Source organism: Pelodiscus sinensis, chromosome 26, assembly GCF_049634645.1.
Source record: "Pelodiscus sinensis isolate JC-2024 chromosome 26, ASM4963464v1, whole genome shotgun sequence".
In the NCBI taxonomy this organism is placed as follows: domain Eukaryota; kingdom Metazoa; phylum Chordata; order Testudines; family Trionychidae; genus Pelodiscus; species Pelodiscus sinensis.
Window position 1 is genome coordinate 13,536,589 of NC_134736.1, and position 61,701 is coordinate 13,598,289.

At 52.3% G+C, this 61,701-nt stretch overlaps 1 protein-coding gene across 1 annotated transcript; it reads right to left on the reverse strand.

The window, feature by feature from the left end:
• Positions 1-8,851: 8,851 nt before the first annotated feature.
• Positions 8,852-42,529, reverse strand: ADAMTS8 (ADAM metallopeptidase with thrombospondin type 1 motif 8). The gene is made up of 9 exons (XM_075909634.1): positions 41,442-42,529; positions 27,029-27,268; positions 25,305-25,437; positions 23,674-23,841; positions 22,748-23,046; positions 18,980-19,163; positions 18,261-18,433; positions 17,970-18,145; positions 8,852-14,292 (listed from the first exon to the last, which is right to left on the reverse strand). Exons 1-9 carry the CDS (start codon positions 42,063-42,065, stop codon positions 13,560-13,562), a joined length of 2,730 nt encoding a protein of 909 aa, XP_075765749.1. The 5' UTR covers positions 42,066-42,529; the 3' UTR covers positions 8,852-13,559.
• Between the last annotated feature and the right edge of the window lie 19,172 nt (positions 42,530-61,701).

Sequence of the window (61,701 nt, forward strand, 5' to 3'; positions counted from 1 at the left end):
ATGGCCTAAAAATAAACACATAAGACTTGTCACAGCAGAACAGACCAGAGGAGCATTTTGAGCAATACCCCATCACTGCTCAGCTACTTCAGAGACAAAGGGATGAAGTTCCCTATAGTGGTGTTCACATCGGGCTTTGTTTGTACACGTGCGGGTTGGTGAAGGTCTATTACATTCAGTTCAGAAGTGGGAACAAAAGTGTCATGTCACTGCATGATGAAACGAGCCATTGTTGTTACGTCGTCTATAGTGAAAACGCCTGGAAGTGGAGGGGAGGGTCAGCCAGGCACTTCCACAGATATAGTGAAAAGCAGTTCTAGTCGCAGATGATATAATGTATGTGATCACAGGCAAAGAGCTGTCCTTTTGTAAAACGCGGAACAAGGAAACGACAATGGACAATGCATATGGGTACCTCTAAGTGTAAATGAGCCAACTTCCATTAAAGTCAATGGAGCAGTGCTATTTACACCCGCTGAGGGTCTGGCCCTATCCTTCGGTGCATGGTGGGGAGGAGGCCTGATCCTGCAAACTCTTACGTCCATAAGCAGACCCTTGAATTCAAGGGAAGAAGGATTACTTCTGGGAGTCAGTGGCTGCGGGATCAGACAGGTTTTCTGTGTGGATGCACTTTGCTTCCCACAGAAAACTCCATAAGGCTGCTTAGCATCCCCAGCTGGAGTCACTCAACCAACTGCGACAGTTGCTGAACTCTAGAACAGCCCATTGACCCAGCGCCATTCAGCAAGGTCTGCCAATTGCATGACCCCCTTCCGCCGGCTTTTTCAAATCACATTTTTAGTTCTGTTTTCCCAGCCCTCACTGATTCATTTGCTCAGACTTTGGCAGCTGCTTATGACTGAAGCAAAGTGAAGTCATTAACTTAACATGCACGCAGATGCCAAGCTGCACAGGTTTTAGCGATGTGACACGGTTGCTTGGTATTTACCACGCAGTCATGCGGGGACATGACCGGCGAATGCAGTAATTCACGTGTCTCCCTTTCAGCTTCAGCCCCTCAAAGAGCATAAGGCAGGTTGGGAAGACAGGCAGGTCAGTGTGTTTCTTGCCCTTCCCCCTCCCCGACATTCTTCTTTCTGCAGAAACTTGCTCCAGGAGAAAGACTTAGTTTGACTTCACAAGGCTTTGCATTCATTTTTGTTCTTCCAAGTATTCTCTCTTGTTCTTGGAGAATCCTGAAATTCTGTGGCACAAAGGCCAGTTGGGAAAGGATTCACCATTCTGTATCAGCAACTCCTAACAGGACTGACAAACTCACTACACCTAGCACTGCTTTCACATTACTTATCCATAGCTAGTGTTTTGCAAGGTACGAATTAAAGTTGGTGTCATTAATAGCATTGTGAAATGTACAGAGAATAATATTTAATTAGTTATCTGTGCTTACTAAAACCATGCAACAAGGCAGATGACAACCAAGGTCTCTGTCAGCAAAAGCATATCTTGTTACCTCTCCCTGTCTCTGATGTATGTTAAGCATTGCAAGTCAAACACAGTGATGGCCGCGTCTGCAGTCCTAGTCAGCAAGAGGATGTGAAGTTAACATTGGGGCTGCACATTAGTGACGCTACAAGTGGTTGTCCTGTCTTGGATGGAAAGACAATGGACTCTGAGGTAGAGGAGGAAATTTGGGATATAGGAAGAAGGCCAAAGAAATTGAGAAGTGCAATAGATTCAGGAAAATGGAATTCCAGCCTCTCTCAGCCGGAAATGCTGCAAGAATGCTTTTGGTGAGAAACTACTTTAGAAAAGCATTTTACCCAATGAAAGTGAAGAGTAAACCTGAAGGAGTGGGTTGCACCTTACTTTCTACATGTAACCAGATCTTTCCATTATCCTTTCTGAGTATCGCTTAAATCTTTATCTCTGACTAGCAGATTTACCCAGCATTGCTTGGGTTTGTAATTCAGGAATTCCATCAAGTGTATTTTGTTTCTTCATCCCTATAAACACTTATCAGTCACTAAGTTTTAACAAAAAAAAGGCTACGATCAATTTGATTTCCAACAACACTGTCTTCTATTTTCAAATGTTAAGCATTGATTTGCCTTTGCCAAAACAGAGCACCACTCGAAATTTCTCCATCTTCTCTCTTTTTTGTAAGGTTTATTGAGAAGCAATCCTATTCTAGGCTCATCTTATTTTTCTGGCTCATCTTGCTTCAGTCACTTTCAACATTTGCTCAGATGTGTCAGCTTTGAGGACTGTACTTGCTTTGGCAATTCTCTTTTCTGTTTGGTTTAATGAAAAGCAATTCCATACAAGACACATCCCATTTTCTTGGCACAACCAAGCCCTTACGATGCTTTAAGCTATGATAAGGGGAAACTATATGTCGAATTTGGTAGTCCTAGCTCTTGTCTGGCTCGGAGATTCCAGTTCCCTGTCTCTGCAGAAGACACCTAAGTAGCCCTCTTGGCCCTGACGATGGCCGGTGCGGTGTGATTGCCTTTCTGATATCAAGGATTGGAGATGACAAATTTTTCTCAGGCTGAACCCTGACAAGCCAGAGCTGTGATTGCTTGGTCTCTACACACTGAGACCTCTTCTCCCCTCCCGGGCTGTTTCCTTTCAGGGCAGTTCTGTTCTTCCTGCTGCCAAAACTTCTCAGACTGGAAATATTTTTGACCTTGGGTGTTTGGAGCTACATTCCTAGACAGGCAGCCTTAGTACAGTTACAGGAATGATTCCACCAGGATGCCACTTTTGCACCTGCTACTCACCGGGGACTGCTTCTTCCTCAGAATTTGCAATCTATGCAGAACTTTTCCCCTGCTTCCATAGATTTTCCCCTAGAAGATCTCAGAGCACATAACAGATTCACTGAGCCGCCGAACTGCCTGCACACTCAGTGTTGTGTTCCCCTTTCTGTACATGTACAAAGCGCAGAGCGGTTGGGAGTTGCCCTCGGCCAGTAGCGCGTCTGATTTTAAGGCTCCTGCTGCAGCGCTACAGGGCCTGGCCCTTCTCTGGAGTGCTCACTCGTCGGAGCATGTCATTCCTGCTCTGGTGCCGGGGGATGTTACGTGAGCAGCCCCTTGTAGCCAATGGGACAATGTCCATTGACTTCAGCGAGATGCTATTTCCATTTTGATTCAGGTTCTCTGGCATCTTTGGGTCTTGTACATCACCTCCTGGGGTGAAAGTAACTTACATTTCTTACTGGTACTGTCGTATCCCCCCCCCTTGGGGAGGACTCAGGACAGAGGACTGGGGCTCTCTCAGGGCAGCAGAATGAGGGGAGGGGGTCTCAGGGCAGAGGTCTGGGGGTCTCTCGGGGCAGTGGAATGGGGGGAGGGGGTCTCAGGGCAGAGGTTTGCTGTGGGGTTCCACGAATCAGGATGGGGTTGGCACATGTGGTGTAGGGTGGAATGCGGCCATGGGGGCTCAGGGCTGGGTCAGTCCCATGCTGCACCTGTTCCCAGCCAATGGGAGCTGTGGGGGGCAGTGCCTGTAGGAATGGGAAGAGAACTAGGGGTGCAGGGAATGCTGCAACACCCCTAGGATCCTGGCTGCTGGCCCCGTGTGCCAGGGGCTCTCCCGGTGGCTCTTGCTCTGGGGCCTTTGCTCCCAGCCTCAGCTCAGGAAGGTGTGGGGGAAGGACAGGTGCAAAGAGGGTGGATCAGAGCCACACCCCCAGCCAGACACTTTCTTACTGGTGCACCACACGAGGGTGCACTAGCTTGCTTTCACCTTTGCCTCTGTAACAGGGTGCAACACCACAAGGGCGCCTCCTGCTGGTCATGTGGGAATTAGCCCCATTCAGCAGTGGAGCGCCCCCTTCTGGCTGGAGCCGTGCCTGCTGTTACCTTTTATTCTCCCCCACTTTGTGTTAGGACCCGCGTCCCTTTCAGGCCACAGCGCCCTCCCCGCTGCCTGGCCACAGGGCCCCCACGCTCTGGGGTCCTCCCCCTCAGGGAACCTCCAACCTCCTACACCCACCTTGCCTCAGTGACCCACTGCCAGTCGCCATCTAGCCTCTGCCTCAGGGGCACACTGCAGCTGACATGGCCACTCGTCAGAGGCAAGGGGGTGTGGACCCGCTGCCTTTGCCTACCCTGGCTGTGGCCCTACAGTCCTAGTATCCTCAGGCCTTGAAACCTGGGAGCAAGGTCAGGCCAGAGCCCCCCAGCCCTGCTCTGTCTCAGGAAGCCTCCAGCTTCCCTGACAGCCAGGTAAAGCCGCCTCTCAGGAGCCCTTATTTAAACAGCCCTCAGCTGGGCCCTGACTGGCTAGATCTGCCTCAGCTGCTTGCTGCACAGCCCCCGCCCTCTCTCCACGCTGGATTTAACCCTTCTTAGGCCAACGCGGGGCAGACGCCATCACAGCCTCCTACCCAGGAACCAAGTCAAATCCTTTACAAACAACACTCCGCAAAGGCTGTCTCCCTGCCGTGCTAATCCAGCCTCTTTAGCTCCATAGGGAAACCCTCGCGCTATTCCCCCCATGCCGTCACTGAGCCCCAAAGCTTTTAAGGCTGCATCATGGCTCCCCAGCTCACCTCTTCATATTAATCTGGAAAGGGCCGTTAACTAACTTTAGCTCAAGTCCACTGCCTCCGTTGCTTGGCAACTGCAATTTTTTTCTCCAGTTATGTTTTACGTGGTTTTCTCTCGTGTGCAGCCACAGCAGGACTTTCCGGCGCAGGACACTCGGTCAGTGTGACGGAGTAATCCAAAGGCAGTGACGGGGCCCTGCAGCGAAAGCCACTCTGCCACTGCGGGTGCCCCCCATAGTGCCTGCGGGTCGGAGCCTGCGCCCGCTGAGGGCCTCAACTGCCAGGGAGTCACAGGATCGGGTTCTTAGTTGCCATTCGGTAAAGCAATGACACGAGAGAAAAGAAAGGCAAAACCGGGACCGACTGCCCCATGGCTCTGCGCCCGGGCGGAAGGGGACGTTCCGGACGTAAAAAGCCTGTCAGAATAGGGTGACTGGCATTTGAGTCCTGCTAGGAACAGCGTTCCAGCCACCAGCGCTCTGAGCTGGCCTCTCAGGCGTCATTGGGAGACAAGATTTTCTTGTGAGCAGACGCACCGGGAATGAGAGAGAGCCACTTGCCCCAGGACGGTCAGATGGCCACGTAATTGGAGGAAGCCAGGGGAGCACACAGGCAAACAGGCACTGGCTCAGGCAAACAGCTCCCAAGGGCCATAAGAAAAGAAGGCCTCTGCCAAGGGGCCTGAATCTCAGCTGCCATGGACTTCATCGCGTCTCAGCTCCTTGCCCGATTGCCCGGAACAGGAGTCACTCAGAACATTAAGGCTACGTCTACACTGCAGGCTTCTTGCGCAAGAACATCCCTTCTTGCGCAAAAAACTTGCCGAGCGTCTACACTGCACGTGTGTTCGTGCGCAAGTAAATTTACAGTAAAGCGTCGGAACGGAGGGCTTCTTGCACAAGAGTTATTCCTCTCCCCACGAGGAATAAGCCCTCTTGCACAAGAGCTCTTGCACAAGAAGGCAGTGTGGAAAGGCAACAGAGGTTTCTTGCACAAGAGAGCGTCCACACTGCCACGGACACTCTTGAGCAAAAGCACATGGCAGTGTGGACGCGCTCTTGTGCAAGACCTTTTGCACAAGAACTCTTGCACAAAACAGTTCTTGTGAAAGAAGCTTGCAGTGTAGACATAGCCTAATTGTGGCCAGAGAACGATCCCTCCTCTTTCTGGCCAAGGCTGGCTCTAGAAGCTGATTCTGAACCACTTCTAATCACACGGGAGCCCTATGGCCAAGCAGTGCAAACCTGGACGCCCACATTAGGACCCTAAATCTTTGTTTAGACACCTGAATGAAAGCGAGTTGATTTTCAGAGGTTCTCAATGCCAACGAATGCCAGTGAGGTCACTAGAAGTGCAAGCATCCGGAGCCTTTGGAAATCAGGCCACTTATTTAGGGATAGAGAGAGAGAAGGAAATCTGCGGCGGTAGCCTTAACTAAGGGGAAAGGGAACCTCAGTGGTTCAGGAGCCAAGCTGATGAATATTAGCCAACAGAACCCAGGAGCATGAATTTATTGTTTCATTTACTATTTAAACAATATAATGGGGAAATATTTTAGCTTAGTTTCTATTTAGTTTCTATATATTATTTGCATGGGAAGTAAGTTAATAACTTAGGGTATGTCTACACTACCCCGCTAGTTCGAACTAGCGGGGTAATGTAGGCATACCACATTTGCATAAGCCGGGCGCCACCATTTTTAAATCCCGGCTGGTTCGAATCCCGTGCCGCGCGGCTACACGCGGCACGAACTAGGTAGTTCGGACTAGGCTTCCTAGTTCGAACTACCGTTACTCCTCATCCCAGCCGGGATTTAAAAATGGCGGAGCCCGGCTTATGCAAATGAAGCCCGGGAAATTCAAATCCCGGGCTTCATTTGCAAGTGCGGTATGCCTACATTACCCCGCTAGTTCGAACTAGCGGGGTAGTGTAGACATACCCTTAGTGCCAGCTGATCGTTCAATGGGAGAATAATACAGTAAATGCTTCCTGGCATAGATTGATTAACAGTTAAATCACACCATGGTTTCATATCACAGCTGCAAAGGGAAACTGCTCTTTGCTCCTGGCCTGGGATCTTGTGCGGGGCCTAGAGGCCTTTTCCCACATCTCTCTCCCAGCTCTGCTCTGTGGCCTGCCACAGAAGCCAACCCCCCTTTCGCAGCTCTCTCTGACAGCCTCCTGATGGCTTCTGGAGCCGCTTGCTGAGTCTCAGCTGGGAGGGAAGCTGGGCCCACTTCTCCTGAAAGCACCAGTGTCCTGGGATAAGTCACTATCAGTCTGCCACTCACTTCAGGGCTCTGATACACAAGCCGCCTGGGGAATCATTTCCTTCACTAGCTGCCCCTCCAGCACCTCAGCTGGTCTCTGCAGGTCTGGTGGCCCCAGGAAGTCATTCCCCGGGCCCTGCAAATTCCTGCGGGGGTGCAGTGGTGCTGCAGTAACCCCTGTACCACCCAGCAAGCAGCCACGGGAATGTTGGGGGAAGGCAGCACAGCCCGTGTGTCCCTATAGCACGGCAATCCCTCCCTCACAGGAGGGTGTTAGTGTGGGGCTTAAAGCTGCCCTTCAATCCCATTCGTCTGAGCACCACCACATAGGGCCCCAACTGCCCCCACGCCCCAGCTTGTCCACGTGGCTCCGAACAGGCGCGTGGCCGACAGAGGAACCGGAGAGGGGAAGATGCAAAGGGAGAAGCCATTTCCCACCTGCACGCTCTGCTTTGGGAGCGGAATCTTCTATTCAGATTCTCGTTGTCATTTCAGACCCACAGCTTAGTATTCCACCGGGGTGGGAGAGTTTTCAGCAAGGGCTTTGTTTAAATGTACCGTGTGTGCTGGTTTCATTTTACCTTCCAGGCATGTCAGCCATCCCCAGGACCGGGCTCTATGTATAAACAGCATGACTGAGGAGCAACCAGGTCCTACTGAGAAGATAAACTCAGCCTCTATATAATGCACAGCTGTGTTTCTGCAGAAGGCTTCTGGGGTGACAGTACTGTCTACAGAAGCAAGGCTAATGTGAATCCATGATGGAATCAAAAATACCCAAGTAGCACATAAGCCCAGTAATGGGTCAAGTTCTGCTCAGAGACACTGGTGTAAATCTATAGTAACGCCACTGAAATCAGTGGGAATAGCATGGAATGCCCCTAGGATAAATTCAGAAGGGATTATATATGCTGCAAAGGCATATGTTATATATTGCTACGTCACTATGGGTGTGGCTACACTTGCACCCTCTTTTGACAGAGGGATGCAAATATAGACATTCAAAATTGCAAATGAAGCTGGGATTTAAATATCCCATGCTTCATTTGCATAGTCACATTATGGCGCTATTTTGAAATGGCGCTATTTCGAAAAAAGAAACACTGTCTAGACGCAGTTATTTCGGGTGAAAACCCTTCTTCCGAAATAACTGGTAAACCTCGTTGTAGGAGGAATAAGGGATATTTCAGAAGAAGGGTTTTCTCCCAAAATAACCGCGTCTAGACAGCATTTCTTTTTTTGAAATAGCGCTATTTTGAAATAGCGCCATAATGTGACTATGCAAATGAAGCGCGGGATATTTAAATCCTGGCTTCATTTGCAATTTCAAATATCTACATTTGCATCCCTCTCTCTCGAAAGAGGGTGCAAGTGTAGACATACCCTATGTGTCTATGGCACAAAACTTACACGCGTGCTTGACTTGAAGTGTGTGCTTAGGTGGTTTGTTGAATCAGGGCCTAAGTCACTTAAGGGAATGAGAGGGAGTCCAACAAAGGTTGGCTTTGAGGCAGGCAGACCATCTCTATTCTGTGAAGTGAGATACCCTTTAAACTCAGGCCATGAATCCTGTAGTTTGCTACCTAATACGGTGTTGGAAGTGCCAGTCTTTAACAGCTGTGTTTTTAGCGGACGATACTACCTTTATAACAATAGGGACCAAATCCTGCTTATGCTGACACCAGCATAAATGTTGAATAATTCATTTGGCATCAAAGTTCACTAAAACACCCGGTAATGCCTGCCTGTGTATTTTAACCACGAGACCAAATTTCTTCTCAGCCCTAATAACTCACAAAGCTCTGGAGTGCCCACTAATGCCACACAAGCAAGCCAGAATATGGAAACAACTTCAAAATTTCTTACAGATCTTTTTTCTCTTTTTTTGATTGCCTCCTGTTGTAAGTGGGGTTGTTTCATTATTTTAAAACCCAGAGACACTTTTCTAAAAAGTGTCATAAAAAAAGGGAAAAGTGAGGATCAGAAATAAGGCTCATTGGTCGGACAGATGAAGCTCACAGAGCAAAGTATTCATAAAACTACATCTAACCGATGGAAAACAAAACCGACAGTGGAGTTATTTCCAGGAAGTCCTTTATTAAGGGATAAAGGCTATCATTACAATTAGATTATCCATTTCCAAATATTAACAAAACCAAATCCAGCATAAAACAGGAAAATATTTCTTTGTTAAAATAAAATTAGAATGTTTATTTCTATTGATTGGTTATGATTACAAAGCTTGATTGGAAATTGTGTCCTGCTTTGCGCACCAAACAGTAGTGAGATACCAGTTGAGTAATTAAGCAGTTAGAAAGATTAGCGAGATTTTCTCCCCCGTCACGTGATTGCAGGTGTAGGATGGGGGGGGAGGGGATGGCAGCAGCATGTTAAAACAAACACAGTTTCACCTTCTTTTCGGGCAGCTACTGTACAAAACAAAAACTCATAATAAATATCTTACACAAGAGGCTCAGTACACTGCTACAATCCTTCACTGAAGGGAAACAGATATACATATTTCTCTTTCTATATATATCCTGTATATAACTTATTTGACTTACATCCCCATAAATGCTACATGTTTCTAAGAGAAGGATAGGTCAGGAATTCCAAAACAATCATCCCCAGTGAAACATGCATCTGGTCTGGGCTCCAATACCTGGGATCAGAACATCCCACGGAGAAGTTCTGATCCTGATCCAAACTTTGCGCTGAGAGTGAATTTCCAGTGATCTACGGTAACTGGAAGAGTGAGAACAAGAGACCCAAAAGGTCTGCTTAAAATAGACAGAACTGCTAGTGGCGTGAATTTGGAACTGGCAGGTTTCCTGCTTTTGTCACCTTGAGGTTAGTTTTACTTCTCGGTGGTCCGTGCTGGACCTCACATGCTGGCGTTACACTATTAACCCTCAGTAGCAGGAATGCAACTGCTGTAATGAATTCCCACATTGAGCTTAGAGACACAGGCTTGGGCTGAAAAGACACAAAACAGCACGAGTGCAAAGGCTGGCTACGGTGCTACTGCAGTATGAGGGACCAATAGAGCACAACTCAGCAGTGTTTTTTCCATAGTTTTATATACCACCAATGCATTCTCCCCCTCAGTGATCCAGGGAAACACTTAAACTCAGTCTTAACTTTAGGCTCACTGAAGTCCACGGGACTACTCTGGTGCTTACAGCGAGGTGTGTTCTTCTTGCTGAATTGTGGCCTAATCGTCCTATTAGACACTATTGGGATTAAGAGGAATACAAGCAGAGCTAGAAAACAACTGGGAGTCAAATGAAAATATCACACTGCGTGGGATTTGTCTGTTCTGGGAACCCTGCACGTGCAAGAAGTTCTAGCTGATGAATCGCCCCATGGACGTAAACAGATGGGCTGTGTCTAGACTGGCCAGTTTTTCCTGAAAATCAGCCGCTTTTCCGGAAAAACTTGCCAGCTGTCTACACTGGCCACTTGAATTTCCGCAAAAGCACTGACTTCCTACTGTAAGAAATCAGTGCTTTTTGCGGAAATACTATGCTGCTCCCGTTTGGGCAAAAGTCCCTTTTGTGCAAAACTTTTGCGCAAAAGGGCCAGTGTAGACAGCTGAGATTTGTTTTCTGCAAAAAAGCCCCGATCGCGAAAATGGCGATCGGGGCTTTTTTTTGCAGAAAAGCGCGTCTAGATTGGCCACCGATGCTTTTCCGCAAAAAGTGCTTTTGCGGAAAAGCGTCCGTGCCAATCTAGACGCTCTGTTTCGAAAATGCTTTTAACGGAAAACTTTTCCGTTAAAAGCATTTCTGGAAAACCATGCTAGTCTAGACGTAGCCATGGAGGAGGTCTATCTACTTGTTTAACTCAAGTGTGGGTTTCATTATTAGCGTATTTGCTTTCCTTGGCACGTTCTCAGGGAAAACTCAGCCTGCAGTTTCTGACCTCTCTCTAATGGGCGCTACAACCCCGGAGAAAAGACATACAGTTGCTTCTGAGTTAAACCACTCACACACTTGAAGAAAAAATGCCAAAGCAAGGAAGCATGACTTCAGCACCCAGCTATTTGCTGGAGCATGTGAGATGGTTTAAATTCCTGGAGTGAGAGCAGCCTGCTGCGTGTGTTCATTAGAGAGAGGCCTGAACGGAGCCCCAAACTAGGGAAATTGAGCACTGGCTCCAAGCTTTGCAGCTGCCATTCGCTCCATAAAGGGGCCTGACAGAAATCCCGAACCCCCTGAATTTTTTGAAAGTCTGGAACCCGACATGCGCCCTCTGGCTTGGGTCCACCTGTTCTGTACGCTGTGCAACACAATGGAGGAGGATGCTACTGAGTTCAGGACGTGCTCTGCACCCACCTTTTCAGACCAGAAGGTGAGAAACGCACTCGCTGCTGTGTCCTGCAATAAGCCAACTACGGAGTTGTAAGGATTTCCCGTGATATTTGCTGGAGGGCAAACTTGAGATTGATTACAGCAAACAACCAGCTCCACACTCCAGCCAGCCCCCAGGGTAAGAATAACTTCACCTGGCTTCAGGGGGAGTTATCCATATTCTGCTGGAGGAAGATCAGGGCTTGAACCTGCTAGGTGTTCAAGATTAAGCTAGATGTCTGGTGAGGACAGGCTTTCTAGAAAGATTCCTGGTGCCAGCAGCTGTTCTCGTGGTACATCGGCATCCAGAACCTAGAAATGCAGAGGCAGCAGCACAAAGGTTGTATCTGGATTCAGCACGGGTTTGGGAAAGAGCTTTGGATCTGTTCTGGGTAAGAACCAGCCTTCCTTACGCCAACTTCAGATCAGAGTCCAAAGCTCAAAGCTCTCTCTGTAAGAGTCTAGATCTACACTCCCTGGCTGACTAGACCACACTTTTGGATCTGGATTTTGAACCCTCAAATCGAGAGCTTTCCGGTCTGGGGTTTTGGTTCAGCCCAAGATTGAGAGACTGACTGAAATACTCAAAGGCAACCAGAGGATTTCTACCCAGCTTCTAGACAGCTGGCTAGATTTTGTAAAAGAAAGGGCTGGAGTTTAACTGAATAGCCAAACCGTGTGTTTCAGCCCTTTCCCTATTCCTGCTGCCCTTTACATGAAATACACTGCAGCCATCAAGCAGACTTGTGAAGGGCCTGATCCAAAACCTTAGTTCTAAACACCCTCAACTGTTGTGGGGCTCAGAATCCAGACTCAGGCCCGACCATAACAAATTCACCATGTCTTCAATAGGGATTGACCCAAACCCGGATCCCAGCACCCTAGAGTTCTGGGGACTTTTGGATTCTAGACCCAGGTTTGTGGGTTATCTGCATAACTAAGCACACTGCTGATAAACCACTCAGTTGGCTGAAAACCAAGGAGGGCTTCTATAGGCAAGGAACCACTAGCTTGCACTCAAGGGCTGATGGAGACAGGGCATAGTTGCAATGCAGCATCTACCTTACATTATGCCATAAGCACTTTCCCCTCCCCTTCCAAAGCACTGTACAAACATCAGCTAATCCTCATGAGACCCTGTGAGTCAGGGCAATGCCAACAGCCCCATTTTACAGCTGGGGAAACTGAGGCAAAGTGACCCATCTAAGGCTGCATAAAGGAGTTAATGTCCTTTAGACTCAGGAGTAGGCGGAGCTCAGTCCCCTGCCCCCAGCACCCTGCCTCCTGGCTGGCTGCGCAGGCTAACGGAGCGAGACAAGGCAGAAAGATTCAGATGTACCTGGGCCATGCTGGGTTTGACTTTGCAGGCTGACTTTTCACTGGGCTTCCGTGGCCCATGTGCCCAGTCCTGGACCAACTTTGTTCCCTTTCCTTTCATCTGTCAGGATGTTGGACAGCCACATGCAACCATCTGAGACTAGAGATGGCCCTGAACAACCGCCCTGGATCCACCCCCACCCCCCAACGTTGGGGTAAAGACGACCAAAATCTGAGCCACAACTAACTTCCAAAGTTGTGCAGAGAACCCCGGCTTCAGAGGGGTGGAACCAAAGCCCCGGTCTGAACACCACTGGAGCTGGGTCGGGGCAGAGTGACCCAATGGTGGACGCAGAAGCCTTCTACTAATTGGGTCAATTCCAGGAGAGACTGTTACTACAAGCTGGGCCTTAACCTGCACAGGCTTTACTGAAGCGTAGGGGAGTTCTACCAGAAGAATGGCCGTAGGATCAAGCCCTTCATCCCATAGAAGGGTTTTTAAAAAAGCCCGCACTAAACTCAGGGAGACTGGAACCGTTTGTACAGTGGGGGTGCTGGGAGCCATCAAGCCGAATTGTCAACCCTGAAGGCAATGGAAACCACGTCAAGACAGAGGGTGTGGCAGCCCCCCCCTCCCGCCCGCCCCAGACCTGATGGTTAACCTTCTGAATGAGGAAGCCAGCCCGCTACCCTACCCCTCAGCCTCCTTGCCGAGCAGTCTCTTAGGTGACCTGTGGTAAAGAATGAAGATGACTCGGTGGCGGGTGAGACTCAGCTCGTCCTTTTTGGAAATAGCCTAGAATTTAAATTAAAGTTCATCAGCTGCTAGCCAGTAACAATACATCGCAGGGCTCCTCCGCTGCCCTGTGCTCTTTCCCTCCCCCTGCTGAGGTAGATGTCTATTGGCAGGGGATGGAACCAGAAACAAGTGGTTGTTCTGTGAGCTCTGTCAGCCTTCCAAGCAGGTGTGCCCCGGGGGGCCTGCTCAGGTTAATTAGTGCACCTTTATACCTATGGCCCTGCTTGACTTGCCAAGCCAGGTCCGGTCCGGTTAGTAGTTGGCTGCGTTGCACGTCTCGGCTGCACCGGCCCGGCCATGGCTCAGCAGTCTTGCAGCACGCAGGCGGTGGTCGCTGCCTGGGGCGGAGGCGAACTGCATTTCTCAGGGGCTGCCATCTTCCCTGCGTAGTCAATGCAGGTGGCGCTCCGCGTCCGCACCCCCTCGCCGCAAGTCCGGGAGCAGGGCGACCAGGGGCCGATCCGCCAAATGGGGCACGGGAGGTCGCCACAGGGTTTGAGGTCCTCGGGCTTCAGGGCCTTGTCACAAGTGGTGGAGGCCTGGCCCGCCACGTCCCGGCAGTCCACCGTGCGCCTCTGCCAACCAGAGCCGCACGTTTTGGAGCACTCGGACCAGTCCCCCATAACCCACTGCGAGGTCAGCATGGGCTGGATGACGTTGGCTGATTTCTTCTCCTTGACCTTCTGCTTGCTAAAGGGCACGTCCTTGGGGAGGAAGAAAGTGAACTTCACCTTGGGCGGGAAGACCTCGCTGGAGACCGTCAGCAGCTGGACAGTGAGAGATTCTGGGAGCTGCCGGAAGCTCTGGAGCCGCTCCAGAGTGGTCAGAGAGCCACTGTACTTCAGGATCATCCCCTTCACCAGGATGTCTTGCTCCATGGCTGAAATGGCAAAGTCTCCGTTCAGGAGGTACCTGCCATCCGGGGTTCTCAAAGCCAGGTAGTTTCCATCGTGCCGGACCCCTCGGTGGCTGCGCTGCTTGATGTCAATGTTGGTAGCTCCGGCAGGGATCGTGACGATGTCGTTATAGCCATACCTGCATGGAGCACGAGGAGATGGCTGTTGTCCCGAGCTTACAAGCCAACAAATTAGTACAGGGATGGGTTAACATGCTGCCGGTGACATGCCTGACGTAATCTAGAGCTCTCCAGTGCTAGGGCCAGAAATTCAGAGGCAGCTCCAGATACAAATGCAACGGGAGGGTTTTCGCTCAGTGCAATGTGAACATCAGCACTGCAATCACAATTGTTTATTTTGATATGAAATTCCTTTATTTCCACTGCCCCTAATTTTTTACATTTCAGTGGAGCGGCAGAGTTTTCTGCTGGATGCTCAGATCTGCACTGAGACCTTGCCCTGGGCACAGACACAGAGTTTTGACAGATGGGAATGAGGCAGCAGGGGCTTTTGGCACCTGGGAAGGTCTTCGTGACAGTTTGGATCTGGAGGACAAGAACCCTGGTTGGACGTTTCTGCTAAAACAATCAGCAGTTAATGATATTGATGTTTACACTGCCCTCTTTGGCTGTGTCTAGACTTGCAAGTTTTTCCGGAAAATCATCTGCTTTTCCGGAAAAACTTGCCAGCTGTCTACACTGGCCGCTTGAATTTCCGGAAAAGCACTGACGATCTCATGTAAAATCATCAGTGCTTTTCCGGAAAAACTATGCTGCTCCCATTCGGGCAAAAGTCTTTTTCCGAAAGACTTTTGCCCAAAAGGGCCAGTGTACACAGCACAGTACTGTTTTCCGCAAAAAAGCCCCGATCGCGAAAATGGCGATCGAAGCTTTTTTGCGGAAAACCGCGTCTAGATTGGCCACAGACACTTTTCTGCAAAAAGTGCTTTTGCGGAAACGCATCCTGCCAATCTAGATGCACCTTTCCGAAAATGCTTTTAATGGAAAACTTTTCTGTTAAAAGCATTTTCGGAAATTCATGTCAGTGTAGACGTAGCCTTTAGGTTTCAGAGTTAACATCACACACTTTTTGAAGCTATTTTTCCAGACTGGTTGTGGACCCCAGCATTGCTCTCTCTGCATTGGCTGCACTTGGTTGGTTTTGGAAGGTTTTTGGTGCAACCATCAGCACCAGAAATGAAATCTTTGATTCTGGAGTGCCATTTTGCCGCTGGGGTGGATTCCACAGCAAATTGTGTCACTGTAGGATTCTGGAGTAGGCCGGGCCCTATGGACTGCAATAGAGGAATGGTTCATGGCTGTGGAGCAAAAGGCCTTTAAGTCGGGGGCACTCCTTGTACCTTGTACATTGTCTATGCTGAACAAACAACAATGGCAATTTGGGAAGCAACACACTAAAATCCAGCACCTGACTCAAGCCAGCACCTGTAACTGATAGGAATATTTACACAGAAGCATTTCAAAGGCTTGTGCTGTGGCTGGCGATTAGGCACAGAGTATTTTGGAACAAAGCCTGAGGGTCAAATTCTGCTCTCAGACTGAAGTCACGCTGGCATTCTTAACCCTGATCTTAATCGGATCTCTTGTAGATTAAATCCATATTCATCTCTCTTTAGTCAACCACAAACAATTCATTGGCCAATGGAAGTTCCATTCATTGTGTTCCCTGGAAGGAAACCACTTAGGAAATCTAATTTGACCCCGGGAGTAATCTCATCACGTGGAATTCGATATCTCAGCCCTTTGTTACTCTCTTTCCAAGAAAGCTTTTAATATTGGCCTCCCACTGCTAGCGTTGCTTTGCTCAGAAGATTAACCCTTCAGCCGAAAAGGCAGCTCTTCAGCTGCTGTCAATTGCCACAGCTCTATTGATGTCAGTGGCACTATGCTGATTTATACCATCTGTAGGCTCAGGCCCGGACAATAAATCGCACCCATGTGTCGGGCCAGCACAGGGCCTCTGAGCAATTTCTGTTGCACTTATATGCCAATAAGCTCTTCCTAGGTCTTCTGCTGGCTCCCTGCATATGCGGGAAATTCAGCCCTGGGGCTTAGACTGTAAATCCCTCAGGGCAGGGACTGAATTTTTTAATTTGCGCCTGTCAGAGCACCAAGCACATGACAGCGGCAGGTAACACTGAAAGCAACAGGCATTATGTGTATTACATAATGCAGCACAGGAGCAAACTTTGTGGAACTTTCAAGGAGTTTGGGGCAAAGATAAACATTACATGGGCCCTAGGCTGGATTCTGGGCTCATTTGCAGTCGTATAAATCCTAGTTAACACGGTGGAAACCAGCGGCGTTATGCCGCATTTATACCGGCACAGATCAGATCAGAATCTGCCCGGCAGGTTCCAAACTTCCCTGTGTGTTTGCAGGGGAATTGTTTTTATAAACCTTCAAGTTTTCAGTATATTTTTAAATAGTTAACGTTGAGTTTTTTTTTTAAAATAGGTAATGTTTTTCCTCCAGGGTTGGCATCTACAACATTGCAGCATTTAAATAGAATCAGAAAGGGCAAGAGACAAAGGGTAAGTCTACACTTGCACCCTAGTTCGAACTAGGAATGCAAATGTAGGCATTCAAAATAGTCAGTGAAGCAGGGATTTAAATATCCTGCGCTTCATTAGCATGATCTCGCCGGCGCGTTACTCCGATCAAAAGCTGTTTCGAAAGCGAAAGTGCGCGCCGGGACGCGTTAGTTCGAACCAAACCCCTTGATTAAAACTAACATTACTCCTCAAAAAATGAGGACCAAGGGGTGTGGATCGAATTAATTTGTCCCAGCGCACACTTTCACTTTCGAAACAGCTGTTGATCGGAGTAACGCGCTGGCAAGATCATGTTACTGAAACGCGAGATATTTTAATCCCCGCTTCATTGACTATTTCGAATGCCTACATTTGCATCCCTAGTTCGAACTAGGGTGCAAGTGTAGACGTACCCAAAATGTGAGACTCTCTGGTCTGGGTTCACTATCCAAGCTGATTCAAGAGTAAAATTCCAAAGAAATGGGGATGAATAACCCAGGGCTGTGTCTAGACTGCATCCCTTTTCCGTAAAAGGGATGCAAATTAGACACATCGCAATTGCAAATGAAGCGGGGATTTAAATCCCCCCGCTTCACTTGCATAAACATGGCTGCCGCTTTTTTCCGGCTCGGAGCTTTGCCGGAAAAAAGCACCAGTCTAGACGCGGATCTTTCGGAAAATAAAGCCTTTTCCGAAAGATCCCTTATTCCTTATTTTACGGAAAAGGGATGCAGTCTAGACACAGCCTCGATGTTTACAACTGTTTCACGTGTAATAACCCAGCATGCTGCTGGTTGTCTGGGTGAGGAACTAGTCTTTGAATCATGTATGCAGGAGGATTCCTCTGCTCCCCGTGGAAAAGCATTATCTTCAGTGTGGTCCCAGAGGGAGAATTGGTTTCAGAGGCTGTACCCCAAGCTGCTGCACATTAGTGGAGCTCCAGCGGAGTCCAGTCTCCGGTCTCCTGGGAAAGAGCCTTGGAAACAGTGACTATGTTTTATGATTTCTCTCTGCACTTGACACTGCTCCCATGTAAGCCAGTGGCAAAGCTGGCAATCCATCCAGAGTGGGCAGGCTGCTTGGGGTTTGATCCTGCAAGGAGCTAAGCGAGGACCAGGACTATAACGAGGTGAATGCAGGTTCCCTACCAACATCCCCGGCAGAGACAAACCTCTCTCCCGTCGCCCCCCCCATGCTACGATCGCCTCCGTCCGTCGCTGTCCAGCACCCCAGGAGAGAGCTTTGACCTCCCCAGCACGTACTTGGATCTGTTGAGCGAGCCCGATATTTTCCTGCACGTCGAGCCGTTGCCACCGCACACCCCGCACTTGTCCAGCTTCTTGGAGGAGCCAATCACGTGGTCACAGCCGGCCTTGATGCACTGGCCGTGGACACAGATGGAGAGGGTCTCTGGCCCACACAACGTCCCATCGATCACCTGGGCCATAAGGAGCAGACAACAATGAGACAATTCCATGAGCCCCGCCGGGGCGTCTCGCCCGGCGCCATTCCAGGCCCAGGACGACAGTAACAAGGAAAGGCAAGGGTCTTACTTTGGCCTCGAACACTTTGAATTCGCTCCTCCCGCGGGCTCGGCAGAAGAGCTTGCAGCGGTCCCGAGGGGACACCCCGGAATACTTGGGCAGCCACTCCAGCAGCTTCCCATCCAGATCGGTGAAGTTGTAGCTGTTGTACTTTTCGCACTGCTGCTCTCGAAAGCTCTTCCCTGGAAGGAAGGGAAAACACGGCCCCTCAGGTCGCTGGCAGAGCCGCCCACGGGCAGTGAATTTGCCAGAAATCTTTCAAAGGACCCTCGCTCCGGGACCCGTGCTTGCTGCTCGCCCGTGCATGCCCCCCGCGAGTGTGGGGGAGCTGGGTGGACAGCCCTTCCATGAGACCGTGGCGAATCCACCCGCCCAAGGGTCTTTGGGGCAGCGGTGACCAGGTGACCGAGCTGGCCCGTGGCCCCTGGGGAGAGCGTGGCTTTGGGGAATAAGCTGGCCCATTTGGGATGGAAGCTGGGGGGGGGGAGTTCTGCTTGCCTCCATGGCGGACAGAGCCCTCCCTGTCTCCCTGCCGTGCCTGGCAGGCAGATCTCAGCAGACAGGCTGCTGCCATCCACAGTGCCTCGTAAATTATATCGATAGCCGTACAATGGCTCCTTTTACGTCTGGCTGAGCCGCCCCGCTGGGAAACCCGGCCGTTCTGGCCGGAGCGTCTGCAGACGGAGCCCGGGCATTGTGCAGGGGAGGGGGGGTGATCTGCGGATTACCGTCCGGGGGGCATTCCTCTGTGCGGCACGACTGATATTTGGCTCTCTGACCCTCGCAGTATTTTCCACCGTTCTGAGGTGCCGGGTCATTGCAGTCCCGGTAGGAGAAGTGCACGCCTCCTCCGCACGTCCTGGAGCAGGCTCCCCACTGGCTCCAGGGACCCCAGTTCCCATCAACCGCGACCTGCAAAACGTTGCAAAGGATTCCATGACAAAAGGCCCTCGTTAGGACAGTGAAATCAATCAGTAGCACCCCTTAGCTCTTGCCTAGTGCCTCTCAGCAGACCTCAAAGCGCTTCTCAAGGCAGGTCAGTATCATCATCCTTGTTATACAAATAAGGAAACTGAGGCACGGGAGGGTGGGGAGTGACTAAGCTAGGAACAGATGCTAGGCCTCCTGGATCCCCCTCCAGGGCACTGCCCAGGAGAGAGGAGGCCGTTTTGTGGGGCGTCCGTGAGGGTTCTGGGTGCCAAAGAGGGTTGTCTGTGCAGGCTGATGTTTTCCAGCTGCCTACAGGACACTGGGGGAAATATCTCACAGGCACAAACGGCAGCTAGAAGGCGAGCTCTCCGTGGGCGCTAAGCCCCTGCGTGGTACTTCTGCCCCCTTTGTCCTATTGGAATGACTGGGAGCCGGGCACGCAAACCCCCAAGCCTGACACCCCGACTGCCTCCCTCCCCGCCTTGCCAGCGGAGTTAAGCCAGGTGGGGGAAGGGAGGGTCACTTGTGGCTTTAAATTCTGCACATCCGGTGGCAGGGCCAATGCAGGGGAAGGCCGTCACCTCCAGAGCCCCTGCCAGCTCACCAGGGCCCCTGCCAGCTCACCAGGCCCAGATGGTGGGGAGCTTCTGAGCCACTGTATTCCACACCAGAAGAAAAGCCAGTGGTGCCCTGTGACAGCAGCCCCTGACTGAACATGGCGCAGGCCTTGTGCTAGCGTCAGGACCTGAACCAAGGGTCTGGACCACCCCTGGAGTAGGACAGAGAACTGAAGAGGCATCTGCTGCCCTGCAAGCAGCTTTCAACCTCGCATGGGGCTTGGGGCTTGGCTCTCGGGAGGAGGCGCGCCTAGTGCGTTGCGTGGGTGGAGTCCCGCTCCCTGGGGGTTCTGCCAGTTGAGTCTACAAGGCCTGTGGGAGATGAGCGAGAGACAGGGAGAGTAACCCGGGGCCAGGGTTTGCGCTTGTTTTGTGACAGGGACAGGGGGGGGGCTGTCAATGAGCCGGGGGCCGTGTTACAGCAGGTCTGTCTGCCCGCCGGTGCAGGTGGGAGGTAGTTGCCTCAGTGGCAGACAGAGCCCTCCCTGACGTTACGCCCTGCCCTGCCCGGCAGGCAGATCTCAGCCCACAGGCTGCGGCCAGCCGGGTGCCTCGGTGGCAGGGGTTAGGGTTCATTTCTAAACAGAGAACTACGACAAAAAGGGGTTTGACCAAACCTGACGGAGGCAGAAATATTTGGACAAATGCAGCCAAGCCGCATGAGCTGAACTCTCCCTGTGACGTGTGCAGCCCAAACCTTGCAGCATTGCAGGGGAACCAGACTGGAAAGGAACCGATGGTGCCCAAATGAAACTCCCACGCCCCGTGAGCCAGCTGAGTGAAGTGCTGCAAGCAAAGAGCAGGCAGCAAGGGGGTAGGGCGAATACGACGGACGTGTGGGGCTGGGTTCTCAGCCCCTGTGCGTAGGAGCAAGGTTACAAAGGCCGGAGGAATCCTACCGGGGGGAAAACTGTTCCGAATGGTGACTCAGGCTCGTGATCTAGAGAGGGCAAATAAAGGACTGATCAGTAGTAAAATGACCCCGGTTTCCTAACAGTGCTGGCTGCGGGCACTGATCTAGCAAAGCATTTATGCACCGGCCTAACTTTAAGCACCATCAACTTTAACGAGACCATGCACGTGCCGACAGTTAAGCTGGCGTTTAAATGCTTTGCGGGGCCGGGGCCTGATTCACAAGTACTCGTTTTCCATGTCTGCTCCCAGCGGGAAAGAATATGACTCCTCGGCACCAGAACAGGCTACTCAATCTAGTTCAGACCAGCAGAACCCATAAAGAAATCACCGCAGAGTTCATCGAGGAGCTGGCCATGCCCAGCACAGGTTTCATTGCAGCCCATCTCAGCCTATGTCTACACTCGCGGCTTCTTGCACAAGTACAGCCGTTCTTGCACAAGAATCTGCAGAGCGTCCACACTGCCCGCCCACTGTTGCGCAAGGAAATTTACAGTACGGCGTGGTAAGAGGGGGCTCCTTGTGCAAGAGCTACGCTCTTTTTTTAACAGGTGTAAGCCCTCTTGCGCAGGAGCTCTTGCACAAGAGGGCAGTGTGGACACTTGGCAGGGATTTCTTGTGCAAGAAAGCCCTATGACTAAAATGGCTACCAGAGCTTTCTTGTGCAAGAGAGCGTCCACACTGCCACGGGCGCTCTTGCGCAAAAGCACAGCTTGCACATGGCAGTGTGGACGTTTTCTTGTGCAAGACTTCTTGCACAAGAACTCTTGCACAAGATGTTCTTGTGCAAGAAGCCGCCAGTGTAGACATAGCCTCAGTGTCAAATGCTATCCTAGGACACCCAGGCAAATCCAAAGACTCCGATAAGCCCCCCGCTTTCCAATTTCATAACATGAGCCGTTTCATTTATAAATCGCCAGGCACGGAGGAGCCCAGTTCTAACCGGTAGAAACCTGGGATCCATGTTGGACTGCAGAATCAGAGCTATTGACACAACCGGCAGTTAACACTCGTACCCAGAATATTTCCTCATCTTGTCTCTCCCTTGGAGCCAGGCCGAAACTATTTGGTGTTTGACCTCCCCATCCTTGGATGCAGGCAATGAGGAAGCAGAGTCTGAGTACAAGGGTACGTCTACACTAGCCCCCTAGTTCGAACTAGGGAGGCCAATGTAGGCATTCGAAGTTGCAAATCAAGCCCGGGATTTAAATATCCCACACTTGATTTGCATCTTCCCGGCCGGTTGCCATTTTTTGAAATGTACAAGTCCGGACGAACTACCCGCGTCTACACGCGGCAGGGACCCAGTAGTTTGAATTAAAGCCCGAGTTCGAACTACCTGTTATTCCTCCTGGAATGAGGTTTAACTGGTAGGTCGAACTAGGGCTTTAATTCAAACTACCGGGTCCCTGCCGCGTGTAGATGTGGGCAGTTACTTCGGACTGGTGGAATTTAAAAATGGTGACCAGACAGGAACATGCAAATAAAGCCTGGGATATTTAAATCCTGGGCTTGATTTGCAACTTCAAATGCCTACATTAGCCTCCCTAGTTCAAACTAGGGGGCTAGTGTAGACATACCCCAAGGGAGGGAGTCGGGACTTCTAGAGTTTAACCCCATCTCTGCTAGTGAGTTGTCACGTGGCCTTGGGCAAGTCACTTTGGCTCTCTGCCTCAGTTTCCCCATCTGGGTTTGATGGCACTTCCCTAGCTCTCAGGGGGAATCCTGGAGGTTTAGCAGTGTACAGAAGTACTAAGTATTAATGCTACTTGGACGGCAAACTGTGGCAAACATGGTGTTTTCCTTCTGTGTCTGTACAGCACCCAGCCCAATGGGACCATGATGAGGCCTCCCAGCGCTCCCACAAGACACATGGTAAATAATAACCATGGTAATGACGCCCTCAAGGCTGGGCAATGCGTAAACCTCGACTTCTCGTTACAGATGGTTGATAGGAAGATCCCGGGCAGATACCAGCAGGCCCGGCTCATCAGCCTCATTCTGGCACAACAATTCTTCGAGAGACCCCCTCTTTACCTGGTGCTTCCTTGCTTCCTGCGCCACGCAGTGGCCATCCCAGCACAGCCTGCCCGCTCCGCAGGGGGTGCCATCCGCCCACGGCAAGCTGCCGTTTTTGGTGTGGCAGAGGGGCTCCTTGGTGTCCATCCGGCACCACAGCTGGGCGCAGACGTCCTCCTCGGTGGTGTTTGGGCAGTGCTGGAACGTCTTGCCAAAGATCTGCTGGCACTGGCGGTCCAGGTCGTACCTGGCCAGTTGGCCGGGAAGGTCTGTGGGGAGGGCGAGGGGTTCGGTGGGCGCGTCGAGCAGACAGTCACCTGGTTGGCGGAGAGAGCAAAGCAAAGTGAGGCTGGGGGAGCAACTCCATGGCGGCGTAACCCTGGACTCGGTTCTCTCGCACGGCCGGGCGGGGCTGACGTTATTACCCCTCCGCCGGCCCTGGGCAGCGAGCATCACGTCCCAGGTGCCCGTATCCCAGCGAGGCAATTCCTCAGCTGCCCCCCGCGGCACAAACCTGCCTCTCGCTCCCTCGCAGCGCGGGGTGGGAACGAGCCGAGCCGCGAGGAACGTCCCAGCACAGGGCGTCAGCCACGGCGAGTTACAGGCCGAGCGGCGGGCAGAAGACCGGGGCGGTAGCTGGGCGTCTGGGCTTTCCAGGCTTTGCCTGGCTCAGAGATCAGACAGGCCCACAGCCTCCCTTTCCGCTTCTGCATCCAAACGTGCCGCGGCCCTCGGACTGGCCAAGCCCCACCGGAGATGACGCCTGGGCAGCCAGTGGAGGAGGCAGCAGGATTGGAGTCAGCAGCTTCCGGGCCCTAGTGATGCAGCCTGGGCTTTTCACAAGCGCCCAGCGGGGTAGGTGCGTGGCTGGCCCTGGGCGACCTGTGCGGGCCTGAGTCCAGCAGTTTGGAGCAGGGCTGCGGGGGGACCGCACGGATTCCTACCGTGTCCCCCGTCCAGAAAGTCGGTGAGGTACATGGCGCTGCAGGGGGACCAGGGCAGGGTCTTGTTCACGTGGACGAAGAGAGGCGCCATCATGTGGTGCTTTCCCAGGGGCCCAAAGAGCCGCTCGCAGGTCTTGGAGTCGTCGTGGGGCATGCTGAGCACGTGTCCTGGGGGCGGAGAGAGACGGCGCGTTAGCAAGCCAGCTTCCTCCCTCCGGCTGTCCTCGCCGGCCTGCACCCCCTCTGCGTGCCCCCCGCGGGGCCGGTGACACTCCCCGCCCTTGCCGGGGGTCGGCCCCTGACGGGAGAATGCCTGTGGGCTCCCAGGAGAGCGTCGCCCATGGGCAGCACCTCTCCTAGGACAGGGGAAGGCAAAACCAGGAACCTCCCCCAGGCCCTGGGGCCCAGAGATCCAGAGAGGCTCCTCTGAGGGCGGGGGGTCGTGCTGTGGTCTGGGTGGTATAAGGGCTGACTGCCCTTGGCCCTGCCCCTCCTCCCTAGACCCCACCCCTTCTGGGGGCACGGTGCCCGACCCCCCCACACACAACTTAGCCCCATGGTGCTGTGGCCTCCACAACCAGGGAGATTCAGGAAGATGCATGAATGAAAGGGGGAGACTGCGCGACTTGCCACTCTGCCACGAGCTGAGAGGTGCCCCCGGGCGTTCTGTGCCTCCAGAGCCGCTCCCCTGAGCCGCTGGGCCCAGACATCGTACCCCATGGGGTGAAGTGGGCTCAGGAACAAAGCTCAGCAACACAGAATCATAGAATCACAGGCTGTGTCTAGACTGCAGCCCTTTTCCGTAAAAGGGATGCAAATTAGACACATCGCAATTGCAAACGAAGCGGGGATTTAAATCCCCCCCGCTTCATTTGCATACAAATGGCTGCCGCTTTTTTCCGGCTCGGAGCTTTGCCGGAAAAAAGCACCAGTCTAGACGCGGCTCTTTCGGAAAATAAAGCCTTTTCCGAAAGATCCCTTATTCCTTATTTTAAGAGGACCTCAGGAGGCCAGCAAGTCCAGCCCCCTGCTCTAGGCAGGACCAATCCCAACTAAATCAACCCGGCCAGGGCTTTGTCAACATCTCCCCCCCCCCCACCCAGTGCAGCCGAACAGCCTGTGAGATCAGCTCCCACCGGGCACAGACCTATCACTGGGAGCAAAGGACCACGATGAACATAAAGAAAGGGGCCTGCAGTTCTTGGGCTGGATCCGCAACTAGAGCAAATGGTCGGAGCTCAACTGAAGTTTTAAAGAAGCCCTTTGGTGCCATCATCTTCGCACTCTGGGGGCGCTACCCCGACTCACCTTGGCTCTGCCTTTATTTAGTGGAGCAGGGACAGGGCTGTCTCTGTGCAGTACCTGCCCCAGTTGGGCCCTGGCTAGACACTAATAAACATCATTTTAAATACTAATTGAAGTCAATGGAGCGATGCCAATTTACAAAGGAGCTGTGCCAGTTTACACCAGTGGAGGATCTGGCCCTCCAGTTTAAACTGCCCCTTCCCAGGCCCCCTGACTTGGGACACTCCAGAGCTGAGAGATGCTGGAGCCGTAAAGACCCTGCCGTGGATTCCGCCACAGTGGCCATACTGGCTATCCCTCAAGTACGTGCCCTACCAAGTAGTTACCTAGTTCATGAGCCAGGGTGTAGGCAGCCTGCAGCCCCTCATCTTCAATCACAGAGCAGCTTTTGTTCGGGTCGCACATGGTGCCGATGTCAGCTACTCCCAGGGTGTCACAGCTCTGGAGCCCACAGAAGTCCTGTGTTTGAAACCAGAGCCAGGAGAAATAGAGTAAGAGAAAGTCTGGGCTCTCACGCTGTGACATGGACTGATGGCCCGTGCATCTGAACTGGAGTTCATTTGCAAATTCAATACTATCAACTTAGGACTGAATAAGGAGCTTAAGTGCTTAACGCACCACCAAGGCAATTTCCCCTGCCTTTGGTATTCACCTTTCCACATCAACTGCTGTGAATGAACCACATCCACCCTGACTTGATTAGCCTCATTAACACAAGTAATTTCTTTCTTTTGCTGTTATATCTACCTCTGCCTCTGTAACCGCCACTCCCATTCATCTGATGAAGTGCCTTTTACTTACAACAGCTAATAAATCGGTTAATCCCTAAGGGTATGTCTACACTACCACCCTACTTCGAACTAGGGTGGTAATGTAGGCAACCAGAGTTGCAAATGAAGCCCAGGATTTGAATTTCCCAGGCTTCATTTACATCTTGCCGGGCGCCGCCATTTTTAAATGTCCGCTAGTGTGGACTCCGTGCCGCGTGTAGCCACGCGGCACAGACTAGGTAGTTCGGACTAGGCTTACTATTCCGAACTACTGTTACTCCTCGTAACAACGGTAACTACTATCGCCTCGTAGTTACTCCTCGTAGTAACGGTAGTTCGGAATAGGAAGTCTAGTCTGAACTACCTAGTCCGTGCCGCGTGTAGCCACGCGGTACGGAGTCCGCACTAGTGGTCATTTAAAAATGGTGGCGCCCGGCAAGATGCAAATGAAGCCCGGGAAATTCAAATCCCGGGCTTCATTTGCAACTCCGGTTGCCTACATTACCACCCTAGTTCGAAGTAGGGTGGTAGTGTAGACATACCCTAAGGTGCCACAGGACTCCTTGTTGCTTTTGCTGATACAGACTAACACGGCCACCCCTCTGAGACAGCACAGATTTGTAGGCATGTAGGGATCTATGTATTGTTCATGTAGGACAACACTCCCTGGGAATGCAGGAACCCGGGATACTCCTACCACTAGCTTTTCCTTGTATGTTAACCCTGTCTTGCTCCGTAGATTGCTGAAAGAAGTGTCTACGTCTGTATGCTCGTGCCAGGACATGGCACTGCACATTAGAGCTTTGCTGTCTCTAAATCCCATAGTTCTGTGATAGGAAAACAAGTAAGGCAAGAGGCGGCCTATTAACTGACTACTGAGGTTGCTAGAACGTCTGGTTTGCTGAAATTCACTGGCATGGGAGCTGTGGGTTCCCAAACAGTTTTCTCCTCTTCCTTTCCCCTGAAGTTCTCTTTCCTTTGTTGGGCACCAGATGATGGACCAGAAAAAAAATGTTTCCCGGAGAGGAGGGATGGATTTATGGGGTGGGAATCAGGAGATGGAGTATAAACTCCCAGCTCTGCCTCAGAGTCCGTGTGATACCTCGGACACAGTCATGTCCTCTCTCCGGGTCCCAGTCCCCCGGCGCTGAGAGGGAATGATAGTCTGCATCTTTGCGTAGAGGCATGCACAGCACCTAGCACTGCGAGGCGATTGGACTATCTCCCTCTGCACTCCGGGCCATGCCCAGGTTAATCCCCAAGACTCTGCCCCCTCAGACCTGTCTGGTCAGCAGGACGGCGGTGTCGTAGTGCTCGGGGTGGCGGTCACTCGCCGGGTTGAAGCGCTGCTGCCAGCTGCAGAAGTTGCGCAGCGTGAGGCCCCCGTTATCGGACACGTCTGGCCCCGCCTTCTCATCCTCCACCACCAGCACCTTCACCACCACCAGGCTGACGGAGTTCTTCAGGCTCGGGTGCTTGTAGAGCCGAGCAGCCACCGACATCAGGGTCAGAATGTGGTTCTGAAAGGAGAAAGGCAGACGGGCCGCTGGAGGGTTACGCCTTATGGAGGGGGAAGGTCAGCACGCGGCGTGAAGCCTGCCCCTTTCTATTCCTAGTTAGGGCTCCGTGAAACCCTGGGCATGAGGGCCGGAGCAATGCCACCGTCACCGGCACTTCCATGGCATCTAAAGTGCACTGGGGGCTTAACAGCCTCCTCGGCACAGTCCATAGGCCACATCGTCCATTGCCCTGTGCTCCGGGCGGTCGCTCACACCAGACCAGAGCGGACATGAAATGCTCACGCCTGTTCCGTCCCGGTGTGAATGGCAAGCCAAGATGCAAGACAGGAAAATCAGATCCCCTGGGGCTTGGCGGATCATAGTTAGGCTTGTAGTACTGCTCATCCCCTGCACTGCAAATAACACCCAGCAGCCTGCAGCAGCTCAGGAAAAGGACGTCGAAGAGCTGAGGGCCATGTTTGTGTGTTCCTAGCTGTAGCATGAACCATGGCCTCGTTTTCCAGCCCAGCCCTCTAAAGCCAGGGACCAACCCGAATGTTACCATATTAACGGTATATTTTCCATTCTAGTGCTGTGTCTAACACCCACATTTCTATGTGGTCAGCATGGTTTGACCCCAGGGCCTTCCGCTCCAAACGACGGGCCTCTGTTCATTCAGCTATGGCAATAACTCTCTTAACTAGCTGCAGTAGAAGGTTGTTAACCTCTCTGTGGACCTGCCCCTAAAGGAGGCACGACATATACTCCACAAGCATTTTAAAGACCCATCCAATAATGTAGCTTTTCTACGACTGCAGTCTGGCCATGGGAGGGCAGGAGAGGTAAATCTCGGTAAGTCTGTCCACTTTAACGGAGAGACACCGATTTTCCTTAGTGGAGTATCTGACCCCACATCTTCCACTCTACCATATTGTGGAGTATTTGCTGGCCTTAGCTCTCAGCTCCAAATATGTGCTCTTTGAACACATTCTCTTCTCCTGAAGGGTGGCTCCATGATTCCCAGGAGACACGAGCGCTGCAGGAAATAGCTGAGTTATTCCAGCAAGCTCTGAATGCTGTGCTACTTCAGTCTAAGCCATGTGTGGGTGTTATACTCCTGTGTTATTATTTGTGAATGGGATTTGTTCCTATAGCACTTATGCAAGCTGCCAAGCATTTACTCCAGCGGCCTTCTGCGGGGCCGAACGGGAGAACTAGAGGTTACTTAATACGTCAAACGCTCCAGCAATGTTTAGGTTGATGTAAACATCTTATGGTGTGTTGAAATTCCTCCTCTGTTTGGCACCGCCGCACGCAATCAAACTCATGAGAAAAAAATGCAAATCATTACACAACAGCGTAAGTCCTGGGAAGGAGAAAGTTGCTGCTACTTCTCACCTTAAGTCTCACCTCCCTGACTTTAGCACAATGATTTCATTAGATTCGATTCAGACCTAAGCACTGAATTCTGCTCCCTCTTGCACCAAGGCCAATCCACAGCAGTGCTGAAGTCAGCAGGGCTGCTACAGATTTTCACCAGTAGCAGAGGCCAGAATTTGGCCCTGTGAGTTTAACAGTCTCAGCCCTGGCTGGAGTGACTAGCAGCCCGTCCTACAGAACACATCCGGTCCATTGTCCCAGTGGGGAATAAACAACTCACCATATGCACAGCCTTTCCTGGGCCAGTGATTTGCATGGGACTAGCTAAGTACTATTTGCTTCAAAAATTAGTACGACTTCCCAAAGCCCGCATGTAAATCAGTGGGCATGATGGGAGTCTTGCTGGCATTCAGTGACTCGAAGGCCTTGTGACAACACGGCACCTCTGGCGCCCTTTGGAACGTTCCTATATAAATAATGTACCACATGACTTTCATCCCCCATGATCGCAAGCCACTTCCCAGACTGCACGTGGAGATCAGCCATTGTGATAATGCAGCCTGTTCTGGGGTGGAACGAGACAGCTGTTTAACAGTAACGCTGCAACAATACTAAGGATGTGAAGGGAAGAACACCATCACCAATTGAAACTCCAGGGAGTGGCAGGATTCGGGAGGTGGAATTTAATTAACCAAATGGAAACTTGGCTGACACACTGGAGTCAGTATCCCTATTCTTATGAAAAGCGGCACTTCTAATTAGCAAAATACAGGCAGGACTAACTGGTGTACTGGGCTACCTTGAATCAGCGCTATATAAGCAGGACATTCCTAGTTAACTTGAATCATTTGACAGCATTTAGTCTGCAACAGATTAGCCACATGAACAGACGTCTAATTTTAGCAATATGCACATTAGTCAAAATTCAGTCCATTAGCTTTACAGCAGACACCGGAATGAGCGAGGGGAGCACGCACTAGACCTGTTATTCAGACTGGCCCGACTTCCATGATGTGACATATGGCACAAGCGCACAGCAGATTTAGCAAAGAATCCACTGTCAAGGCAAGAAACGTGCGCTCAACTGTGCACTGACTTACTGTCATTGCTCCCGAGGACATTTGGGGATTCTTTATCTCTGCCTCCAGGTAAAGTCAAACTGGCACCCTCATAAACCTGTCACATAGTGGTGGAATAATGGATCTAAGAAGGAATCAATATGTCACAAAATTGGGGGTGATCTGGACAAACTGAAGAAACAGTCTGAGGTAAATAGGGTGAAGTTTAATAAGGAGAAATGCAAAGTGCTCCACTTTCTGGGTCACACATACAGAATGGGAAGCGACTGTCTAGGAAGGAGTCCGGCAGAAAGGGATCTAGGGGTCACAGTGACCACAAACTAAATATGAGTCAACAGTGTGACACTGCTGCAAAACAAGCCAACATGATTCTGGGCTGCATGAACAGGAGTGTTGTGAGCAAGACACGAGACGTCATTCTTCCGCTCTACGCTGCGCTGATTAGGCCTCAATTGGAGTATTGTGTCCAGCTCTGGGCACCACTTTCAAGAAAGATGTGGAGAAATTGGGGAAGATCCAGAGGAAAACAACAAACATGATGAAAGGTCTAGAAAACATGAGTATGAGGGAAGACAGAAAGAATTGGGCTTGTTCAGTTTAAAAAAGAGATGACTGAATGGGGACATGATAGTGGTTTTCAAGTATCTAAAAGCATGTTATAAGGAGGGTGTTACAAGGAGGAGGGAGAAACATTATTCTCCTTAACATCTGATGATGGGAGAAGAAGCAATGGGCTTAAATTGCAGCTTCCTGTCAGGATGGTTAAACAATGGAATAAATTGGCTAGGGAGGCTGTGGAATCTCCATCTCTGGAGATATTTAAGAGCAGGTTAAATAAACATCAGGGGTGATCTAGACGGTGTTTGGTCCTCCCATGGGGACAACGGACTGGACTTGATGACCTCTCAAGGTCCCTTCCAGTTCTAGTATCCTATGATTCTGTGATTCTATAATGGCCTCTAATCTAAAGCAGAAAGTTCTCCAAAGCACTTAAATACCTATACAAACCATCCAGGAATTCACAACACCCACCACCGAAATGCAGCTGTCTCTGGGGTGGAATATGGTAGCTGCTTAAGTAGAACAGAGCAATTTTTTGAGGAATGAGATAACAAGACTGGAACCAGAATGAGAATTTTGAAGGGTCTGAAAATAATTACCTAAACTGAAATATAGCCCAGGCATTTGGGATTACACCTCAATTCTTGCAAAGAGTGCTAAGAGATCTTTTCTGAGTCAAAAGGTCCAGAATAAAGGAACATGCGTGGCTGGGTAGGCTGATTTGGGAGAAGGCACAGTGGGGTTAGGGTTAAATTTCTATTTCCGCCCTGTATCTGCAAACACAGAAAAGAACTGGAAGGCAAAGACAGAATGGGAATTGAACAAACAGCTATTTAGTGAAGATTAAAAGGTCAAATTCACTTGTTCCACCATCTGGTGTCTATTTATACCCATGCTCAGCTGGTGCTGCAGTACATTCAGTTTCAGCATGCAAGCAAGGGGTTCAGCGGGCCCGTCATAAGAATCTGGCTGCTCTTGGGAAAGAAGAGCCAGTTCAGAGACACCTTGGAATCGTAGGGGGTCCACAGAGGCAGTTTCTCAGCTGAAGACAACCTCTGACGTTGTTTGACCCAGCTTGTTCACCCCCCTTTGCACCACTCCTAACCCTACCAGTCTCTGTATTAATGGCCAAGGGGGGGTGTAACCTCTCCCTGTCATTGGATCTTCATGGATTCCCCTTCACGGTGACCCTGCTCCTATTGGGGTTCGGGAGGTGGGTGGGCGTTAGCCTGCCCACGTCTAAAGGACCCTCCCCCACCCTAGAGGGAGGGTCCAAAGATCCTTAGACGCCAACTGATTCCGGGGGACAAATAAAGAGAAAAGAGGGACGGGTCTGAAGGTCAAAGGGCTAAAACGAGGGAACCGGACGGGGACACCGAGCAGAGCCCCGGACAGCGCCCACTGCCCCTTGAAGGCCTCGAGAGGGCCAGGGGACACAGCCCAGTGGAACTCTGCCCGGATGCGTGAACGGATTCAGGAGTGGAGATAGGCCCCATAGTCGCGGGCCCCTCCCTCACCAACCTCTGCTCCCTGGTCTTGTAATGGGCCATAGCCAGGAGGAGGACGACGGGGCAGTCCCGTGACACAGATGGGGGTGTGTGTAAATTAGTAGGTGAGGGGGGAAGTGCAGCCAGACCCTCAACAAGAGGTTCTGGAGGAGCCGAAAGAGGGGCTGTACCTTGGCGCGCTCGAGGTAGACGTGCGCCAGGGTCTCCCTCTCGCCACAGAAGGGGCAAGAGTCGGGGACCGGGGTGAACTGCGCCAAGGACACACCCGTGCTCACAGCTCTGTGGAGGATTCTCCAGCTGGATCCCCAGCAGGCCAAAGTGGAGTAGAGACTGGCCCGCCGGGGCTCCCCACCCTCTATTGGTGGTAGGAGGTCCCGCCACTTGGCACCTGAGCGGCACACGAGGGTGGGGAAGTGAAGAGTGTGAAGCACGAGCATGTAGAGATGACTTTTTGGGGCACTTCGAAAGGGGACCGGCTGCAGCGTGTGCAGCTGGATGGAGTGATGAGGGGAGGGTGGCTGGGAAGGCACATGGGGCCAAGGGCCGATGGAGAGATCAGAAAGGCCAGGGGTGAGGGGTGGGCGGGGTGTGTCCCGGCTGCTGGGGAGGCAATGTTAGGTTCAGGGAATGGGTGAAATCAAGACTGAGGGGACCAGAGCTCATGAGATTCAAGTCTTGGGAGCTGGTTTTTGCCATCTCAGATGGCTTTTGGGGGTCAGGAATGTTCTCATGAGATTTCCACCAGCCTGCTCAAGAACCCGCTCTCAAGATTTCACTCCCACCTTTCATGAAAGGGAGACAACCGATCCTTTCCATCTTGGATCTGACTTTGGAACCTGATCCTTCAGTTTCAGTCCTATCTGGGAAGATGGATCAGGTTCACTATCACATCCCCAGGGGAAAGAGAGAGGATCTCCCCCCTCTCCCACCGGGCACTGGTTCAGCTGCCTGGTTGGGTAGATCAGATTTGGCCCATACTGCAATAAAGAGAACAATGCAAAGTGGTAAGTTTCCACTGTTTAATGGAGCCCATGAGGACTGTCCAATTGTCTGGGAGTGGTTGTGGGGTTGTGATTCCCCACTCACTGCAACGGCGAGAAAACCATCTTCCACTTAGTTCCCCCCAAAGGAGAATCAAACTAGGGAACACATCAGAAAACACCATCCAGTGACCCACACTTGACGACACACCAGACTGAGGAAGTTATGTGGTGCCTCAGTTTCCCTGTGGGAATAATGCTGTGGAAACATCAGACCAAGGGGTTTTGACCCACAGAAGCTGATGCCCAAATAAATCTGTTGGTTTTAAGGTGCCACAGGACTCATCATTGTTTTTACAGATACAGCCTAAGACCCCTCCAGGACGTGTGGAAGCAAATATATTAATTACTACTAGTTTGCTGTCGTGCTCTGGGAGTATTAGCAACTCTTGCTCAGCTGAGTTACTAAGCGCACAAACTGCCTTGCCGGCAAGGAATCCACGTGCCTCACTGGCCATGCCAGCAGCTCTCTGCCGCTGACCCGTGTGAAAAAACGCAAACCATTACAGATCATGAGATTGCTGCTAGCATCCAGCACTCCACAGGGGGGAGGGGATAAGATGGGAGATAGCAATGTAAGCAGTTATATTTAATTCACACACATCGAAGGGTTTCATCTGACTTTAAGGATTCATGCAAAACCCCTCTGCACACACCTCTGAACTTGACAAAGTTTTCCAAATATTGTTTCAGGAGTAGGGTAAAAAACACAATGAAACTAACTACACACACACATCTATTGTAGGGCTGGAGTGGACTATGCACACATTCAACCTATCTGTTACCGTCGGGTTATTTTTATAGGGCACCCCCCAGTCCAATATCTTATTGTAGGATCTGCACTCTGCTTTGCTCTCGAAGGGCTGCTTCGTAGGCCAAATCTCCAAACTGCAGCTGATAACTGTAGGGTCACTGGAAATGATTTTTCTTCTTAGACGACAGCATTTATGGGTGGAGAAATAAGCACAGGGCATTCTGCCTCCAGACAGACAACGGGAAGAAAACAGATGGTTGGTGTATAGACCTGATGAACCTGAAAACAAGTCCTTTAAAAGCTGGGCAAAACCGCCCAGCAGTAAGCAATGATGTGATACTCCTGCCTCTCTCACAGCATCTCCTTCAGTGTTTTGAAGGGGGGGACCAGGGATTTCCTAGCTCAAAGCCAGGCTGCAGTCAAAGACGAGCTGTGGACAACGCAGGGGCAGAAGGCAAGGCCTGGTCAGCCCTCCTATTTGCTTCTCTGCTGGATCCTGCCCTCCTTCTTTTCTTTGTTCTGTCACATGTTTTCGCATCTCCCTGTCCTCTGCTCCATCTCTTCCTTCCTTCCCTTCTGTCTAATCCTTCCCCCTCAGCTCTGCCTCTCTTTCCACCTCTTCTCTCTTCTTTGTCTGGCTCCTTCCCTACTCCAGCTCTGCTCTCCCTCTCCTTCTCTTCCCTCCTCGCTGAATGTGCCAGGCTTAAGGAGCTGGGAAGGCTGCGAGGTTTGAGGTTCGTATCTTCTGCTCCTCATACAGGGCCCACCTGTGACCTAACCAAATGCCCTAGTGGCTCAGTGTTTGTACAGCAGGGCATGAAATCCCACCTGCTTTCTCTCTCCTTTGAGACCACAGCATTTCAGTCACCACAGTCCTTTCCAGATCAGGCTGACCCACCGCCCCACTCTGTAAAGTCAGCCAATATCATTAGCCTCATTTTAAAGGTGGGGAAACTGAGGCACAGAAGGGTTTCTTGGACAAGGTGACACTGCTCGCTAGTGGCAGAGCAAGGAACAGAGCCCAGGCATTCTGACCCCACAACTCCTTGCTTTCGTTACCGTCACCCAGGAAACCCGACTCATTGGCCCACCCTCTAACCTGCCAGAGGCACATCCAAGCGATGAAGCAACGTCTCTTTTCCAAGGGAGCTCTGGACAAGACTCGGGGCCACGTGTGTTTTGTCTTCGGCCATCGCTGCAGTTGTCCCGGGCGAGGCTCTTTGCTCAGCGTGGGGGAGTTACACACACATCCCAAGGCATGAGATGCAGCGTAATAGCAATGATCTCCTACCCTGTGCATTTCATACCAAAGTGCTTTCTAATCCAGTCGCTTTGCCAGCAGCCAGCTCGGGGGTCAGCTGTGGCAGCTGTTTGACATTATGCTGCAATCCAGGCAGGGAGAAGGAGAAGAATCCCACATCCAGTGCAGAGAAATTGGGGGGAGGGGGAGCAGAATGTATTGCTCCCCCTCTGGAATATGCCCCTAAACTCTTTGCTCAACCTAGTCTTGGTTCTCTTGAACTCGGAGTTCAGGCTGCCAAAGTAATCCCCCTCCCCTGCGCAGGACCACGGCCAGGCGGGAGGCCCGGAGTGGAGAGGCCAATGCATTGAAGTTCTTCTTTGCTTTCCTCAAGAGCCGCAATGAAAAGCAGCCGGAAACAGCCTGTGTTAATTGAACCTTCAGAGGTGGCCCTCGTGGACTAAAGAATGTCCCTTTGTCTAGTCTGACTGCACAATCAGAGAAGGAGGGCTGGCTCCTTTTGTCCCCGGATTAATTGAACTCTCTTGTGCAAACTGTGAAAAATCTTGCCATAAGCCGGGGAGAGAGAGGGAGCGGGTACCAGGCGATCTGAGTTAGCTCCATCTCAGACACATCTGGAGCCGGCTGCTGTGGTGACCAGAGAGCACAGCGCGGTGGGAAGCAAGGAAACAGAGATCTTCCTGTTTGCTGAGACTGGCCACCCGCACCAGTGAGAAGCCTCGGGTGATATTTGCAAAGCCACTTACGGGTTGGAACATCCAGTTCCCATTGGAGTCAAGAGGTTCTCGGTCCCCTAGGAGACTTTGGAAAGTTCACCCTCAGATTTTATGGGCTGCAGAACATTCATCGGCGTTGCAACAGCCATTTGGTGGAGGGGAACTGCTAGAGGCGACTCGACCAGCAAGATCTGGCTGGGCTTAGCTCACCTGCTTAGGTCCGTTTGCACAGCTAGAAAGCCGTGTCCCACCTATCTGCAACAGCCCGGACTTTCGACTGTAACCTGATGCCGTACAGCTCCACATTCTGGGTCCCTACCGGCTGTTCTCAAAGGGTACGTCTACACTGCAACGCTATTCCGAAATAACTAGCACTATTCCAAAATAGCTCGGTCCGCGTCTACACAGCAGGCAGTTATTTCGAAATAATGTCGAAATACTGTCAAGCTGGAAGGCTTCTTACTCCGACTCCTGTAACCCTCGATGTACGAGGAGTACGGGAAGTGGGGGGAAGAGTGCTCGATTTCAAAATAAGTGCTGTATAGGCACTCCCAATTTCAAAATAAGCTATGCAATTGATGTAGCTCGATTTGTGTAGCTTATTTCAAGTTAAGCCCTGCTGTGTAGATGCACCCAAAGAAACCAGATTATAACAGCCCCCTCATGAAGCTTTAGAGCAGCCCTGGACTGTCAGGAAGAAATGCTAAAGTCAGGGTGGATCTCACGACTTACTCAGAGACACTGGTTGTATGGTGAGTCTGGGGATATTTGGTGCTTTTTCAAGCCCCAGCTGCTGGAGTCAGGGGCATCCAAGTGAGTCCCAGTTTTCCATAAGAACAAAGAAAGAGTCTAGCCCTGGTGGCTACGGAGAAATGCTTGAGGACATGGCCCCAATGCACCAGGAAGGCTCAGAGACCAGATGGCCAAGCAAAAGGGCTTGAGGTTTATGATCATTTGAGATCTTCTGAGTGTGGAAAGCTTGGGGGTTGGCGACACTGGAGCCAAAGCCCTCCTGCCAGCCAAGCCAGCCGAGGACCCTGCGCAGTGGGATGTGCCCTGACTCTGCCACTGCCTAGCGGTGCTGCCTTGCGCAAGTGAAAGAGGCCGGCCTTTTCAAACCTCCTCCTTGCTTTGCTAATGCCAAATCCCTGGGGGCCCCGGGAAACCAGGCCCAGCGAAGTCAGTGGGAATTGTGGGTGCTCAGCATCTCTGGAATAGTTAGGCCCTAGTTCTTTCCATGCCTCTGTTTCCTCAGCTGTTCATAAGAAGGCCCTGTTGTGCTCATGATGTTCACTCACCTTTGCAAAGGGCTGCGGCATCTTTGGAGGAGACATGCAGAGCAGCATGTGCCTAGTGCAGGCATTTGTGTCTAACTGTAGACTCTAACCACCCTACAAACTAGCGGTCACTACATGAAATTAATAGGCAGCAGGTTTAAAATAAACAAAAGGAAGTTCTTCATGCAGCGCACAGTCAACCTGTGGAACTCCTTGCCAGAGGATACTGTGAAGACCAGGACTTTAACAGGGTTTAAAAAAGAATTCATGAGGTTAGCTCCATCAATACTTGAGAGCCAGGATGGGCAGGAATGGTGCCCGTAGCCTCTGTTTGTCAGGGGCTGGGAATGGATGACAGGGGAGGGATCACTTGATGATTCCCTGTTGTGTCCCCTCCCTCTGGGGCACCAGGCATTGGCCTCTGTTGGCAGACAGGACACTGGGCTGGATGGACCTTTGGGCTGACTCAGTGTGGCTGCTCTTATGTTGTTCTGTTACTGCGGATGCCCTCCTGCCAAGGCCTGAGCACTGTCCAAGAGCTGCTGAAAGCTCCCACGCCTTGTCAGGTTGAAAGCGCTCAGCGCTGCTCGGGAGCAAGGCCACAACTGCAACGCCAAGTGCTCCCTGGATAATCTGATCCAGAAAAGGGATGAGCTGTAGAAAGGCTTAGGGCAGGAGTCTGCTGTCACCTTCCCCCCAACGTCACAGTTATTCCTGATTTTACACCCGTGTAAAGGGGGAGCAGAGCCAGAACCGGGCTGTCTGAGTTCGGCTAACAGCGGAGCTAGTTGTGGAAGGATGGAGCAAATGGAAGGGAATGAATAAAAGCAAATCACTGATAGATTTCCTTAATAGTAGCATCAAAGAGTACGTCTACACTAGCCCCCTAGATCGATCTAGGGAGGCTAATGAGGGCGACCGAAATTGCAAATCAAGCCCGGGATTTAAATATCCCGCACTTGATTTGCATGTTCCTGGTTGCCATTTTAGAAATTGACTAGTCTGAAGTAACTGCCCGGGTCTACATGTGGCAGTGAAACGGGATTCCGATTTAAAGCCCCTAAATCGAATTAGCTGGTAAATCTTATTGCAGGAGGAATACAAGCTAATTCGAGTTAGGGCTTTAAATCGGAATCCCGTGTCACTGCCGTGTGTAGACGCAGGCAGTTACTTCGGGCTAGTCAATTTCTAAAATGGCGACCTGCAGGGAACATGCAAATCAAGCGCGGGATATTTAAATCCCGGGCTTGATTTGCAATTTCGGTCGCCCTCATTAGCCTCCCTAGATCGATCTAGGGGGCTAGTGTAGACGTACCCAAATTGGTTGTAACTACGCTGTTCTGACTCTCCTCTTACGCATTCCCAATGCCTGACCCATTCTAGCTATGGAAGAAAATAGCTTGTACTATAAACAATGCCTTTGGCCTTTCCTAAATATTTGGTCATTTAAGTGTTGTTACGGGAAGAAAAGCAACTATGTAAATACGGTCCCTTCTCGCACAACATTTTTGCTGCCTGAACATCCCGTCAGCTGCGCTGCTCCCACTGACACAGGCTTGTCTGCATCCCACCGGCTCTGCAAAGCCAGCCCAGCTACGCGAGCGTGAGCCAAGCTGATGTGCCTCGTGCATTACGCACGGAGCTTCCGCGGCAGCGCTCTGCCGGCGCACTCTGCGCGTTCTGAGCCCCAGCCCTGGCGCCCGTACACTCAGCCCTGGGGCTCTCGGGGGTTTCTCACCCCAAAGGTTGATTGTTTTTAAGACAGAAAAAGCACATTGCTCCCCCTTCGCCCCTCCTCTCCAAAAAGCCCCGCGAGGAGGAAGAGATTCCCTACCCCGCCCTGTTTGGGGATTAAGCAGAGAAATCGGGGGGGGGGGGGGGGGAGGGGCCAGGATGGTACTCGAGTAGGCCATGCTCTGCCCCAGATGCTCCGCTGGATCCGGAAGCGCCCCCCTGAACTCACTGGGCTCAAATCGCGCCTTTGCGAAGGAGGAGCCGGAATCCAGCCTCAGCTGCGGACTGTGGAGTCGTTCCCGCTTGCGCTCCCCTCGCACTGCACAGCTTGGATCGGGAGGGGGCCCCGCCCCACTCTTACACATCGGCCTGGCTGACTCAGTGCTTGGCCTCTCCATTCAGACTGAACACGGGCCGGGGGGGGGGGGGAGATCGGTGCTATTGGTTTGGTGCTGCAGTCACCTGGGACCTGGGCTCGTACCGGCCCAAGGACACTTCTGCCGTAGAAGAGAGCGCGTCTCGCCGGGCAGGAGCTGGGGAAGAGTCGCTTTGCCGTGTGGCACAGGTGCCTACGTGGGGGCTGTGCTAAGGGCGAGCAGGGGGCTAACCCAGGCAGGCCGGTGCACTGTGCCGCTGTGCCTCGCATTACTTGCCGGGCTCCAGCCCCAGGGGGTGTTCAGTGAGATCCAAGCGACTGAGACATTGCCCCCTTCTTCCCCTCCCCCTCCCCAAACCCTGTCCTCGGAACCAGGTGAAAACGCAGCACTTTCTCCTGGGTGAGAGGCAAGCCTGGGCCGCGATCACCCCATTGCCAGACACACTTCCTCCACCTCCCTCCCCTCAGCGCTCCTTACTTCCCCGGCTAGCTCTGCAGCGACAGGCTCTCAGACCCTGCACAGTGGGCGTGGGGACCCCGAGGCCTCCTCCCATCCCTGCATCAGAGTCATTTGACGCCTTTGTAGCTGCTGGATGAAGGAAGGATGAAAGGGAAGGAACGAGCCGCAGCTAGTGACAGTGCTCGCCGAACAGCTGAGGCTGGGGCCAATCCATTGCGAGCTGATCTACTCAACGGCCTGGAACAGTTTCAAAAGTTTTCCTTTCAGGCTGAAACTGCACCATTGGTCGGCTGGAGCGCAGCCAGCTTTCTGAAAGCTTCCTCAGCGCCCCTTCAGCGATCTTGGAAAGTGTTTTCCTATCGAGTCATCCAGTCAGGTTAAAACACCCCAAACCGCCCTACTGTCGTGGGGGTGGGAAGCGGAGGGCGGGGGGCGCGAAGGCACAAACACTGCTGGGCAACAGCGGAGTTTGAAAATGTGTCACACTTCAGATGCAGCCGGACATCCGCGAGGGCTGTGCAATTGACCAGGCTTAGAAAGGACCATGCTCATTACGGGTCTGAAAGCTCACCTTGTTGATACTGTCAATCAGTTGGGCACAGCCAGGGCTGGGCATGGGTGACAGGGATGGATCACTCCCAGTGCCAGGTTTGTGTACAAGCTAAGTAAGCTACAGGGTAGGGCCTCTGGTTATGAGGGGCCCTCTCATTTAAAAATACTCATTTTTCATCGCCCCCTCACCTGTGTACAGGTAGACATGCAAATATAAAACGTTATTATTTCTGTGTTCATTGTTCTTTCTGTTAGAACAATCCACATTATTTGGTATGCGATGGGCCCTCAGCACGTCTCAATCTAGCCCTGCCTGGAAGATTCCCTCTGGGACACCTGACCATGGGCAGACAGGACACTGCGCTAGATGGACCTTTGGTCTGGCCGCTCCCATGTTAACCTTCAAGAGTCCCCTCTTTCCTGGTCTGCCTGCCACACGCTCACCCTTCAGCCCTACGACGCATCTGGAAGCCCTTTAGGAACGTGGGGTAACTCGCCTTCTGCCAAGAGCCCAGTGAAATTAAGAGGAGGATACACCTGTCCGGGAGGAGAGGGAGCGTGCCACAGTGTCTCTCAGAAATCGGTCCCTGCTACGAGCAAAGGGGCGATGGAGAGGTGCGCGGGTGTACGCCGCTTCCTGTGGCAGCCCAGTACGTCTCCTATCACAGGGCTCCATGCGCCCGCTTGAGAGACCCGCCTGCGGTCCCCAAAGGGGGACTTCAGGGCTCTCCCTCCCCACCTGCCACCCATCGAGGGCATGGAGTGGGCGGCGCAGCAGAGCCCTAACAACGCCACCCCGGGGCAACCGGCAGGTTCCCTCCTGAGCCCCGTCTCTCTCCTCAGTGGGGCCAAGTGTGGGACAGACAGGACCGAGCCCTCCAGCCCTAGCGGTTCCCTTCCCCTTCCCTGCACTTTCCTTGGCTCACTCCCAGCTTGGTAACCCTCCCCCACCCAGCGCTCTCTCCCCTAGGCCGGGTCCCTGGGGAGGCAGAAATCAGAGCAACCCCGGAGCCTGGCTGCTGCCCACCTGCGCCTCTGATGGGGCCCCGGGGACCTGCGGAGATGTACATCACCTGGGGCCAGATCCTGCCCCTCACGTCCCCACTAGGGGGGGCTGGCACTGAGCCAGGCACCGAACGCATCCATGGAGGGGACCTGCCGGGGTGTGTGTGAAGAAGGCGTGTGTGTGTGCGCGCGCATGTCCAGGTGTGTCTCCGTGAGTGTGTGTCCAGGTGTGTCCGCGTGTGTGTGTGTGTCCACGTGTGTGTGTGTGTCCAGGTGTGTCTCTGTGAGTGTGTGTCCAGGTGTGTCCGCGCGTGTGTGCGTGTCCACGTGTGTCTCTGTGAGTGCGTCCAGGTGTGTCCGCGTGTGTGTGCGTGTCCACGCGTGTGTGTGTCCAGGTGTGTCTCTGTGAGTGTGTGTCCACGTGTGTCTCTGTGAGTGTGTGTCCGTGTGTCCAGTCGTGGTTGTGTCTATGTATAGAAGCATCTTCTTACCTTCAGCTCTTCCCCGTAGAACTTGACCATGGACGCGTCCGCCACCAGCAGCGTCTCCACGAAGCGCGCCTCGGACACGAAGCGCTTGGCCCGGCCGCTGCTCCCCGCGGACGGCTCGGCCGCTCCTCCCGGGGCTGCCCCTTCGGCGCCCGGCCCGGGCTCGGCCCCCCTCCTCCGCTGGAGCCGGTGGGGCTGGCTCAGGGGCTCGCCAGGCCCGCGGGCGGCGGGCTGGAGCAGGTACTCGTCCCCGTCCAGCAGGAAGGAGCCGCGCAGGCCCTGGCACAGGCTGACGGCCGCCAGCGAGCCGGGCTGCGCGTTGACCGTCCCGGAGTAGAAGCATCCCCGCAGCGCCGCGCCGACCTCCTCGGCCCGCGGGCCGCCCAGGTGCTGGATCTTCAGCCCGCGGGCCAGGAAGCTGGCGTCGGGCTCCAGCTGCAGCACGAAGTCGCGGCCGAAGGCGGAGAGGCCGAAGGCGACCTGCCCTCCGCCCCGCGGCGCCGGGAGCCGCACCGGCACCACCTCCTGGGAGTCCGCGGGCTGCGCGGGCAGGGCCCGGGCGTGGCACAGCAGCAGCAGCAGGGCCAGCCCGCCGGGCGCGGCCAGCTCCCCGCGGGGCCGGGGCATGGATGCCGCGGGCCGGGGCCGAGGAGGTGCGAAGCGAGACCCCCCCAGGGACGGGCCGGGAGAGCGGAGGGAGCGGGCCGGTGCCACGGCCGGAAAGCAGCCCGGGCGGAGGGCGAGAGGGATGGAGGCAGCCAGCGCCCGGCGGTGCGCTAGCCCGGCTCCCCGCGCCTCTGCAAGGCGGCCGCCGCCCGGAGAGCCGCAGCCGGCTGCTCGGGCACCGTGCGGGGCAGCAGGGGGCTTCTCCCTCGCCCGCAGAGCTCGCTCCGCTCCGCTCCGCTCCGTTCCTCCCCAGGCGCCTCCGCCAAGCCCTCTGGAGCGGCCCCTCCAAAGCCTTCGCAGCCCCGCCGCCGGCTGCCGAGCCCGCCGTATTTATACTTTCGTCCCCCGGTTTGACACAGGAGGGTTATTTTTGATCCCGCTCGATTCCACTTCCCCCTCCCCTGGGACTCGGGGAAGCAGCAGGAGAAGTGAAAAAGGAAAAAAAAGTTTTGGATGGAAGTGGAGCCAATCAGGAGCCAGCAGGACCCGCCTCTCTTGTTTAAGTGTCAACTCCAGCCTTTTCTCCCCCTGCCTGGCTCGGTATTAACCCCTGCAGCCCGGCCGCCGCCGAGCTCACAGCGAGAACGCGCCGGCTGGGGGCTCCGCCTTGGTTTACACCGGGGTGAGGTGCAACCCCCTCCGGTTTCACCCACGGAGGCCCGAGTGTCATACCAGCGTCAGACCCTTGCGATTCCAGGGAGAGGCCAATAGACCCCGCGAGAGCACATTCCCTCCCTTACCTTCCAGGCAGCATCTTGCTCGCTTTTCCCTCCGTGGTCCCCGCTGCCCATGTCCCATGCCAGCCAGCCCCATTCACCTGCAGTGAGAAGCAAATGCTGCCACACAGTGCGGCTCTGAACAGAGCATCAACCAAGGCAGCGCCTGGAGGGCCTGGGTGAAGGTTCCCCAAGCCAAAATAAAGCACCAGGCTGGTCAGACAGACTCCTGGTGCCTAAGCAAATAAAATGACCCAAATACCATTATTCCTTCCCCACTTTATTGCTGTGGGGGGAGGGGAGGGTTCCAGAAATTAGCCTCTCTCATGGTTAAGAGAAATAGCAATCAAAGTCATTCCCTTCTGTTGCGAGGCTAGTATCTCTCTACCTCTAGACTGCAAGCCTCTTTCGAAAAAGAGTGTCTAGACGACAACCAGTACTTTCGAAAAAGCAAGCCGCTTTTTCGAAAGAGCACTCAGGCAGTCAGGATGCTCTCAAAGAGCACTTTTGAAAAAAGGTGTTCTTCCTCGTAAAATGAGGTTTTCCATGCTCGAAAAAACTGCCGCGTTCTTTCGATTTACTTTCGACAGAACACGGAGGCAGTGTAGACACAGGGGAAGTTTTTTTCCGAAAAAAACCCTGTAGTCTAGACACACCCAATCTGTGAGTCCCAATCCCTGCATCAGACAAAGTGGTTTTGACCCACAAAAGCTGATGCCCAACTAAATCTGTTCATCTTTGAGGAGCCCCGGGATTCCGCGTTTTTGCAGGGAGTGGAATTCCTCATCTGGGAAGCGGCCCCACCAGGTAAGTCACCTCCTGGCGTGTGCTCAATAAGCAAATGCGAGTCGCGGATTCACAGAAAGCAAAAGTTCCAAGAACCGTGGAAGAAGGAAATCAGCCCCCCCTCCATGGATTAGTGTTTCTTTCTATCTAAGGTCCCTTTCCCTCCTAGCTCACAAGCCCCTCTCTTCCTGCCCTGTTGCTCACCCCTATGGAACAGCATCACTGACGTTTCTTCATGCTGCAAAGCCCACCCTGGGGAGTGTCAGCAGACTGACAGGTGCTCAGGATGGGGCCCAAACTTTCTGTCTCCTCCCTGCCTGGCCAGCCCCTCTAACCTGTGTGTTAAAGGCTAAAATATAGGAAAGGCTGATGCAGGGTTTTGAGGTTCTAGCTACCTGCTCCCCGGTAGCTAGGGCAATCAATGGGATGGACAAGACTTGGGGGAGGGGAGCAGGATCTGTGTGCAAAGGCGTTTCCTGACCCAAGTATCTGAAGGTGAGATCTGAAAGCCCAGCTGGGCCCCATGGGCTGTGGGTATAAGAGGCAGGGGAAGGCATTGCCTTTCTCAGGTGCCAGGTGTGGCTCCGCCCACACTCCACTCCCGTGCTCCAGAGCTGGGGTGGCTCATGTGAGAGGCTGGCGATCTGCCCCTGTGTGGGCGGGGCCTAGGCTCCTGCAGGGGGCAGGGCCTGGGGTGGAAGAGGGGGGACGGGTGGGTTGCCTCCCCACTGCCCATGCTGGGCCTCTCTTGCCCACCCCTCAGCATCTGCAATAAGGAGGCTGCTACTGGCTTCCAGCTGTTAACCCAGTTGCTTATGACACAGGAGTCTAAATGGACTCCAGCCCACTCATAGCTGTGCTGGGCCAGAAAACCAAGATGTCCTGTCATTTACTTTGTAATTAACGCTGCAGGCAGGACTCTGCTGCACACAGCCGCGCGGAGGCCGGTTCTGCATAGCGCTTGTTCTGGAGAATCACTTCACGTCGCTATTTTTTTGGGGGAGGGGTGGGGAGGTTACTTTAAGAAAAGTCCACGTCTAGGACATGACCCTCCTGCAGTATCTTTCAGTCAATGATGCTAGCCACACAGTGCCCTGTTCTGTGAGGTGGTTATTCCTACCCTCATTTTAAAGATGGGGAAACTGAGGCACAGGTGGGCACTGTGACTTGCGCAGTGTCACGCAAGGAGTCAATGAAGAGACTATGGCAATAGCACCTGCATAAGGTGCGGGGGACACATCTTTCCACTAGGATGCAGTTCATTCCTTATCCTCCTCTTCCATCGCCCTTGCCTTTGACCTATGAGGCCACATGTATATCGAGACTTTAGGCAGCCCTGGTTCTCATTAGTGGTTTTCTCTGCAAACAGTAGCTTGCAGTTTTCTGTAGCTGCTACAAGTCTTCCAGGGCTTGTTAAAGCCAGTTCTAAGGAGCGCTGAGGGATAACGTAACCAAACCTGGTTCACCTCTGGCTTCAGGCTGATTTGAGGAGCAGATGCAAAAAGAGCCACTGGCTTCTCTGGAGTGTTTGCTTCTCCTTGTAACCCTTTCAGACCCACCTCCCAAGCCACTTGGGCATGCCCCCGGGGAGGGGAGGCGTGTAGGCAGCAATGCCATTCTCACTGAAATCAGTGGCAAAGCAGGAGTAAGACCTTAAGATCCACGGGAGAGGTGTTGCGTATAAAACCATCTCGTTAATAATCAATGTGCGTCTAAAGACCCTTTGATCCAACTGCTTGCAGACTCTTTTCCCTTCCCCTCCCCTCTAGATACCTGAAGCGATCACTGCACTGAGCCAGGGAACTAAGAAAAAGAAACCTCAGGGAAGTCCCCAGCATTCAACACACAAGAAGCCCAACCCTGCTGTCCTTCCTACAGCGCTGATTTCTGGGCACGTTTTGGTTCCGGGATTGGGCCCCTTCTCCCATGATTGTGTAGCCATGAAAAGCCTCTAGAGTAGCTACTGCTCACTTTCACCGGTCACCTGTGCTGCACTGTCTTGGGTCACCTCCCTGATTTGGAGATTTATTTCTCTTTTGCAGCACCGAGGCATCGCAGCGTCTTTCTTCTGTGTAATTTGCCCTCAGGCCTCTGCTTTCTCTGTGCTGTCAGGGGAGAACCTCTTTGATGAACAAAGCACATAGGAAACCAGCCAGGAGTCCTGTGGCACCATAAAGACTAGCAGACTGATTGGGGCATAAGCTGCTATGGGCTGGAATACACTTCATCAGATGCATGGCGTGGAAAGCACAGGGGAAGGGCATAGCAAAAGAAGGGAGTTGCTTATTGAGTGTAGGACTAGTGCTAAGGAGGCCAATTCAGTCAGGGTGGATATGACTCACTCCCAGCAGTTGATGGGGAGGCGTGAATACCAGGAGAGGGCAAATTGCCTTTGTCGTGAGAGAACCATTCTAGGTCCTTATTCCATACTAATTTGCTGGTGTTAAAATTTGCAAATGAATTGCAGCTCTGATAAGTAACTCCCTTCTTCTGATATACTAGTCTGCATATATATATCCTGCCTCTATTGCCACTCTACATTTCCACTTCAATGCACCTGATGATGTGGTTTTTGCTCAAGCAGAACTCCTTGTTGTTTTTGCAGAAACACAACACGGCTGCTCCTCTGAGACAAAGCACATCTAATCCTACCACTCCAAAGACAACCAGCAGATGTCAGTGCCGCTTTGGTCTTTATCACTTGGGCAGCTAACGAACTCCCAACAACGGGAACCGGCAGTGTCTTGGGTTCTCACATCACACAGATTGTGGTGAAAAGGGTTGGGAGGTAGAGGGCGTGTTTGTCCATTAGGTTCAGTATCTATCCAGCCATTCATCCAGTGTTAGGCATAGATCAGCTGCTTGCAAACCAGGTTAAATTACCTTTGCATGTGAATATCACTCTGATTTGACTAACACTGTTCTCCACTGGGTTCTCAGCTGGCAGCTGTCTGGGCGTAGCACCTGATCTTCCACTCTTGCGACTGGGACAGTTTCCACGAAAGAACTAGCAAAATGATCAGCTTCAGCAAACATCTTTACCTCCATGGGGGAACAATTTGGACAGGCCTCCCATTGGCTCTGCATGCCTTGGACCAACTTCGGGGGTTGTGGGTGTTGAATCAGAAGTTTTTATTCAAGCCTCTAACTGACAGTGAAGTGCGCAAATGAAAAAAAAGACAGTGAATAGCTTGTGTACACAGGGCCTGACTCTTAGCACTCCTGCACTGGTGTGAGCCCAGAGGCGCTCACCCGAAACTAGCAGAGTAAATTGAGAGTAACTAAGAACAGAATTTAATAACATAAGAGTGGCCAGATTGGGTCAGATCAAAGGTCCATCTAGCCCAGTGTCCTGTCTGCCCACAGTGGCCAGCGTCAGGTGCCCCAGGGGGAATGAATGGAGTTTGGCCCAGCCCCTATAAATACTCTATCTCATAAGGCTGAAATGATACACCTGATTCATTTTCCTTTGAAATAAAACCCAGTGGGTTGGAACAAATCTCTGTAAGAAAAGCATCTGAATTTTCAAGTCAGCGGACTGGACTTGTCTCTCACCAGATTATTGTCTAGTGCACCCAGGGAAAAACTGCTTGATCACAAAGACGTGAAACTACAGGTCAGGCAAATGTTTATAGCTTCGCATTTTCTTTAGCTAACGTGTGAAGAGAGGCACCTCGAACACCAGTGTACACTGTCGAATGAGATCATCAATATACAACTAGCATAGTAAATCATATACATTTGGCCACCAGAGGTCCCCCTTGATTCATAAGTGCTGTTAATTTAGACTATAAACACAGAAAACCCTGCCATAGTATGCAAAAAAACATTAAGATTTCTCCTTGCTAGAATGTTTTACTCTATTTATATATGTCAGTGTAGGGCCTTGACATTTTTATTTCAGTTAGTTTCTAAAAAAAACCATTTCTATTGAATTACAGAGCTAAGGATGACTTTATTTCCCTCCAGAGGGCAGCCTTGACTGACTGTGGTTTCCAATTGTTTTCACCCTGAAGGGCCATTGAGTGGTACTCTTATACACAGGTCTGTGAGCATGCTTTAAGGAGCACAGGTTTATAGCTTTCCAAAAATACTAGTCCCGTCATTCCAGCTTAATTAGTCACTGAAGAGGAACCATGCTAAGAATATGTCTGATGACCTTGGCTGGCACCTCTGGAAACATGGGTTCAGTCCCACCGCTGCGATTTTTGGCAAGCCGGTTTAATTGTTCCGTGCCTCAATTTCCCCTCTGTGAAATGGGAAAAAATGCCTCCTTTCTGCCTCTTATTGTCCGGCTTGTATATTTAGACTGTAAACTCATTTTTATTATTTGTGTGATGGCAGTGTCTAAGGACCCCAGCTGAGCACAGGGCCCCATTGTGCTAGGGCACTCAACACACAAAAATAGACTGTTACTCTGCAGGAAGGATCTATTATGAGACACAATGAGCATCCCTCTTGGTGCTCTCTTAGGCCAGGTCTACACTAGACCTGGCAGATCGACTTAAGGTACACAGCTCCAGATACATAAAATACGTAGCGGGAGTTGGCTTATCTTAAGCCAAGCATGGCACCGTCCCCACAGCGGGAGGCTGACATTGGCTTCCCTTATGCCTCACAAGAGCAGAAGTACTGGCAGCTGACAGGGGCGTCCTGTGAGTTTGATTTAGCAAGACTTAACTAGACTCGCTAAATCAAACTCCGGAAGATCAATCACGGCAGCGTCGATCTTCCGTGGAGTGCAGACAAGGCAAAATGACACTGATACATCCCTACATATCCAGATACAGCTAAGGTACAATCTGGATTTACCCTCACCACACCCCCCAGAGTAAGGGATGTGCTAAGACAGAGTTGGGGGACTTGAACCTGATCTCCTATGTCCTTAGCTAGCACCCTACCCATGGGCTGTCATTACCACCCCCATAAGAATGCTACTTAGCTCTTTTCCCCAGTAGAGTACCAAGTGCATCACAAAGGAGGGCAGTATTATTAGCCCCATTTTACAGACTGGGGAAATGGAGGCCCAGGGTAGTGAAGTGACTTGCCCAAGGTCAACAGCTGCAAATGCCCCACCGGGCCCTAAGGTCCTGGGTCAGCCTCTTACCAAGGACACGGACTGTGGGATAGTCTCCCACTGCCACAGCAGGAAGAAGAGATGTGGGGGAATTGCCTCTTCCTGTCATCCCTAATGGCAAAGAGACCCCTGTTTAAAGCTACATGCTGCCATGATGCCAGATCGGCAGGTCTAAGAGCTTGGGGGGAGGGAGGGTTGGTGGCTGGTGGCTGGCAGGATGGAGGTCCTCATGGTGCAAGGCCTCCCCACAGGGAAAGATGTAGGGCTCCCCCCCCACTTCCCCTCCCACACATCCCCTTCCTCACAGGCCCACCAGGCCCTGAGTTGGGGCATGGTTCGGAACATTGCTGGGGTGGGGCGGGATTCTGCCTAGCAGCCTCCATCGCAGGCCCTGCCAGCCTTGCACAGTACAACACATGGGCTGGTGTCTATGGGTTCCTCTGCCCCTGGAGGGCTCCGGGTGACAGACTCAGTGCAGCAATCACCCCCAGCAGCTAAGGGCCATTCTCCCATACGGGACATAGAAGCGTCTGCTATTTGCAAGACCCTGTCTTTGATGCCACGCGTGCCCAGGTCAGTGGTCGAACCAGTGGCATGGCCCGTGGGAGGGTGGTAACCTACTGCAGGGCCTGTGCCTGGCGAGGAGCCCGTGTGGGAGGAAGCAGGCGGCCTAGTGGTTGAGCATGGGGTTCAATTCTCAGCTTTTCCTTTGCAGGGAAATCTATAACTTGGGGAGAAGCAGTATTGCTGCACCTCACTGGGGTGGTGTGAGAATCGTGGCCAGGACCCCTCTTTCCCTGGCCAGCATCTGGGCCAGCAGCCTTCCTCCTTTTCTAGGGGTTGGGCTGGCAGCTGGTCTCTGGGATAGGGAGCCCAACCGCGCCTTCTGGCACTCCCTCCCCTGCTGTCTCTAGCTTTGTAACTCTTGGTTCTTCCCCCCTCTCTGTCTCAGCCACCCCTAATTGTCCTGCAGCCCTCCCACCCCCAATTAGCCTTCTCTGTAGCAGCCCTCCGGCCTGACCTTGTCACAGAATACATTCACGAAAGGTTTGGATCTATTGCCCTGATGGCAGGTAGGTGTTGGTGTTAGATTGAAGACAGCCACCACTTCATCCAATACTTCCCCAATGTTATTTTCCACATAAGGAACTTACATGCTTTTGGGTGGGGGTGTATGGGTGGGGGGAAGATGCGGTGGTGTTGTACCAAATAAAAGCAAGCAGGATCTTATGAGGGGGATAAGGCAAAAAGCCACATTTATTGTAAAGATAATAATAAAAAATAAAGAAAAGATAGAAGCAAACAACGTTGTTTAACTACTTATTCCTAACACTACTTAACCCTTATACACTTATATATATATATAAACCATTCATTCATACATCCATTCATTCAAGTTCTGTGTATAGTTACCAGCCTGGAAGTTGCTTGTGACAGAATACTGGCCAGGTACTCTGTACACAAGTGATGGTAGTGGGGAGCGAAGTCCTGATCAGATGCGCATCTGAAGCTCCTGGTGGGCTGGCAGCAGAACCTTGGACTCTGATTCCATAGTTTTTTAGTCCAGTTCTTATAGGAATTTCTTCCTATGCCAGTCTATGGAAATTGCTGTATCATGCTGATGTCTCCAGGGTGGCTGCCAGGTGCTCATCAGTGATCTCATCGGGTGGACCTCCAGTTTCTCCACTTGACACCTTTTGGTTGCACTGGCACCTGACGCCTTCTTCAGCCCTTTGTTGCTGTATTCTCAGGCTGGCACCTCTTAGAACCATTCACTCATCATCCAAGCACTCTCTCTCTCTTACATACATTCCTTAATGTTTCCCATACAATGTTTTTGTATAATAATAACTTTACATATATCAGAGTTGTAGTTACAAAAAGTTTCTGGGTGGTATTGCTTAAAACATTCTCTGAGTGCTGAATAAAGTTACAATGTTTTAAAGAGAACAGGCCTCAATTAAGTAACAATGGCCTTAGTCAATTACAGGGCTTGGCTCCCATAGCAGAGTTAGTGGCTTGACAATGCATTGTTACAATGTATCTCTGCAATGTCAATTTCAAGCAGCCCCTTGCACAAGCTTGAGCATGCCCTGGAGCACAGAGGGGGGGGGGGTGGGGGGCTGTTTCTGGTTACATAGGATTATATTTTTAACAGTTCTAAGTTACATTACCTAATACATTATATTCTAAAGGAACAATAATAATAATAATAAATCTAAACATTTAACAATCTTAACAAATAATAATAATAATAAGAAGAATTAATAATAAATCTAAACACTTTAAGTTGTGGGGAACAAATTATGGGGGGTCACTTCCATTTGGGGAATCATTTTCAATACATTAATATGTTATCCCTACAGTGGGGGAGGATGTGGCCTGTGCACAGCCACACGGGAGGGGAGGTGTCTTGGACACCATCATTTTACTGAGGAGATGGGTGGGTGTGTGGTTAAGTGTCACAAGATCCAGGTTCATTCCTGGCTGTACCACAGACTCCCTGTGTGATGTCGAGCAAGTCCCTTGAAGCCACGAACGTGGAGTGGCCCTTGGCTAGGACAGGGACCACGCCGTGGCTGGCGTGCTGTGGACATGCCTCCGGATCCCTGCTTTAGCTCTGCCGGTGTGTTGGCCAACAAGGAAAAAAAGGATCTTGCCTGGACCACTTGCATCTTTGCTAGTGGGGTCATGAATCCCGTTACTTCGGGTTTGTTCTGGAGCTGTAAACTTTGTGCAACTGTTGGCGCTTACTCAGCTCGGTAGCTTGACACGTCTGTGATTCAGTAGTATTCTGGGTTTTGTTCTGGGCCTGAGCTGCACATCCTTCCAGCTGGGACGCCTTGTAGGAGGGGTCTTCATCTGGACCACCTGCCTGCACCGTGTAATGGGCTGTAAATCTCTGGGTTGTGGTAGGGCTCAAGAGCAGATTCCACCTGGGGATCCATTTGACATTCAATACATGCGCGTTGTTTTGCTACCGCTTCCGTGGGAGGCATGGGGAGCTGGCTTTGCGGGGCTCTTGCAGGGAGAGGTGGGGAGGGGTGTATTGATCTGTGCTGACTGTCTGGAGGGAACATGGGGAGCAGAGAAATCAGCTGGGGGAGTTATATACACCCTCCCCCCATTACCTTTGGATCGGAGAACTTCCTGTCCTTCAGTGCATTGATCACCACATCATCTCTGTGAGGCAGGAAATGCTATTAGTCTAGAGATGAGAAACTGAGGCACAGAGAGACTGTGACTCCACCATGGCCTCTCAGGAATCTTGTGATAGAACAAGGGACTGGGCAGAGATCTTTGGAGCCCAGGCTAGTGCTCTAACCACAGGGAAACCCTGCCTCTCGTGCAAGTGTTTGATCAGAGGGGTCACTATGGAAAAGCACCAGTCCACAAGGAGCATCGGTTGAGTTGGAAGGAGAATCCACCTACCACTGGCTCTTCCCAGCACCAACGGGACTCGCCCACTGAACCCACGGGAGGGCTGAACCTTAGAAAGGTTTGGGGTCCCGGAACAGGGAAGTTAAATATCGGTTAATTCAATAGTCGATTAACCTCGTGAATCGTTATTGGTTACTCGACTATTCTATAGTCCCCGAGGGCGGGGCCGGCAGCCAGTGTGCTCTGGCCCCACTCCCGAGGATCCCCCTGCTGCTCCGTGCTGCTGCCTCTGCCTCAGAAGTAACAGCGCGGGGGGACTGAGCTGAGCTGCTGGCCAGTCTGCTAAAGAATTGACTGGTGGCGGGGGAGTCTGTGTAGTCTAGAGCATTAACCTATAAGCCTTTGCTTGTCGGTTAATCGGTTAATCGACTACGCTATTATATCCCTACTCTGGAAAGTAGCAGCTGGATGCTTTGCTGAAGCTCAGCTGAACTCCATGCAGCCCGCAGGCCTGCACAGCTGGGCTTGGGCGCGTGTTAAGAACTGACTTGGTGGCTTTTGGGTATTTCCAGACTGAAGATCGGCCAAGGCTGGAGTGACAGAAGGGGCCTCTGTGCAGAGCTGTAGCCATGTCGGGCCCTGGCCGACTGAGAGAAGGGGGTGAAGTGATACCCACCTTTTCTTAGGCCAGCTCCTGCTGAGGCTAGAGAGCAGCTTCTGAGCGACACGGAGCGACATTTGAGCCTCTGTAGGTCACGCGTGTATCAAGGAGACGTGGCTGGACTTGGACACGCACAGAGCTCTGCAGCAATGCGGTGCCATGCATGGCAGGGACGAGGACACAGGGGCAGGGAATGTCACTTTAAAAACAAGCTGCTTTGCCCATCCCTAGACTCTACATGGAGGGACCCAGTAGGGCGGAGACTAGTGGAGCAACAGGAGAAAATCCCATTTCTTCCTCACAGCTGTTGCTTAGCTGGGTGGCCTACCAACTGCCTGCCTTGGGTGTACAACGGCCTCCAGCCATCCAGACCTCCTGCATGCGTTTCCTCCAATGATCCACCAGGACCCAGCCAGATTTCTCTGCTCTCAGTCTTCCCCAGCGGGATGGATCAGTAGGGGATGGATCAGTGGATGATTACCTGTCCTGTTCATTCTCTTGGCCACTGTGGGCAGACAGGCTACTGAGCTAGATGGACCTTTGGTCTGACCCAGTGTGGCTGTTCTTATGTTCCCCCAAGAGCAGCCTATTAGCTTGGACTGATTCATCCTCCGTCCCTGGAGACCGGGGGCTCCTTCCTGACCAGGTGGTCAGGAGAGAACTCTTGGCTCAGGCAGCAGGGAGAGCATAGTTTGTCCTATTGGGCTTCCGTCCAGTTCCTGCTGCAGCCAACATGACAAGTGGAGCAATAACAAAGCCAGCATTTCCTCCGCTAGAACCTTTCCACTCTATCTTTGGCTGTGAGCTCTCCGCAGGGCTATTTTAAACCAGCTCCCTTTTTGAACTGCAGCTCACTGGAGGTGCGCTAGTCACTTCGGAGTTTGCAAAGTGGCTTCAGAATGGTAAAAAACCCCCCCAAACCTCTCGATCTCGGGAAACTCCCACTGCGGGGGCAGAGGTGTGAGCCGGCGGAATTTCACAGAGAAAAATTGCTGCACATTCTCTCTTTGGCTTGGAGGTGGATGAGACAGAGCAAAGACAACCTCTCTGAACTCAAAGTGACACCAGTGACCCTATGAGCCCCTCGATGCACCTGGCCAAGGGCCCGCTGTATTGTAATGTCATGAGGGAAGGGGGACATCTAGGCTGGAGATTAGGCAAAACTATTTCCCTGGGGTGGGGGAAGCACTGGGATGGGTTCCCTAGGGAGGGGGTGGAATCTCCATCCCTAGAGGTATTTAAGTCCTGGCTTCACACAGCCCTGGCTGGGATGATTGAGTTTGGACTGGCCCTGCTTTGGGCAGAGGGCTGGACTTGATGACTCCTGAGGACTCTTCCAATCTTAATCTATGCTCCTCTGAGGCCTTACCACTCGCTACACTAACACACCTCGGTCACAGTACTTATCTGTAAAGAGCATTGTGTGACGCAGCACATGAAAGCTGGAGACATGAATCTCATTGTGTGATGCAAATACCAATGTGTGTGTGTGTGTGTGTGTGTGGTGGGGGGTTACATACGTGTGCTGGAAACTTGGTCCTGAAATACATTTTGTAGGCAGGTGTGACGTCGTAGGGGTACCTTGTTGGTAGCTATGCTGGGCAGTGGGCTGTGGGTGACCCCCACTGGCTGCTGTCTGTAGCACGGCCCAGCAGGGCAGGGGATGAGTCATTATGCAAAGAGGGTCTCTCAACCTGTCCGACCAGCTACCCCCAGGGAGAGAAACAAAGGAAGGTGGAATGCCGCCCCTGGCTGGGGGGCAGGGCTGGAAGAGAGTTGGTTAGTTTCTGTCTGGGAAGCAGGGGAGAAGGAGCTAGGGAGAGGGGCTGGGATTGTAGGGCCCAGCCACCCCCCATCTCAAGGGGGGGAACTGAGGCCTCCTAGTCCCAGTTCCTGTAACCAGATGACATCTGTGCTGTGCTGTATCCTGGAGAAGCAATAAACTCCCTCTATTCTACTGGCTGGTGGAGTCTGTTTGTTTCACTACGGGGGTGCAGGAGGCAGGGGACCCCGACGCGCCACCACAGCAGGCTTGATCAACAAGCTTTAGACAAAGGGATATTGATTTGTCTGGGTCTGGAATAGAAGCAGAGCACCAGAGACAGGGATGCCTGTAGGAGCAGGGGACAGGACTTTGGGACCAAAGAGATCCCTCCAGAACGATCTTCCTGAAAATGTTCCTGCAAGGTGGGTGGAGGAGCAGCCCCTCCAGGCCTGTTGGGGAGCTGTGGCCAGAAACCAGGACAGTACCAGCTCAGTCCATCCCAAATTCAGTACACGGGGGGGAAAAGCCAACTTACTCTGGAGGCTGACTTGCATGTTAACAGAACAGGGTTTTATTTTCTTTAAACATGTGGCCACAAAGGATAAACAGAGCGGGAGGGTTAGATTTGAACAAAACACAAAAATGTCAAGTTCAAAATGCCCGTGTGCTGTGCTTGGGTCCCAGATTCGGGCAGGACTTTCGGACTGGTGTGGATTGCCGGCCACTGAGCCGTGGCGAGGCAGGACTGGGTTGGACGTTGCCTCTCCAATCCTGCTGCCAGAAGCCGGGATCATGTAGTGGGATAATTCCCTGTGCATCAAGAGCTTGAAGGCCAACGAGAGGAAAAGAGTGATTGTCACCATGTGGTATTCCTCCGGTTTTTGTTCCCTGCCCGTATGCTGACTCACACTGTATCATCCTTTACTGAATTACGGAACAAAGGCCTCAGAAGAACCCACCTTACATAGGACTTAATTGGTACCTTGTACTGAGCCTCTGCATTAGTGCGAATTTCACCCACGGTGCATTCTGTATCCATGTGGGTAGGGCCCTAGCAAATTCATCATCAATTTCACGTTCATAGGGTTTAAAAAAATGGTAAATTTCATGACTGCAGATATTTCAGTCTCAAATTTCAGTGTTGCAAATGTAGGGGTCCTGACCCAAAAAGGAATGGTGGCAGGTGGGGTCACGGGGTTATTGTAGCAGGGTCGTGGTCCTGTGGCCTTTACTTCTGCGCTGCTGCTGGCTGGAGCTGGGCAGCTGGAGATTGGTGGCTGCTGGCTGGGAGCCCAGCTCTGAAGGCAGAGCTACCGCCAGCAGCAGCACAGAAGTAAGGATGGCCGGTGTGGTATTGCCACCTTTACATCTGTGCTGCTGCTGCAGAGTTGGGCCCTCAAGTAGCAGCTCCCATTCTCTGGTAGCTCAGCTCTGAAGGCTGTGCAAAAGGGAGGGTGACAATACCATAACCCCCCTAAAATAACCCAGCCACCCCCCTCTGCACCCTCCTCTTGGGCCAGGATCCCAGTCTGAGAAACGCTGCTCTCCCCATGAAATCCGTATCGTGTAGGATAAAAGCATGCAAAAGATCATGCTGCAAAAATGGTCTGTGATGCGTTTTTCATGGTCGTGACTTTGGCTGGGCCCTACCTCTGGGATGTGTGACGTTAGGCTCTAGATAAGGCTCGTCCTTCAATCATCGAGGAGTGGGGGGGAGCCACTGGGCCCGGCATCCCCGTCTGCAGCCAGACCTGACTCTCAGCCGGCAGGGAGACGAGAAGGTAAATTAGGCAACAGGGATGCAGGGTAGAATAGACTTGTCAGCACAGAAACCACAAGCCGCCAGTGCAATCCATCTTGGGGAGCGAGGGCTCCGAGCCAAGGACCCTGCCTCCCATCCCTGCACCCCAAGCCAGCCAAGACTAGCTCACACTCCCAGCAGCCCATCTCAGCCCTGCAACCAGACCCACCTCTGGCCTTTGTCCAGCTCCCAGGCAAACGGGGTCACTTGCTCACACCCCCTCTCAGGCTCTGGTTACAGAAAGCATCAGTCATTGTGCCCCTGGGGGAGGCTGTCACACAGAAATTCCCATCACCCTCTCGGGTCCGGTGCAGTGCCCAGGGAAACTGAGGCACAGACATGGGGCCAGTAGAAATCACATGCAGAGCGAATACAATCCTGACCTTGTCACACCTTCCAACACCACCCCGCGATGTGGACAGTGTCCACCCCCACACCCAGAGTGCCTACCGGCGTCAGCTGGACCAGGGCTCTGCGGTGCAGTGTACGGGACAGGTCCCCAAAGCTCCTTTCAGTCCATGGTGGCGAGGGGGGTCCGGTGCCGCATTTGGATCTGGATTCACATTCTGAGCGTCTCTGGGCTCTGAGCGTGTTTGGGTGGGAGGGGGAGTTGGTTCAGGCTCCCTCTGGGTCCACAGGTCCCCTGTGCTTGCTTGAGTGGCTCATACTTCCACCTGGCTTCTTCCTCTTGCACAGTCCATACCTGAGCATCTCACGCCATGTCCACACCAGGAGGTGTTACCGGGGGCGCGGAGTGAGAGCCTCCAAGGGGTTCCCTCCTCCGCTCATCACTTTCCGAGTGCAACATGCAAAAGAGAAACTTGGGAGAAGAACCCAAGTTTACCAGGCTCTTGGCATGCAGGAGAAACTCTGCTTAGCTGGGTTAAATCCTCCGAGCCGTTCGGAGGGTCTGACACGAAACATGAAGCATAAATCCCAGCGGTGCCCCAGTTGCATTCTGGCTGGTGTTCAAACCCAGCTTGATTCATTCAAGTCACCGAGTCCATTAGCTCAACTGAAGGGTTCATCGAGTCTGATTTTGGAGCCACAAGTCCAGCTGGAAGGTAGTTTCTGGGGCGACCTGCTGGGGGACTCACAGAGTGGGGAAATCCTGGGGCTAGGACCGGCAGGTCTGCAGGCTGCGTAGCTCACAGTCTCCCTTAGGCAGCACTGTTGGTTTATATTTTGGAAATGCATAAAATTCTGCTACCATCGCATCCCTGCCAAACCCTTTAAATCACATCAAACCACCATGTCTACGGCCGGCATAATCCACCATTAAATCAACTCGGCGGAGTAAAAACAAGCCTGGGCTTTGACTACGTGACTTGGGGATGAGCTGCTGACTGCGGAGCCTTATTTCACTGCGCGTGTCTAATTCAAGCACAAAATCATTTAGTATCGACCGAGAGAAGCCGGAGGGGGGAGGGGCATTTTCAGCCTCCAGAGGTCGATTTTGGCCTTCTAAGTCGGGGGGAGGGGGCGTTTTTGGTGTCGGGAGGTGGATGCCGTGCGGACATCACCCACAGACGGGTCACAGAGACGCTCCGGGCACACACATGCCGTTACACTACGGGCACGCACACCCAGAGCTCTCACAGTCCTAGCCATCTACACTCACCGTGCGCACCTGCGCACCTAGTGGCGCGCACGCGCACTCCCCCAGACACCATTCCACGCATCCATTGACACTGCATGTGGGACCTCCCTGGTCTGGCACCCTCGGGACCCGAATCAGGGAGTGTGCTGGACCAGGGGAGGTCAAAGCTCCCCTCCCGGCTGTCAGCCCCTCTGGGATGTCAGCCCCGGCCACTGGGACAGGTTCCCAAACCCAGCTGGGGCTGTGCTCCTGCCCTCTCCCCCCCAGCTTGGGATGCGCTCCCAGCTCCCAGTCCTCCTGCTCCCGGCCAGGCTCTCTGGTCCAGCCACATCCGTGATCCTGCCCGATTCCCGAGGTTCAACCTGTTCTCCAATTCAGCAAGGCACCGCAGCAAGCACACGCCGTTAAGCGCGAGAGCAGGGCCATCCAAGTCCAGGAGGCTACTCACGTGCTTAAGCACCGTGCAAAGCCAGCACGCTTCTTCGGATAACAGTTGCATTCATTATCATGACTCCCAAAGATGCCAGCCAGGGTCAGGCCCTTTGCGCAGGGGGCTGGACAGAAACTGGTCTGGCCCGAAGAGGCTGTGATTGAGTACGAGTCAAGGAGCAATGCACAGGAGCAAGGGAGCAGGGAGGGAGCTACTGGACTGAGAAGGCCAGACGCAGAGTCCAAGGCCCGTCTTCTCCTCCTGGCAGTGGGGTGTGCGCAGAAGTCTGGGTGCTAATGGCTTTGTCGGGGTCGTTACTGCCGGGGCACCGAGGCTGAGGTTTGCAAGCGGCAGGGGATGTAGCCACACACCCCCTGCCATTAAACCCTGCTCTGAAGATCTCAGGCACCTTTACCATGGGCCAGATTCTGCCACCTTGATTCATTAGGCTCAATTGTGACTTGGCCACACATCGATGCAGCCCAGTAGGAGGGGAAAGAGCTCCTCCTATGCCCCATGAGCGGTACCCAGCCCTTGGGCTGGCGGGATGAGAGTAAACAGGGCCAAGTGTTCAGCTGAGGGAAGATTTCCAAGCGCTCTGCATCCAACCTGCCAGGCTGCTTTGACATTTTTTTTCTTTAATCCAGCTACTACCTTAAAATCGTGAGTATAATGTGCACCTATGTATAATTCGCACCTGCCTTTTAAACATCAGAATTCTGGAATAAACTGAACTCTTATCTATAATGTGCACCCCCATTATACTCGCGATTTTACAGTATATATAGGAAGGAAGGGGCTCATGCCTACCGTGGGCCCCCCCCGCCTACCGTGGGCCCCCCCCGCCCACCTAGCTCGCTGAGCCCCCTGCCCTCCCCTGGACAGCTGTCTGCGCGCCGCGCTGCGACCGGGTAGGCAGCGAGCCAGGGCGCTGCATTCTGATGGCGCAGCCGGCTCCTCGCCTTGTCCTGAGCCTGGCGGGGCACCGCGCTGCAGCTGGAAAGTTTCTGTGCAGAGGGGAGGGTGAGTTTAAAACTTTAACAGAAAACCTCCTATGTATAACGCGCACCCCGACTTTGTGCTAAAAAAAAACCCCGGGAAAAAAGCGCACATTATACACACGATTTTACGGTAAGTTTGGTGCTTAAACAAGGGCAGAGCTCTACTGAGAATTGCAGCCCTTCCCCATCCGAGTAGATGTGCAAGGCAGGGCATAGGTAGAGACTTCACCTGGCCCCTTCTTTCATTGGCTGGTGCACCTAAGAGAGGGACTGAGAGAGAGTATTAACTAACTGTGGGTGTAGTAGCAAATGATGAGCCCCTAGGAGACTGGTGGGGAGCAGAAGGGAATTGTGATGGGGGAAGGGTTTTCCTGTCCTGCAAGAACTTCTCAAATAAGAAAAAAAAAATCCCTTGTCTAGAATTGGGTCAAAAAATCATAATCTTGACATTTTTCATGAGCCAAAATTTTTTTAATTTTGGTTGGGGCCAATTGAACGAGGGGGGATTTCATAGCAAACTGACTCCTTAAAGGGGTTCCAAAGAGGATGGAAAGAGGCTGTTTGGACAGGTGACAGGACAAGGAGCAATGGCCTCAAGTTGCGGTGAGGGAGGTTTAGGTTGGAGATTAGGAAAAACTCTTTCCCTAGATGGGTGGGGAAGCCCTGGGATGGGTTCCCTAGGGAGGGGGTGGAATCTCTATCCCTGGAGGTGTTTAAGTCCCCCTTTGACACAGCCCTGGCTGGGATGGTTGAGTTGGGATTGGTCCTGCTTTGGGCAGGGGGCTGGACTCAGTGCCTCCTGAGGTCTCTGCCCGCCCTGAGATTCTGGGATTCTATTAAATGTTTCACTTGGATCATTTTGAAAGGTCTCATTTTGATTTTGATTTTTTGCTTTTTCTTCCCTTTGTTTTCCATAAAAATGAAGTGCAACGTCCAAACAGACAAAGGTCGCTTCGGACCGTCAGCCCCTTTAGAAGAAGGGGAAATAGACCTTTGCGTCAATCTCAAAACTTTTGCCCCAACTTCGTCTCAAGTCAGGATTTTTCTCCAAACTAAACTGGGTGATGGGCAGAGCTATCCCGTCCATGGGATGCTTGTGGCAGCCACCCTGGGCCCCGTGCTTTGGGAACCCCTGAGGGGCCCAGGGCAGCCTGGGGGGCACCTGAGTGATGTGGTGGGAGCTGGGCTCATTGGGCTGGGGCCGGGTCACTCCACATCCCATGGCCTCAGTGAGTGTGGTGGTCTGAGCCCTGCCGCCGGGCCAGACCCCCTCCCGTAATGCCCTGGGCCATGTCGCTTGGGGGAAGGGGCTTGGAGGAAGAGCGGGGAACAGCAGTGAAAGAAGTGGGAAAAGGTGGCGGGAGGGGGCTTCAGAGAAGGCTCAGATTGGGGGCCCGGAAGAGGCGGGGGAGGGGTGGGACGTGACCCGAGCCCTGCAACCCCCCTCCCTGGGAGGTGCTGATGACAGAGGATAAATCACATGAGGATTCCCTGTTCTGTTCCCTCTCTCCGGGGCCCCTGGCATTGGCCACTGTGGGCAGACAGGACACTGGACAGGATGGGCCTTTGGCCTGACCCCGTCTGGTTCTATCACCACCAACAGGCCAGGATTTGACAAATTGGCATTTTTGATGGAAAAAAAACCCATTCTGTGGCAAAAACTGGAACAGGTTCCAATGGTGATTCTTCGAGCCACCGTTCCTCCCGGGGGTGACAGTTGTAGGCCGTGTCCTTGTGCAGAAAGCTAGCTCCCTGATTTACCTGGGACCACTGCCAGCCTAGCCAACAGCAGGGAAGCCAAAGCCCAGCTCCCTGGGGCAGAACTCGGTGTAGCCCTCATTTGAAAGCAAGTCGCCAAACTGCAAGGGAAATGGCAGAACGGGTTCTTGTTTTAAAGGGTCTCTTCATAGAATCATAGAATCATCAAATTCTGCTGTTGTGTTAATCTACATGGCTGTGTCTAGACTGCATCCCTTTTTCGTAAAAGGGATGCAAATTAGACACATCGCAATTGCAAATGAAGCGGGGATTTAAATCTCCCCCGCTTCATTAGCATAAAAATGGCTGCTGCTTTTTCTGGCTCGGAGCTTTGCCGGAAAAAAGCGCCAGTCTAGACGCAGCTCTTTCGGAAAATAAAGCCTTAAAATGAGGGATAAGGGATCTTTCGGAAAAGGCTTTATTATCCGAAAGAGCCTCGACTAGACTGGCGCTTTTTTCCGGCAAACCTCCGAGCCAGAAAAAAGCGGCAGTCATTTTTATGCTAATGAAGCGGGGGAGATTTAAATCCCCACTTCATTTGCAATTGTGATGTGTCTAATTTGCATCCCTTTTACGAAAAAGGGATGCAGTCTAGACACAGCCCATATGTAAATACTAAAA

Coding starts and splice junctions, on each gene's coding strand:
- ADAMTS8 (XM_075909634.1), bottom strand. CDS start 42,065: ATGCCCCGGCCCCGCGGGGAGCTGGCCGCGCCCGGCGGGCTGGCCCTG. Junction 18,434..18,979: donor AGAGGAATGCCCCCCGGACG/GTAATCCGCAGA, acceptor CCTTCCTTCCAG/GGAAGAGCTTTCGAGAGCAG. Junction 14,293..17,969: donor GGCTCGCTCAACAGATCCAA/GTACGTGCTGGG, acceptor TGCTCCATGCAG/GTATGGCTATAACGACATCG.